This window comes from Halichoerus grypus, chromosome 10, assembly GCF_964656455.1.
Source record: "Halichoerus grypus chromosome 10, mHalGry1.hap1.1, whole genome shotgun sequence".
NCBI classification, from domain to species: domain Eukaryota; kingdom Metazoa; phylum Chordata; class Mammalia; order Carnivora; family Phocidae; genus Halichoerus; species Halichoerus grypus.
The window spans coordinates 111,844,836-111,905,139 of NC_135721.1; the positions used below are offsets into that span (position 1 = coordinate 111,844,836).

General features: G+C 43.5%; 1 protein-coding gene across 2 annotated transcripts; it reads right to left on the reverse strand.

The window, feature by feature from the left end:
* Positions 1-1,115: 1,115 nt before the first annotated feature.
* Positions 1,116-41,866, reverse strand: KIF3B (kinesin family member 3B). Of its 2 annotated transcripts, none has more exons than XM_036093203.2 (9): positions 41,761-41,866; positions 19,130-20,597; positions 15,339-15,440; positions 15,006-15,128; positions 14,780-14,898; positions 9,062-9,175; positions 8,391-8,496; positions 5,861-6,039; positions 1,116-4,520 (listed from the first exon to the last, which is right to left on the reverse strand). In XM_036093203.2, the coding sequence occupies exons 2-9, from the start codon at positions 20,531-20,533 to the stop codon at positions 4,427-4,429; spliced, it is 2,241 nt and encodes a 746-aa protein (XP_035949096.2). In that variant the 5' UTR covers positions 20,534-20,597; positions 41,761-41,866; the 3' UTR covers positions 1,116-4,426. The 2 variants fall into 2 exon arrangements, with proteins under 2 accessions (XP_035949096.2, XP_077913180.1); XM_078057054.1 differs by lacking the exon at positions 41,761-41,866 and adding an exon at positions 22,772-22,917.
* Positions 41,867-60,304: the final 18,438 nt, after the last annotated feature.

Below are 60,304 nucleotides of genomic sequence, written 5' to 3' on the forward strand. Positions count from 1 at the left end.
CCAGCGCCCCAAACCTCTCATTCTTTAGATCTCACTGTAAATGCCATTTCTTCAGAAAGCCCTTCCCTTACTTACCCACCCAATCTCAGTTAGGACCCTCTTAGTCTCCTATAATATCACTTCATGGGATTTGTCATAATTTGTAATTGTACACTTTTGTGCATTCTGTTAACATTTATCCTGCCTTCCTCCTCATTTAAGGACAAGCTCTGCGTGGGCAGGGATGCTCACATCTATACACCTGGTGCCGAGAATAGTGTGGCACATATATTTGTTAAATGGTACTTCACATATATTTGTTAAATGGTTAGCAGCTTTTCTGTAAAGGCCTAGGATTTTCTAAACATGGTATGCCCAGTCGTAGCTTCTAGTTTCTTGGGATACAAACTATTCATGGTGTCTTCTGAACACAGGGCCACGTGACAGCAATAACCACATGTTTAAATGGCCGCTATAGTCCACATCCTTGTGTGCTGTTGCTTTAAATGCATTGCTAATCTTCACAACTGCCCTGTAAGGTGGGGATTTCTAACCTATTTTATAGACAAGGACACCAAGGTTCAGAGAGGGAAGTTAAATTCCTCACAGTCACATAGCTAGAAAGTAAACACAATCAGAACTCAAACCCAGCTCAGAGTCCAGGGTCTGTGCCCCTTCTTCTCAACCCCCCCAGGGTACAGTCCAAAAGGCCTGAGGACATGAGGGACCACGAGAGCAACATGTGGCCCGTTTCTGGTATTTCTTTTTTTACCTGATGGTAAATAACGTATTTTTGTGTTAAAAAAAAGGACACATTTTAAAGTATAATATGGAATGAACTTAAAAGAAATTTGAACCCAAAACACAGAAGTTCAAAGAAATGCCATGCCTGTTGCCCAGGCCTACCTCAGGAACCTCCATGGAAAAACATGAAAAGCACTTATTTGTCACTTTTTCTTCATTTTATGTCCCTTTACCTTGCTATTTTTTTTTTTTAATGCCAGCCTTCCAACTCAGTCTTCATTTTCCACTCCCACCCTCCTTTCACCAGAAAAATTTAAATGTTGAAAGAAAGTGGCAGTGTGTCGGCCACGGGCATGTCATTTTCAAAAGCGTTAGTCATTTATGAGGACACCTTTTTGTAGGTACAATAAATCTGATTGATTTTTATTACACATCTTAGTTTAGAATCACTTTTACATTCCTAGACAAAGAGATGATACAAATAAATATCAATTGTAAAACTTAGAGCCCCAAGTATTGGCATATTCTTTGTCTAAAGGTAGCCAAAGAGAAGGTCAAGATCAACAGTAACTCCAAAGAGCCATAAAGCCCACTGCCCCCTGCCTGCCCCAGGATCACTCCTTTCATAAATAACCTCAAAAGCATTTCATTCAAGAAAACAAGGGCAGGGAGAAAGGGGGCAGATTTCCAAACAGTACCGGACCAAACCATGTGCAGTAGAAAACAGCCAGACCCACTGTCCTTATCCAGTTCCCTCTGAGCATTTTGATTATGGCTTCTAGAGTATATTAATAGCCCCATTTTCGTCCACTGATGGTGTTGAGATGGCCCAAGGTGTTGTTTGCAATGAGCCTGGACTGTAAGTGGGAAATGTGAGGCAGAACTGATATCCCATGTTAGCGGGGAATCGACACTTCTCAAAAACTTGGCAACAATTCTACATTCAGTGAGGGAGGACTTACAAGAGTCAGACAGGAAAAGCAGAGAGTGGCCCAGGCCTGAACTGCAGAACTCTCTGACGCCCTTGGTCATGGAGGTGTGGGTGGTACAATTCAAGCAGCATGCAGGCATTCGATGGGGAACAATCCAACGTTAGGTCAGAGTCTTAAGAAAAGTGCTTCATGCCTATGATTTATGGCCTTGGGTTCTGAATCCAGGGATCTGGGAGACATGTGACTTTCAAATAGGAAGCCAGATACATTCTTACTGATCAGAGAAAAATGGGGCTTGATGAGGGTTGCACACACAGTCTCAAAACTCCTTCTCCCAGATGATCTTCTTAGATCCTGTTCAGACTTGCTTCCAGACTTCGCTAGCTGCTTCTGCATGAAGACCCTCAGATGGCTTGGAACATAGCGTAACTACAGACATGAAAACCAGGTGGGTCCTCTACACATTTGGCTCAACTCAGAGCCCAAAGCAGCAGCTTTCTGGTAGCAGTGAGACATGCTCCTCTCTGCTCTACTCAAACATTTATCGGATCCATTTTGAGAGAAGAAAAGCACCAGAGACTGCTTGGGGAGGGACTCTCCTCCTCACAGCTGTTCTACCTGGTCTCACAGACTGCCAGACAAACACAGCTGTGTATAAGGCAAGCTTGTTTTAATAATCCTGCCTCCCCACTTGGCTTTCTTCTTTTGCCCTCTTAGAAAAGTTCCACGGTCACTCAACCACCCTTGCTCAGAATAGCCACCTTAAGACATCGGTATTAAGGTACAGTGTTATCTGCAGTGTTCAGTTCTCAGATATGCTAGGTGAATATTTTCAGCCTATGGAATTCGGACTAGCTTTGAGGGAATGTGGTGCAAGAGAAAGGTGTAACTGGCAGATAACCATCTTAGACTATCCACCTCATCATTTGGTTCCTATTCAAACAGGTAAATTCTTAATAAATAAGAAGCAGGGTTTGATCCCAAGAAAGATGAGGGAAGGCTCCATTATGCTCTGGGAATTGCTGAAAAGGGCCCTGGGTTTCAGAAAGAATGGTAACTAAAAAGGAGATAAGCTGCCAGATGCCAGATCTCCATTTGTAGAATGCAAAGACATTGCACTTGGTACCTCCTCTTTCCCACGGGTTCTGATCCAGAAATGTGCCCTGGGAACTCAGCAGCTGAGTTAAAATATAACTCAAGGCCCACCTGAGTCGCCACCTTCCGGAGGCACCGTGCCAGCAAGGTGCACCAGCGTGGCAGACCTGAGGACGCCTATTGTCCCCTCAGGCTTGGCTCGTGGACTCAGACACTCACATGGGAGCACTTCCAGCCTGGATTAGTCATCCAATGGGCCTTTAATACAGACAAAGGCAACAACTGCCCATTAGCGTATTTCTACAACTGGGCGAGTCCTTTGTCTCTCTCTTACAGACACACATGGACAAACTCAAAGAACACAGGCACCACTGTGCTTGCACACCCACACACACTTATGAGCTTCTCTTGGGGGGAAAATGAATAACATTCACCTAATGACCAACATAAAATGAAGCTTTGAATTTCAATAATACAAAGAACTAAAACTTATAAACCAAACTAGTATATGTAAACGGGAATTCCTAACTCTCTCCTCTGAGCCTATTCAGTCACACGGCCACCCTTGGCCACCAGCTTCAGCTCTGCCCGCAGGGAGCCACAGTTCTAGCTTCAGGTGAGTGTTCTGCGGAAGGCAGGCAGGACTCCTTCGCTCCCATCCATTATACCTTCCTCTCCCACCGCCCCAAGTCCCACGTCTCTGTCTCTGCACTGCCTAATCACCCTTACGCAGACAGGGAACAAAATGGGGAATTCAAAAGTGCCACTGTATGTCTCATTCCCCCAACTCTTGTCCCATCAGAGAAAGCAGAGCCAACCTCCCTTTTCCCATAAAATAGGCCCACGGCTGAGCATGCTCTGCGGGCAGAGGATGGGCCTAGGCAGGGACACTCAGAGGACGTGTGCAAGGGAAAAGATGGTGACAAATGAAGAGTAAAGTGACACAGTGTATGGACATGGCATCAGCTTACAGATTTACGTCATTGACAAGGATGGTCAAGGTTTTAAGGTTTTAAAGAAGCTATTTCCCTAAACTCTCCAAGGAGGCAAAGGGAATGTTGTTTCTATTGCTTCACAACATTCTTGGAAAACATTTCCTTATTCAGCAGATCCCAAAGGCCTATCGAGCCTATCGGGGGCTTGGATCCAAATGAGAATTCTCATTCTACCTACAGGAACAAGCACCTATTCAAGTTCTAGGGCTTTTACTTTTCAACCTCACTGTCATTTTATCCTGAGGCTCCACAGACTTGGTCCTGCTCAGGTGACTCCTGATTCTGCCCTGTTGTTCGACAAGAAAGGAGCCCAGCACAAAGAACAGGCTAGAAAAGGAGAGGGGTGAGGGAGGGCGGGCGAGGGAAGGGAGTGGAGAAAGCAAGGGAGAAGGGAAGCAAGGTCACTGGTCATTCTCTTGCTTTCCACTTCGACTATCACACTTTACCTTACCCATGCATTTCTGAGATGCTAATTAAAGGACATTTCCCAGAGTCGCTGCGTGCTAGATGAGCACCAGCACGTTTCAACCAGATTACGATGGTTAATCTGCAAAGAGGCCATAGCTTCTCCCCAAGGGCACGGTTCTGAGTTTGGGCTTGAAGTCCTCTCTGCAGGTTTTTGCTCGTCTCTTCTCTCAGAAGGCAAAAGCTATTTACACCCTGGGAGAGGAGGAACTGGCTTTACTTGGGAACCAGTCCTCGAGACTGTGGATAAAGCTGAGATGCAGGGGTTCCTGAGGAAGAGGAGGATCCTGACTTCCTTCCGCTTTTAGGCCTGCAAAAATCAAGCACATGTTTACATGTCACGTCCCGTCTCTGTCCCTAACACAGCTCAGATTCCTTTCTCACCAAGTATCCTCAGCCTTTCCTCAATGGCCTGAACGCCAGTATACTTTCAACTGTAAAACCGCCAGACCGACACAGCCCGACCCTCTGTGCATGGCCAACATGACCTGCCAACCGAGGCGTGACACCTCAGGGAAGGGACGGGCTTCTTGGCAACTGTTCTTCCATTTAAATCAGATCTTCACTGTCTTTTCCGAATTGGTAAAAAATACTGTTTGCAGGTAGAATTTCTTCCATTTTTCGTTTTTACCCATTTGTTGTCCTTAAGCTTTTTTTTTTTTTAAAGATTTTATTTATTTATTTGACAGAGAGAGACACAGCAAGAGAGGGAACACAAGCAGGGGGAGTGGGAGAGGGAGAAGCAGGCTTCCCGCTGAACAGGGAGCCCGATGCGGGGCTCGATCCCAGGACCCTGGGATCATGACCTGAGCCGAAGGCAGACGCTCAACGACTGAGCCACCCAGGTGCCCCGTCCTTAAGCTTCTAATCCAAAATTTAATAAGACAGAATTTCTAATTTAGCACCAAATTAAGTACTTGGTTATTTAATGGGTTATTTAAATGAGGTAAATTCACCAGTGAGGCTCAGAGCCTGGATTGTGGATTTAGACACACCTAGGTTTGAACCCTGACTCTGGACTTCCTTCCTTTAACTTGGCTACTTTCTCAAATTCTCTAAGACTCAGTTTTCTTACCTTAGAGATTTTATAAATGGGATTAATGATAACATTTATTTTGTTTTTGCAGGAAATCAGAGAATTTTTTTAAAGCACTTAAAACTGCCTAGGACCATGGGGCGCCTGGGTGGCTCAGTTGGTTAAGCGACTGCCTTTGGCTCAGGTCATGATCCTGGAGTCCCTGGATCGAGTCCCGCATCGGGCTCCCTGCTTGGCGGGGAGTCTGCTTCTCCCTCTAACCCTTCCCCTTCTCATGTGCTCTCTCTCTCTCATTCTCTCTCTCTCAAATAAAATCTTGGGAAAAAAAAAAACAAACTGCCTAGTACCTGGCAGGGACCAAAGAACTGTCCCCTAGTTCACGAGAACACACGCTCCTTATGGTAGGAACTTGGGCACATTAGCCGTTCTGGTGTTCATTAGACTTGACATAATGCCTGAACCATAAGTATTTGTGGAATAAATGAATAAACATAGGAGTAATATGGCAGTATTTTCTGGTGTGTTCTGTAAAGCGTTCCATGATAAACCTCTACCTTCATTTGTCCTTGTTCAAGCATGTTCTGTTTAACCACAGGTCATCAAAAGCCACTCACCTGGCCTTCGATTTCTTATTTGTCGTGCTTTCAAAGGATGATGCATCCACCTGTATCTCATCTTCGTCCTGCAGAGCTGCATCCAGTGCAGCCTGGACTTTGGGAGCGATGGCAGGGCCCTCGTAGTCTCTGGTGGTCCGGCTGGGCATGTCCAGCTCTAACAGCACGATGTTCTCTGCCTGCAGAGGCACAGTCATAACCAGCGAGGCTGGCCTCTGCTCAGACACAGAGTACAAGCAAACCTGCCCCCCTCCAAAAAACAGAACTGCGCATTTCTGGCTACTCAGAGCCTCCCAAGAGCCTGTAGTGACGTAGTTTTATAACGTTTTTCCTGGTGAGGATACAGATGTTTTTATCTTCTTCTCTGGGCTTTTCTCTATTTCCTTAAAAAAAAATTTTTTTTAAACAATGAACATATATTATACCCTATAGGGGAATAAGCAGGGAAAAATAATATGTAGAACCCATTTACTGCAGACAATGTGAAAATACAAAAAGGTATAAAGACGAAGATAGTAATCACTGATAATCTCACCACCCACAGCAGCTCTGATGAACCTTTTGGTTGCTGAGGGAAGGAGGCAGGTAGGGAGTACATATGTGGAAGGTATGTGGCAGTGTGTGTCTTGTAACCACATTTTATAAATCATACCGGGCCCTGCCTCATAACTGGCCTTGTGGCTGGATTCCTTCACCTGATAGCCTGGGGTGGGCCTTTCCCTGGCTCCTACATACGGAGATGAGTGTGTAGAGGGAAGAACACCTATGGTACATAGCTCCTCCTCAGCTCCTCCCACCCCGTAGAGTTCAAGCCCCAGAGGGGGCAGGAGGGCCACTGCACGGAGAAGGTGGGGAGATGGAGGGGCTCCATCAATCAATGTTATATATTGAGATGCTGCTTAAAATTTCTCTTCATGGACTGGGTCCATTGCTAAAAACATCTGAAGCCACTGCTTTAAATTCTACCTTTGGATCAGGTTAGTCCCCTGGAAACCCACGTGTTTTGATTTGTAGGCTTTGAAATCATGTTTTTGTTTTGAGACATGAAATAATGGGCAAGAGATGCACCCTCTGAAACTGCTAGGAAAATGCTTCTGAGGACTCTGATACATCATTCACCTTCCACTATAGAAAACCCCACCTAGGGCGCCTGGGGGGCTCAGTCATTAAGCGTCTGCCTTCGGCTCAGGTCGTGATCCCGGGGTCCTGGGATCGAGCCCCACATCGGGCTCCCTGCTCAGCAGGAAGCCTGCTTCTCCCTCTTCTACTTGTGTTCCCTCTCTCACTATGTCTCTCTCTGTCAAATAAATAAATAAAATCTTTAAAAAAAAAAAAAAAGAAAGAAAACCCCACCTAATGCAGCTTTTTTGCTTTTGTTTCCTTTATTTTAAATAACTCAGCACCAGGAAGAACAGTACCTGAGGAACTAATTAATCCCAATCTGTTTTGCTCTGGTGGCCAAGGGAGACTCAAAAACAGTTTAAATTTTTCAAGTGAGAATCTATCCTTAAAAAAAATAATACAGGTTCCCCGCTGACATAAAATACAGATAAGCAAAAAGAAGGCAATTTAAATTGAGTGCACTTCCATTAACCAGAGATAACCAGTTCACGTTTTGTTATATTTTACAGTAGCTTTCTTAATTCATACGTAAACTTCCAGTACCAACTGTTCCATAACTTAACAATACATTGTATCTCCTGGTCCATCCACTTACCAGCTACCTACTAAGCCACAGGACCTGCTGCAGAGAGGAGGTGGGCGCGTCAGAGAAAGCAATAAAGTGCTGAGTACATGCCCGGCATACAGCAAGTGCTTATGGGTAGAAGTTCGCACAGTATTATTGTTGTAAAATGTTTGGGTCATTAAATTGTCCTCAATTATGTCACTTTAAATAACTATCTTGGGCGCCTGGGTGGCTCAGGTGGTTAAGCGACTGCCTTCGGCTCAGGTCATGACCCCGGGGTCCTGGGATCGGGTCCCACATCGGGCTCCCTGCTTAGCAGGGAGCCTGCTTCTCCCTTTGACCCTCCCCCATCTTGTGCTCTCTCTCTCTCTCTCTCACTTGCTCTCTCTCAAATAAATAAATAAAATCTTTAAAAAATAAATAAATAACTACCTGACTGACCCACATCCCGTTAAATGGAAGTACCGACCGCTCTTTAACTCATCTCCATCTCCTGTCATTACACACCTGCCTTCCCTCCAGCCTTCGCACAGAGCCATTTTCAGGCTTTGTGTTGATGTTTCTTGGCCATTACTGACAGTATGTTTGTGCTCTCCTCCTTCCCTAGGCCTAATTTTCTAAATCTCATTCTATTTTACCTTCTTATTCATAATTATTTGTTCTTTCTATTGTTATTTACTTAGTATATTTATTATTTGTTATAATTGTTAATATAAATGTCCTCAGGAACCTCTGGAAAGAGGCAGTATACAAACTCTGTGACTTTGCGGAATGGTGCCTGAGGGTTTACATAAACCTAAACTCCTTGAAAAGAGGAGAGAAACACAAGGATGATCTTCTCACCCTATATCGGGCCTCTGGACGAATCATCATGGACATTCTTGCGTGCTGGCTCAACGGTCTCTTATATCCCACAGCTGAGACTGGCCGCTTCATCATCTGCTGATTCCTGGAAATGGACTGCAGTGGTTAAAGCCCTGGCTGGAGTGTGTTCCGCAGTCCCAGGATCATCCTGTGGAACCAGCTCTCAGAAGACACTGAGCCTATTTAACTAGAACCTGAACCTAGTAACTCCCTGGACTGAGGGCTGCCGTGCAAATGGGGCAGGAACTGCTTATATTTTCTGTTTGAGTCGCATTCTGATTCAAATGTGAACATCATACAGCTCTTAAGCTGGAAGGGATCGGAGTCATCATCCGATTCTTAGACGGCAGGCGTGAAGCACAACTGTCAATATTCCCCATCCCCACATCCTTGGCAGACCCCAGACGTAGACTGGAAATCCTCCTCAGCGCTGCATCAGACTGCCATACAATATGACCTCTATCTAGGTACTGCCCCTCCTTTGGCCTAGCATGCTTCACTTGACAGCTGAGGAAGCACAAATGCAGGAACTTGGGAAAGGTCATGAATTCACTGTGATAGTCCCCCAATTCCTACCATACCCCTTGGGCCAAGTCCAGCTTACCCACATTTTTCCCCGCCTCCCCACCTTAAAATCAATAGTGACTTACTCCAGTCTGGTTATAGGATGTAATTTCCAATGATCTTCCTCTTCATCAAAGAAGGATCTATTCATAATTTTACTTTTTTCTTCCAGAGGGATAAAGTTTTCTATAATAAGATGCCTGTAAGGGCACACACATGAGTGAACACAGGCGGACAAAGAAGACAGTTGGAGTACCGGCTAGCCTACACGTGGGGTCGTTAGATAAGAGTCAAGCCACTCAGCAAACACTTAGTGGGCAGGCACTGCGGGCCGACCACCAGGCAGAGAGTTGGGGTACAGACAGGAATGACACTTGGTCCCTGCCTGAGACAGAGAGGTAATGGTGTGGCCCTCTTAGATATGTCAGGTACCAACAGTGGGCTGCCCTAGGACTCTAGGGAGGTCACTTCTGCCCAAGGAGGAGCAGCTTGAGGAGAACGGACTGAAGAAAAGTGGCCATGCCTGGGCTGTACCAGAGTGAACATGTGCTAACTGAAGTGTCTCTTAGAGGACCACTGGTACTGCCAACCCAGCGCATTAACTTCCAAAATGCTGAAAACAGATTAGAAGTTAAATGGTCTTCTTCCCATGGATTGATGCCCAAGCTAGAAAACTTCCTACTCTAATCACCAGGACAAAGAGCAAGACTGAGTGGATTTCAGTCCCTTAGAGCACTGAGAATAAAGACCATTCCCGAGAAGAGTCTCAGTCTGAGAAGTGCTGGGGAACATGGCGAACAATGAAACTGGAACCCACTGGATTGTGTCTCTCCATGGTGACGACTGTCCCCTGCCACATCTCTGCATTCACGCTTTCGAAACCTCAGGACAGAACAATGCCAACAGGGTGTTAACGTGGGAAAGACACACAACAAACACCATGGACGTGTAGGGTACTGACCGTGAGAAAGAGGCTGACTCACTGTTTATTCGAAAGATATAAATAAGAGATATAACAATGAAAATGGCTTCCCTAGGGAAAAAATATTTCAGAGAGATGAAATTTTCTACTTATTTTATTTGAAACATTTAAGAAATTATTTTTATGACATATATTTGTTTTTATCTGATTTTAAAAGTCCTATTTACAGTAAGAAATGTGAAAAATAGAACTACATATAATTTCACTATCCAGAGATAGCTATTATTAATATTTTGACACATTCTGTTTTGATTTTTTTTCTAGGTGTACACACCTAGAAAGAGGACACATTTAATTATAAGGGCTCCTTCCAAATTTAAAACTTGGTCATTAAAAGAATCCCTCTGAAGAGTTCTTTAAAGAAAAATTCCAGCTAGGGGTGCCTGGCTGGTTCAATCTGTAGAGCATGAGACTCTTGATCTTGGGGTTGTGAGTGCAAGCCCCACATTGGGTGTAGAGATTACTTAAAAGAAAAAGAAAAGCAAAATCTCAGTGAATGTTGTAGAAGGACTGATAGAGAAAAACAGTATTTTGCAACCCCTAATGAAATAATAATTTCAGACAAATTATTGTTGGTTGAAACCATTAACTCAGTGGTTCTTAAGCCAGGCCACACGTTAATATTACTTACAGAGTTCTGAAAAATATCTTGCCCAGACCTCATGAGAGACCATGTGTTCACAGAACCAACAGGAGCAACAACTAGAATTTGTTAGAAATGTAAATTCTCAGGCTCCATCCCAGATGAACTGAATCAGACTCTCTGGTATGAGACCCAGCAATCTGTACTTAACATGCCCTTCAGATGATTTGGTGCCTGCTAAAGTTGAAGGACCAATAAGTCAAAATCTTTGGGGTGGGGCCTTTTTAAAACTCCTTATATGATTTCAGTGTGCAGCCAAGGTTGAGAACTAGTGCTTCAGAACTAGCTTTCAGTTAAGCTTTCAGTTAAATTCCAGACTGTGAGATATTTCTACAGGCTGTCCTGGCTTTTCAGTAAGTCAACTGCAAAAAAAAGTTTTTAAAAGGAGAAGGGATTGCTCCAGATTAAAATAAGCTGAAGAGAAATAATAACCAAATGCAATATGTGGTCTTTATATGGATATTAATATGAACAAACCCATAAAATTTGAATATGGGTAAGGCCTGAGATAATACTAAGAAACAACATTAGTTTTGTTAGGTGGAAAGATATCATTGTGTATACAAAAATCAATTGTAATTCCATACACTAGCAATAAACATTCCGAAAATAAAATTAAGAAAAACAATTCCATATACAATAGTAAAAAAACAACAACAACAACTTAGGTATACATTTAACAAAAGAAGTGCAAAGACTTGTCTATTGAAAACCACAAAACATTCTTGACAGAAATTAAAGATCTAAATAAATAAAAAGACATTCCATGTTCGTGGATCAAAACATTTAACTGTTAAGATGACAGTACTCTCCAAATGGATCTATAGATTCAACACAGTCCCTATCAAAATCCCAGCTGGCTTTTTCACAGAAATTGACAAGCTGATCTTAAAATGTATACAGAAATGTAAGAAACTCCAAATAGCCAAAAACAATCTTGAAAAAGAACAACAAAGTTGGAGGACTCATACTTCCTCATTTCAAGACTTACTACACAGCTATAGTAGTTAAGACAGTGTGGTATTGGCATAAAGACAAGCAAATAGATCAATGGAACAATATTGAGAGTTCAGAAATAAACCCTTCCATTTATGATCAACAAGGGTGCAAAGACATGGGCGCCTGGGTGGCTCAGTTGGTTAAGCGACTGCCTTCGGCTCAGGTCATGATCCTGGAGTCTCGGGATCGAGTCCCACATCAGGCTCCCTGCTCAACAGGGAGTCTGCTTCTCCCTCTGACCCTCCTCCCTCTCATGCTCTCTGTCTCTCATTGTCTCTCTCACAAATAAATAAAATCTTAAAAAAAAAAAAAATTAAAAAGACAATGAGAGAAGACCCTTTCAACAAATGGTGCTGGGACAACTGGATATCCACATGCAAAAGAATGCACTTGGAACCCTACTACAGGCTATATACAAAAATTTACTCAAAATGAATCATAGACCTAAATGTGAGACCTCAAACTTTAAGACTCTAAGATGACCTAAGAGAATTGAAAACATAAGTCCATAATAAAACTTGTACACAAATGTTCACAGCAGTATTATTCAGATTAGCTAAAAAATAGAAACAACCCAAAGGTCTATCAACTGATGAATGGATACATAAAATGTGGTATAGTCATATGATACAATATTATTCAACCATAAAAAAAGAATGAAATATTGATATGTGCTACATGTATTACCCTTGAAAACACTATACTAAGTGAAAGAAGCCAGCCACCAATGGCCACATTATTCCATTATAAATTGATATGCAATATCCAGAATAGGAAAATTTAGATCCAATACCAAAAGTTTAAGCAACAAAAGAAAATATAGATAAATTGGACTATATCAGAATTAAAATCTTTTGTGCTACAAACAAAATACCATAAAGAAAGTGAAAAGAAAACCCACAGCATTAGAGAAGATATCTGCAAATCATATATCTGATAAGAGACTTGTCTCCAGAATATAGAAAGAACTCTTACAACTCAATAATAAAAAGACCCAATAAACTACCCAATTTTAAAATGGGCAGAGGATTTGAACAGACATTTCTCCAAAGAAGATATGCAAATGGTCAAAGAGCACATAAAAAGACATTCCATCATTAGTCATTAGAGAAATGCAAATCAAAACCACAATGAGACACTACTTCACACCCATTAGGATGGCTATAATAAAAAGGACAGACAGTTACAAGTGTCAACGGGATGTGGAAAAATTGGTGGTGGAAATGTAAAATGATACAGCCATTCTGGAAAACAGTTTGGCAATTCCTCCAAAAGTCAAACACAGAGTTACCATAAGACCTAAGCAATTCCACTCCTAGGTATCCCGGAGAAATGAAAACACATTCATCTAAAAACTTGTACCTGAATGTTCATAGCAGCATTATCCATAATAGCCAAGGACTGGAAACAACCCAAATGTCCATCAACTGATAAATGAATAAAATGTGTGGTATATCCATAAAATGCAGTATCATTCAGCCATAAAAAAGAATGAAGTCCTGACATGTTACAGCATGGATGATCCTTGGAAGCATCATATTAAGTGAAAGAAACCAGTCACAGAGGGCCACATATTATAAGATTCCATTTATATGAAATGTCCAGAACAGACAAATTTACAGAGACAGAAAGTAGGCTAGTAGGTACTTAGGGCTAAGGGTGGCGGGTAATAAGGAATGACTGCTAACTAGTACAGGGTTTCCTTGCGGCGGGGGCAGGGAGACACAAAAAATGTCCTAAAATCAGATTGTAGTAGCAGCGCCTGGGTGGCTCAGTCAGTTAAACCTCTGCCTTCAGCTCAGGTCATGATTCCAGGGTCCTGAGATCAAGTCCTACATTGAGCTCCTTGCTCAGCAGGGAGCCTGCTTCTCCTTCCCTCTGCCTGCCACTCCCCCTGCTTGTGCTCTTGTGCTCTCTCTGTCAAATAAATAAAATCTTTAAAAAAATAAAAAATAAAAAATAATTAAAAAAAAAATCAGATTGTGGTGATGGTTTTATAACCCTGTAAATACATATTTTTAAAACTGACTTGTATACTTTATTTATTTATTTATTTATTCATTTAGGGGGCAGGGAGAGGCAGAGGGAGAAAGAATCTTAAGCAGGCTCCATGCCCAATGGGGAGCCTGACACAGGGCTCGAGCTCACAACCCTGAGATTATGACCTGAGCCGAAAGCAAGAGTTGGATGCTTAACCAACTGAGCCACCCAGGTGCCCACAGACTTGTATACTAATTTAAATAGGTGAATTGTGGGGCACCTGGGTGGCTCAGTCGTTAAGCGTCTGCCTTCGGCTCAGGTCATGATCCCAGGGTCCTGGGATCGAGCCCCACATCGGGCTCCCTGCTCCACAGGAAGCCTGCTTCTCCCTCTCCCACTCCCCCTGCTTGTGTTCCCTCTCTCGCTGACTCTGTCTGAAATGGATGAATAAAATCTTTAAAAAAATAAAAAAAAAAATAAAAATAAATAAATAGGTGAATTGTATGGTATGTAAATTATACCTCAGTAAAGCACGTTTTAAAACAGCATTATGATCATGTATGTAAGTATGCAGGAATGAGATAACATGACGTTAACATTACATGAGATTTGGGTGCCTGGGTGGCTCAGTCGTTAAGCGTCTGCCTTCGGCTCAGGTCATGATCCCAGGGTCCTGGGATCGAGCCCCACATCGGGCTTCCTGCTCAGCGGGAAGCCTGCTTCTCCCTCTCCCACTCCCCCTGCTTGTGTTCCCTCTCTCGCTGTGTCTCTCTCTCTCTGTCAAATAAATAAATAAAATATTTAAAAAAAAAAACAAAAACATTACATGAGATTTTAGAATATTTCTATGAAAGATAAATGACAAAAGGTTGTTTATCAGTGAATCTGGGTGGTGGGCATTTGGATGTTCATTATACCATTCAGAAAATTCTAGTTAATAATAGATTCCCTCTTATCAATAGAGGCTGGAGCCTTTAAAAACTTCAAGCAGGTAGGGTGGAAGGAAATTTGGAGATCATCTGGTGAAGTCATTCACCTAACAGATGGGACCCAGAGACAGAAAGTGACTTTCTCAAGAATAAACAAAAAACAGACAAGGTGGGGAGTAGGCAGGGGCCCTGTCTTTAGAGACCTGTTTCTTACTCAACAAACAACCACCTGGCAAGCGGCTGGCGGTGCCATGAAAGGTCCAGAACTTACTTGAGTTTCAGCTCCCTTGTGAGCTCGTTCTGAGTCTGTTCCAGCTCCTGACGCTCCTTGATGTGCTCTTCTTGGAGGTCATGGATCTCTGCCTTCACCGCCTGAAGCTTGGAGAAGAGCTGGAACCGAGGGGAAAGGCAGGTGAGGAGGGGAGCCCTCCAAACAACAGAGTTCTTCCCTTCCCCCAAGTCTCAAGACACCTCTGCCTGGCCTCGTTCCTTTATACCTTCTTGAGTTTTTTGGTCTTGATGTCCACCTCTTGCTGCAATGAGCTGTACGTCTCTTTAAGTTCCAAGGTCTCCTCATCTCTGTTTTCCATCTGTTGCTGGATCTCTCTTTCTCGACGTTTCTGAGCAACATCACATAATTCATCAGCTTGCCTAGAGACAATGTCTATACAAGAATACAGAGCTGGGTGCTCCAGACCAAAGTCTCCCACTAGGAAGGGGCTGAACACCTTGTTTTCATTCCCTCTGAAGAATCTAACACAAGAGATATTTGCTCTGTAGCTTTGGTGCACCTTATCCCACCCTGTTCTCAAAAGGGAATGAAAAGTTACCTGCTCTGCAATTTCCTGCCGTTTCTGCTCCAGGATTTTCTGTTGTTCATTCGTATGATCTACTATATTTTTTCCTCCAACAAGCAGCTTACTCTCCATGGCCTGAGTGAGAAAAAAGTAGAATCCATCTCGTGAATGATCTCCCTCAGAACATATCTCCTCATAGGGAAGCCTGTAAAACATAATGAGCTCAGGACTGAGCCAAAGGAGTGAACTCTGGGGGAAAATAGACTGTGCACAGCAGTGTCCTTACCATCACCAGGGTGGGGCTGAGGTGGCCCCACTGGGGCTTTACCTTAGAAACACTGAAGATACAGCTGCCCCAGCCGTATAGGAATTTCAGCTCTCTTAAAAAAAATTTTTTTTTGGGGCACCTGGGTGGCTCAGTCGTTAAGCGTCTGCCTTCGGCTCAGGTCATGATCCCAGGGTCCTGGGATCAAGCCCCGCATCGGGCTTCCTGCTCCGCGGGAAGCCTGCTTCTCCCTCTCCCACTCCCCCTGCTTGTGTTCCCTCTCTTGCTGTGTCTCTCTCTGTCAAATAAATAAATAAAATCTTTAAAAAAAAAAAAAAAAATTTTTTTTTTTGTTTTGTTTGTATGTACAAAGTATTGACCCTACTTCAAACATATTGAGTACCTCCATGTGCTAGGTACTAGGAATGCAGCTGAATATGAACCACAAAGCTGAAGACTCCGCTGTGGCCCACAGACAAATAAGCAGGCTCTTACGCTACGGAGTCAGCCACCATCGTAAGGAAAAGACAGAGAAATAATGGGAGAGGCATACGGGAGGGGAGGATTCAGGCTTTTGGAGGGAATCAAGGAAAGCTTCCTGTCTCGAGTGCTGAAGTAAAAATAGGAATTAGCTAAGAAAAAAAAAAAAAGAAATGCAGCGGTGCCTGGGTGGCTCAGCCGGTTAAGCGTTCGACTCATGATGTCGGCGCAGGTCATGATCTCGGGGTCGTGAGACTGAGCCCCGCATCAGGCTCAGCGCTGAGTGTGCAGTCTACTTGAGATTCTCTCTCTCCTTCTCCCTCCGCCCCTCCCCCTGCTCACACAAGCCCTCCCGCTCTCTCTCAAATAAATAAATAAATAAAATCTTAAAAGAAAAAAACATCGTGTGTGAGAGGGTAGGATAGGAAGTGGTGATACATGAAGGTGGCAAAGGAATCAGGGGTCAGTTCAAAAACATCAAAGCCCTGTTAAGGGAAACTAAAGTTGATCTGAGAACCGCAGGAATCGCACTGGCTGTTCTTTGAGCATAAGGGTACACAGTCAGATTTGTGTTTTAGAAACATTCTTCACCCACCACAGGAAGGATGACTGGACAAGGGCAGACCGGGCAGAAGGAGACTAGCCAGGAGGCTGTTTTGAGGATTCAGGCCTGGGCTAGGGCAGTAATGGCGGGGCAGAGCAAAGTGGATGGGTCCAAGAGATCCGATCCGATGGCACAGGATTCAGAGGCCTTGGGACTGACTGGGCGGTAAGGGAGAGGGAGGCATGGCTAGCAGGGATAACGCCTAGGGCTCTGGCTTGACTGCAAAAAGGAAGGCAGGAAAAAAAAGAAAGAAAGAAAAGAAAAGGAAGGCAGGAACAGGTTCTGGGTGGCCATGGCCATCCCTGGAAATGTCCAGTAGGCAGAAACTATCAGGCTTGAATGTTAGGAGACAGCTCTGGGCTGGCTGTAATAGATGGGACACCTTGAGCATTTAGATGGTGGCTAAAGCCATGGGAATGATTTGCACCTGAAAAGCACAGAATCCAAAAACTCCACGACCTTGCTTTTAAGAAACTTATGAACATTAATAGTAGCCCTCTGCTGCCATCTTTCAGTGAGCCCTTAGGCCCATTTCCTCTTCTCTCAAAATTAAGTGGTTGGACTGGATTACTAACCACCCTTCCCCCCACACACACACACACTCCTTCCAGCTGTAAAATACTTTTGTCCTATGATTTTACAGCATCCGAGATTTTGAGAGACAGAAGTAATATCATTCTCCCATAAACAAAACTTCTAAGAGATTCAGTGACCTTGAGGTAATATTGAGTCTTGCCACACCTGGCCTCTGAGAGTTGCCCAAATAACTCAGGTTGTTTAGAGAGTCTAGGTGTTCCTGGGCTTGAATAATAGATGTGATCCTAAAAACCAGCATGCACATCACACAGGGGCACACTCTGTTACACTTTAAGTGCAGGAATGTGGAGGGGTGAAGTGGCGTCTGACGTTCAGGAATCCCAGAGTAAGCCCCTCCCTGAAACAAAGTGACGTCCTAACTGTGTTGTATAGGACTCCATTTTCACCTCAGGTCTTGAAAGCTCTGGAACGGACCCCTGCCTCTGAAGTAAAACAGAACCCAGCTCTGTGAAAGGGCTACCATGAAGCCAGAGATAAAGCACAGCTTCATACAGTGGGGAAAGCGGAGGCGAGAAAGCGATGACTGGTCATTTTTAAATTAATAAACAAGGATACATTTGAGCATCGAAATCAGTTTTCATAAATTCACTAAGAAAGAACCCAACACCTCAGAGCCGTTCTGGCTGGTGGGCAGGGATCCGATTGCCAGGGCTAGCCCTGTCCTCTCCTCCGCCAGTAAAGGCCTGTGGCAGCCCAGAGTCCAGGCACCTGATGGGATAGTACACTGGCACCAGAAAGAAAATACATAGGAGTCTCCACGCTCTAGAATGCTAGTCAGCCACTGACTCACAGGGGTTGGAGGTTGAGGGAGGGGGCTGACTACAAGGGAGCATTTGTGGGCAATGGAACTATTCTGTATCTTGTACGGTCGGGGCACTGCATATTAAAACCACAATGAGGGGCACCTGGGTGGCTCAGTCGGTTAAGCATCCGACTCTTGATCTCAGCTCAGGTCTTGATCTCAGGGTCATGAGTTCAAGCCCTGAGTTGGGCTCCACGCTAAACATGGAGCCTACTTAAAAACAAACAAACAAACAAACAAAAAAATCCCACAATGAGATACCATTTTATATACATCAGACATATGATAATTAAATCGGATAGTCATAAGCGCTGGTAAGGACGAGGAGCAACCAGAGTTCATATGTGCGGGTAGAAGCTTCACCTCCGAAAACAACTTGTTATTATCTAGTGAAATTGGGGCTGCACATACCCGAGGACCTAATGGCGCCAGGTAAGAAATTCTTGCTCATCCGTGTTCTCCTGGAGCCAAGTACAAAAACGTACATAGCAAAAAATGGAAACAACCCACTATCAGGAGAATGGAATACCACTCACTTCTCAGAGCAGTAATAAAGAATGAACCACAGCTACAAGCATCAACCTAGACAAATCTCATTACATAAGATTGGGCAAGTAAAAGCAAACTGCAGCAGTGGGATTCCATTTATATAAAGGTACAAAATTATGTGGAACTATCTTTTTTTAGAGGTATATACGTATATGAGAAAACTGTAAAGAAAACTCAGGAAACAATAAACACCAAATTCAAAAGAAGGGTTAGCTCTGGGGGAGGAGGACACAAAGCTTGTAAAGATATGGATTATGTTCTATTTCTCACACTGGCTGTGGGGCCCTTGGGTGTCCGTTTTATTGCTGCTTTTCATACCTTGCACATATGTAATAATTATTCTTCCTATGAGTTCAATATAAACTTGAAGAAATGGTTTTTATTTCAATTCAACAAATGTTTACTGGACACTAGATCCCATGGGGCTGTTGGGAATGTAAAACTGAAAAGGACATCATCCATCATATCATTTTTTGGATAAAATGGAAAGCACTGAGAGAACAAAGGCCCAAGGAAGGCTGTGGTACCTTGATTTTGGCGCCCAGCATCTCGGCAGCGTCCTTCTCCCGCCGCAGGTCCTCCATCTTCTTCTCTTTCTCCTTCAGCAACCTCATCTTCTCCTCTGCAACCAAGCTGTGGTCCTCTACAATGGCCCGCTTCTCAATCTCCAGTTTTTCTTGCTGTTCCCGCCAGTAATCATCCTTATCATCCCCTTCCTCCTCACCCTCTTCTCCCTCCTCCTCCTCCTCCTCCCCGCCCCCACCACTGCCACCACCTTCCCTCCGCTTCTCTCGCCTCTTCCTCCTGCCAATGGACCGTTTTTCCAGCTGGGCCTTGAGCCGAGCAATCTCTTCCTGGAATTCTCGAAGGAGGGCATCTTTAGGGTCCTCGTTGACCCTTGGCTTGTTCTTAATGTTTTTGGCACGGTTGGCATATCTCAGAGTGGTCAGAGTCTCTTCTACATTGTACGAGGCAGGTCCCACGTTGGCTACCATCACAGTTTTAGCATTGCCACCAAGAGAATCTTGGAGGAGCCTGGTCAGCTTTGAGTCCCGATATGGAATGTGAGTGCTTTTGCCATCCACCAGGGCAGAGATGACGTTACCTAAGGCTGAAAGGGACAGGTTGATCTTGGTGGCCTCCTTCAGTCTTTCTCCTTGTGCACCGGTCTTGGCTTGCCGTTCGCTGCCAGCAAGATCCACAAGGTTCAATTTCCCTACACGGATATGGTTTTCTCCATCAAGGCCCACCTCACTGCACTCAATGGTGATTACAAAAATTGCATGAGAGCGTGAGCTGTGCTCGTTCATGTTGGTAGCGCCGACAGAGCGGTTCTGGTTCCCCACATTCATCACATGCTCTATTTCCTTCACGCTCTTGGTGACAAAAGAAGACAGGTCTTTCACGTACACGCCAGTGTCAGGCCTCTCTTTGAGCTCTAGCCTTTTGGTCTGATCCTTTGAGAGCAGATCTCGGATCTCCTCCTGGTAGATCTCCAAGTAAGAAGCCCTGACCAGGTACTGTTGATTCTGGGATCGAGAGATATGGGTGAAGATGTGGTCAAATGAGTTAGGGATGACCCCTCTTTTCTCAGGATCACCACGGACTCCTTCCATCGTGTAGGTTTTCCCAGTCCCGGTTTGTCCATAGGCAAAAATTGTCCCATTGAAACCCTGCAAGACGGAGTCCACGAGCGGTCGGAATGTCTCATCATAGAGTTCAAACTGCTTGGCATTCCAGTCATAGACTGCATCAAAGGTGAAGGTCTTGGGCATTTCATGGGCCACTCCTCTGGGGTTCTTCACCGACACCTGCCCCAGCTTCACGTCCACGTCCACCACCTTATCATATGAAGCAGCCTTTTCCTTGCCATTCATGGGCCGACAGCGAACCACCACCCTGACTGACTCCGAGCTTTTTAACTTTGACATGATGAACTCTGACCGGGTCAACCTTGAGGGCTGTGAATCCAAAATGTCTCAGGATGCTAAGGTCCTAGAAAAAAAGCAAAAGTAAATAAGGACAGTACAGTTGTCACTGAAGGCTGCTCAATAGCACCTGACACACCCATGTCACCTTCTGATGGCTACATTAAATAACTGTAATGCACGCTATACCTCTTCATAGGATCTTAACGAGCTTCAGTGGGAACAGTACAACCTTTAGTCCCCCAGTAGTGTGAACGAGCCTGTCTTCCCTTTGACTGATACTTTATCTTATACCCCAGGTTGCAGCAGCTAGAAACCTTTTAAAAGCCTGGATAATCTTCTGTCCTGTTGAACTACTAAAACCTCTGCAGAGAGCAATTTGGAACTATCTATCAATACCTTTTGACGTAGCAGTTGTATTTCTAAGAACTTATCCCACAGATACAAGGATATTCGTTGTGGCATCATTTGTGGTAGCAACAGACTGAGGAGGCTGATGGAATAAATTAAATATATATGTAATAACACATATACAGCAGTTACTGAAAAGAACGTGCTAATCTAAATGTAACTCCATACTGAGATGCAGTGCTAAGTGAAAAAAGTAGATGAGGAACCGTGTGTATAGTACAGTTAACACGGTGTGTAAGCAGGTGGATATATGCACTCATGTTTATGTTTGATATGCAAAACAATATTCTTAGAAGTATGCATATCAAAGTGGTAACAGTGGCAGCCTCAGCAGGGGAACTGTGGGCCTCGAGGACTCTCAGGTCAAGAGAGAGAGAAAAAACTTCACTTCATGCTCGTCTGTACTGTTTGAATTTCCTATCTTGTGCCAATAATACTCTTCCATTCTAAAATCATAAACTATGGCTTATGCAAAATGTATGCAAATAAATGAGGATGTGGTGTAATACATTACATAGAAAGCACTTATTCAACCAACAGATTGAATACAATTTGAATGCAAATAAAAAAATAGGTGTTAAAATTTTTTTTTAAATAGGAGCGCCTGGGTGGTGCAGTAGGTTAAGTGACTGACTCTTGGGTTCAGCTCAGGTTGTGATCTCAGGGTCGTGAGATCAAGCCTCACGTGGGGCTCCATGTTCAGCACGGAGTCTGCTTGAGACTCTCTCTCTTCTCCCTCTGCCCCTCCCCGCCTCTAAAATAAACAAATAAACCTTTAAAAAAAAATTTTTTTAAGTAAAAACAAAAAAGAGAACTTCATTTGGTGCCAGAAAACTCAGGGAGCAGAAGAAAGGATGATTAAATGGGTCCTTTGGGAAGGGGTAGCAAGCAAGCAGATCAGAGTGAAGAAGTACATACGAGGACCCCAAATTCCTAAAAACCTCAACGTGGGGTGGTTTTGGCTTTTCTTTTAAGTAGGTGATTCTCCTGCTTCTTGATTCAGTGACCTCTTCAGTGATAGGTCCCTGTCCCTCACATGTTCTCCAGCCGCCCAGGTCCCTGCCCACAAGGCAAGTATTATTAGATTTTTAATCTTCCTGAGCTAGTTTATGCATAGCAAGCAAATATGTAATAATACATACTTACCCCCCCTTTTTTAACGCAAGTGTAGAATGTTATACACAGTAATAACACAGTGTCCTGCACCTTGCTTTTCCTCACTAAACCACATATCTTGGCATTTGTTCCCTCAATAAATATACAGCTGCCTTATTCTTTATGACAGCAGCAAAATATCCCACTGCATGGAAGCGTCATAATTTATTTAACCACAATCCCAGCACTTAAGCTGTTTCTGATATTTTACTGTGAAAAAACTAGGCCCACATCCTTTCACGTGTGGGAAAGTGTATCTGTAAGATAAATTTCTAAAAATGTACTGCTGGCTCACAGGATATATGCATATGTAATTTTAATAGACACTTAGGACAGTGCTAACAATTTCTTTTTAGTTGTGAGGGTGACCTATTCCCTGCCAACAAAGGAGCGGGAGAACATGAGGCAGTGGTGGGCCAGTCTATGGCTTATGGACTGGACGTTAATAAATATAGAGTCAATATGTTCTCCCATTAAGCTTTTATAAAAAATTCTGCTGCTGCTAAGTACATGGAAACATGAAAAGTTATTTTTTATACTTTCTAGTCATTACATGTAATAAAATAATGTCTAGAATGAAGAGCTAGAAGGCCTCTAACCCATTTTCTATAAAATTGGTAAAACAGGGATAATTCTCCTTCTTTATGGATGATTGTGAGACTAAGGGGTACTTACAAAGGTGGAAGTACGTCATGAACTAACATAAAGCTGGAATAAAATAAACTGATGCAGATTCATCCAAAACCCTCGTCAAAGGGTCATTCCAGAGATTACTGGTGAGCCCTAACTTTTATACTCTTGTTCAGTTTGGAGTCGTCACCCTAAAAAAAAAAATCAGATTAAACTAATCAATGTTCAATTAGTAGTGAAGCTCAAGGGGCACCTGGGTGGCTCAGTCGGTGAAGCTTCTGCCTTCAACTCAGGTCATGATCCCAGGGTCCTGGGATCGAGCCTCGCATCAGGCTCCCTGCTCAGCCTGCTTCTGCCTCTCCCTCTACTGCTCCGCCTATTTGTTGTGCTCGTTCACTCTCTCTCTCTCTCAAATAAATAAATAAAATCTTAAAAACAAAAAAAAAGTGAAGCTCAACCCATTTAAGGAAAACCATGTAAAAGACAGTCCCTCCCTCATTCCCCACCTTCTATGTGCTACTACAGTTTTGCCTAATGAGAAGAAAGAACTAGATGTTAGAATGGCCAGTCTGCTTACTGCGTCTCCCTCTCTCTTCCAGGGCAATGGCCCCCAAGCTACCACTGCAGCCGTTACCGGTGCGGGTCTCTACCTCCATGTCAGCAGAGACCTGCAAAAGCTGTCCAGGTGCAAGCTCAAACCCCCGCCCCCTGCGCCTCCTGTGGGGAAGCCTCTGCTGCAGCTCGTGGGATGGTTTACACAAGGTCCTAGACTCGGAGTAAGAAACGTAAGGGGTGGGGGTGGGGAGGCGCCTGGCTGGCTCAGCCAGTGAAGCCTGCAACTCTCTTGATCTCGGGGTCATGAGTTCGAGCCCCACATTGGATGATTACTTAAATAAAACTTAAAAAAAAAAACCACAACAACAACAACGTGGGGGGTTAAGTGGAGAATGCGTCAGTGGAGAGACCAATTTTTCTGCATTGCATATCCCTGAAGAGGCAGAGCCGTCCAGCTTTTACCTATCAAAACAATGTGGCCCCAAGCTTGTTTAAAAAAAAAAAAGCCTGCGGCAGGGTGACCTTGATGTTCAGCTGCTTGTGTTAGAGCACCGTCTATTTTTTGAGCGCTCCAAAACAATAAAAACAAAGGAATGATAATGGCCTACAATGTTTAAAATGTTTTAAAAAGAAGGAATTCCCAAAGCCTGCATCCCCTTAATTAAATCTCAACTCAGAACACAGAACACCATTTCTTTTCAGAATCCACTGAGCTCGACTGAACTAGTCATGTATTATTAACGTAGTACTTCAGGAAGATGGGCTAATTTAATTTCCTGCCACCAGGGCTTAAAAACTTGCTCTGGGTCCTCCTCAAAGGAGAGGGTTTTCTTGGAAGGATGCCCTGACACTCTTTCTTTACTTTATTACCTTCCTTACTCTCCTTCTAGCCGGTCTAATTACAGTGATAAATCTTTAAAGGAACTCACAGCATTGCCAGGAAAGAAGCAACCACAGGTCAGCAGCTCGTCACCTTCATCCTGAATACCTTTTCTGTTAGAACTTGTCATTCTAACATTAACAACCACAGTTTGAATGGCCACTACACATGAAAAACTGAGTTTCTCCCCCAACTTCTTTTGTCCACTGAGGAAGTCAGTTACACATTTCTCATGGCAATGACTCTCTTCCAGATCGTTCTCCAGCTCTTCTATTTGGATTAATGCACCCTCACCTTTGCTAGTTGTCACGGAGTCTTACCTCAAATTATAGAACTAGGTGTGGATTGGATTCTCACTACGGGCTTCCTATAGAGATTCTAGGACAGAGGTCACAAACTGGTCACATTCTACCTGAAGCATTTTATTTGGACCATGTTATTTGTTAAAAAAAAAAAAAAAAAAAGCCTCAGCAATTCCACTTCTATGTATGTGTATGTCCTAGTGAAAAACCTTTGCACATGTACACAAGGAGACATGGACAGGGATGCTTCCTGCAGCATGTTAAAATAGAAAAATGGGAAACAACCTACACATCTATTTTCAGGGGAACTGAAAATATAACATATGGTGTAATCATATAGACACCATACTATTCAGTAGGTAAAAGGAATGCATTAGAGCAGGGGTCAGCAAACTATAGCCCATGGGCCAAATCTAGCCCACAACCTGTTTTTTGTAAATAAAATTTTATTGGAACACAGCCGTACCCCCTTGTTTACATATTATGTATGGCTGCATTAGCTATAGAATAGCAGGGTTGAGTAGCTGTAACAGAGACAGGCTGGCTCACAAAACCTAAAATATTTACTGCCTGATCTTTTACAGAAAAAGTCTGCCAACCCCGAATCAGACTTTTATATATTTACATGGATAAATAAACAAGTTGAGTGAAAGAGCAAGTGCAGAGCGATAATTATGATTAAAAATTTATAAAAATATGATGCTCATGGAGTTGCATTTATTTATATGTAAGTAGTAAAAAATGGGAAAGATACACAACAACTTATGATTGCAGCTGCCCAAATTGGGCAGGGTGAGAGGTAGAGAATGGGATTAAAACTGGGAAGGATATTTCAATTTTATCTGTAATACTTTATCATTTCTCTTAAAAAAAAAAAAAAGCAGGGAGGGGCACTGGGCTGGCTCAGTTGGTGGAGTGAGCAACTCTTGATCTCAGGGGTTGTGAGTTAGAGCCCCACATTGGGAGTTAAGTATACTTAAACAAAACAAAACAAAACAAAAAACAAAACAAAAATGGGAAATGAGGCTTGAGGAAAATAAGAGAAAATGTTAACAGCTGTAAATCCTGATTGTTTCTCATATTATTCTCTGAATGTTTAAAATCTTCTCAAAAAAAAACCCCCCAAAACCACCAATTTCACATTTAAAAAAAAAAACAGGTCTTCTGCCTCTCTTGAAGAATGAGAGTATCTGACAGCCCCTGGCCTGTGCCCTAACTGGCAGCAATGGGAGCTGAGAAAGCTGCCTCTTTGGAGGACCTGACCTCTCCAATCCTCCCCAACCCCGCTCCCTACTGTCTCACTCTCAGCATGCTTTGCCCATTTGTACTTCCTGCCTGGCTCCTATAGGCATCTCTGTCTATAATCAAATTCACGTACACATGATCTGATTAGAAAGGCCTGCCATGCTAGCCCATCTTTTTAAATGACATTTACCAAGGTTCTGTAATAACACGGAAAATGTTTATCATAAATGAAAAAGCAGTTTACAAAACTGAATGCATGCAATCACAATTATATAAGACACATCAAAACATCAACAGTGGTCCACTTTGGGTGATGGGACTAGAGGTGATTTCCCCTGCTTCCTCAACATTCCTATATTTTCCGAATATACTTTAATGAGTATGTGGTATCTTCAAATGGGAAAAAAATAAAGGTCTGGCAATTTACCAGAAACAGGCCTGCAAGGAGGAGCAATCTGCGGGCACACAGAGTGCACACTAATGCATCTTTAATCAATGCATTCCAACGCAGTGTCTTCTGAGATCAGACCAGGCAACCACCTGCCAACTGCCTGGCCTGGAGTTCAAGGACTCAGAGTATCTGGAAGACAGCTGAAGCCACAGATCACATGGGCTATCCGAAAAAACATGCAACTCTCAGGCAAGAAGATAAAGCAACTCCCTATTAAGCAGCCCAAAACAACTGCCCGTGCAAGTTTCTCTCAGGGGAAGCGGCTGCTTCTACTCTGTATCCACCTCAACACCATCAACACCACTCTCTCACAACCACTGCTAAGTGTTTTGAAGTACCAGGGCTCCTTGTTTGCAATCCCTGAACCACCCCAAGAGAGCAAGTCCAATTCTGGGCCTCTGGTTCTCATAATGGCCAGTGATCACAACGGGAGTTACACAATTTTCAAAGCAGGATTATTCAGCTCCTGTTGAAAAATGACATCACTGCCCTGCAGAACTTTTATTTATTTATTTTTTTAAGATTTTATTTATTTATTTGACAGAGAGAGACACAGTGAGAGAGGGAACACAAGCAGGAGAAAGGGAGAAGCAGGCTTCCCGTGGAGCAGGGAGCCCGATGCGGGGCTCGATCCCAGGACCCCGGGACCATGACCTGAGCCGAAGGCAGATGCTTAACGACTGAGCCACCCAGGCGCCCCGCTGCAGAACTTTTCAAAGGACACTGAATCTGTGTTGAGGGAACAGTTCTATATCTGCTTATATATGCATAAAATATATTTGAAGGGATATTCATGAGTCAGAAAACAACACTGGTTGCCTGTAGGGAAAGAGCTGTATGATGAGAGCCAAGAGTAGGAGGGAGACTTTGCATGTCTGCCCTTTAGATCTCTTGAGTTTTAAATCGTGGAAGTATATTGTGTGGTCAGAAAAATAAAATTAGGGGAAAAGGAGATGGAGAATTTTTGTGAAATTGATTAGTAAACTAATATCCAGGTGTTAAAACTCATTCTTTTCTTCTTTTCATCTATCTAGTTTCACTGGCCACCATGAATATAAGGTAATAAAAATGTTTTGGGATGCCTGGCTGGCTCAGTCGGTGGAGCGTGCAACTCTTGGTCTCAGGGTGGTGAGTCTGAGCCCCACGCTGGGTGTAGAGATTACTTATAAAAATAAATAAATAACTATTTTTTTTTAAAAAAAGGAAAAAAATGTTTTAATTGATGAACAAACGGCCCTAAGAGTAAAAGTACTTATCTCAACTTTCTGGTGAAGTGTCATAAAAGAGCTTCCATGAGGTCTGCGGTAATGGCATCTTTAACATTCTAATGTCATTGTAGCTTGTCATGTAGCTTCAGCCCTAAAGGCATTTAGCGCAAAGATGTCAAAATACCAGACTAATAAAATATAGTTTGTTGTTATTACAGGCAATGTTTATAGCCAGATAGTTGTACGAACTATCTAAAAACTTTTAAACTGTTCCTTATAGTACATATGAGAGCCACAGCTTCTCAAACTGGCATCGAGTAATCAAGAGTTGAGTAATCAATATCTTGAATCAATCAATCATTTCATTGAAATGTAATACTCAAAATGTTATAATCCCTTGAAACAGCAACTCCATTTCTTGGAATTATTTTAAGGATATCATTTAAGGGCATCAGTAACTGAATATATGTGCAAGATGTACATGTTTATAATTATTACAGTACCATCTCTGACCACCTAAATACTCATCAATAAAGGACTGGTTATAACACATCTCTATAATAGGAAATTATGCAGTCATTAAAATGGCAATACCCCTCCAGGTATTTACTTATAGGAAGATGTTCATGACATTTTGCTGATGCAGGCTACCAAACAGAAGAGTTATTATGATGTGATTTATGTTTACATGTGTATGTGCACATGTGCAGAGAAAGATGTGAGGGAAACAGTGTAAAGTCATGGTTAAAAGCATGAGCTTTAGTGTTCGACAGGGTTTGAATTTCTGCACAGCCACTTAGCTACAAAACCTTGAGAAAGTTACGTAAGTCATAGTTTCTTACCTAAAATGCAGTTAATAACACCTACCTTAAAGAACTGTTCTATGGGGCGCCTGGGTGGCTCAGTTGGTTAAGCGACTGCCTTCGGCTCAGGTCATGATCCTGGAGTCCCTGGATCGAGTCCCGCATCGGGCTCCCTGCTCAGCAGGGAGTCTGCTTCTCCCTCTGACCCTCCCCCCTCTCATGTGCTTGCTCTCTCCCATTCTCTCTCTCTCAAATAAATAAATAAAAAATCATTAAAAAAAAAAAAAAGAACTGTTCTATGGATTACATAAAGTAATAAAATGTTCAATGCTTAGCTTAGTGCAAGATGTGTAATGAACACTCAGGGAATGCAAGCAACATTTATCTCGGAAGTGAGCTTGCAAGTGATTTTTTTTTGCTTTCTTTGGCCTTTTCAATAGGTGCATATATTTTGTTTCTTATAATCAAGTGGGAGGATGGCAATAAAGCTATTTCTTCTTTGGGGGAAAAAAGTCTAGCACCTTGATTTCAGGTTAAGTGTCTTAGGAAGACAAGCTACTTATCTGGGAAGAAACCTACAAAGGTCACATACAAGAAACGTGAACAAATAAATTCCTGCCCTGAATTCAAATTGGCGCCAGGCATGCCCTATCATTTGATAACCCAAACAGGCAAACAAAGAAAGCATTTATCTAGGGGGAAAAAGAGGGAAAGAAATCTTTTTTTTTTTTTTTTTGTATCCAATTGTGAAGCATTCATAAAACACATTCATAAAAATATATTCAAATCTAGAGGATACTTCTCATTAGAATCAGTGTGGATCTGGGGTTTTGTTGTATTCGATAGTCACAACTCATAGTTTATCAAGAGTTTAATGTAGGGACACCTGGGTGGTTCAGTTGGTTAAGCATCTGCCTTTGGCTCAGGTCATGATCCCAGGGTCCTGAGATCGAGCCCCGCATCGGGCTCCTTGCTCAGCAGGGAGTCTGCTTCTCCCTCTCCTACTCCCCTTGCTTGTGTTCCCTCTCTCGCTGTCTCTCTCTCTCTGTCAAATAAATAAATAAAATCTTAAAAAAAAGAGATTTTTTTTTAAAAAAGTTTAATGTATATTCCTCTTCTAATCCTCAAAATCACCTTAGGAGGCATAGGTATTAGCCTTATTTTAAAAATAAGAATGGGAGGTTCAGAGAAATTAATTTGCTCAAGGTCTCTCAGCAATTAAGTGGAACAGTCAGGATTCAAAACTAGGCTTATCTTATTTAAAGACCTAAATATGAACTTATTCTGAACACACACACATATGTATATGTACATGTATGTATCAATATATGCATAGATTAGAACAATTCAAGTTATATAGGTAAGTATACAGTAAACAAGTAATCTTCCTCCTACCCCTTGGGGAGATATGCAGTGCATATGCAAGCATTAATGTATCTGTATTGCTCTCCCACCTTTCTTTCTTTTTTTTTTAAACTCAAGCGTAAGTATACTATGTACATTCTCCATCTTACTTTATAGATCTTTGAGGCAATTTCTGCACCATCTCCCCTTTTAAACAGCTGCCCAGATGTCATGGTGTGGTTGCTTTATAACGTATTTGATGGGGCACCTGACTGGCTGAGTCAGTAGAGCATGCAAGTCTTGACCTCAGGGTCATGAGTTCTAACCCCACAGTGGGTATAGAGTTCACTTAAAAAAATAAAATAAGATAAACTTATAAAGTATTTGATTATTCAACTACTGAGGGATCTTCTCATGGTTTCTGGTCTTTTGCTACCGCAAACAATGCTGCAGTGAATATCCTGAGCGTACACTTGTAACTACAGGTAGGAGTAAGGAGCAGGATCCATTCCTAGAGGTGTAAAAGCTATACATGTTCCTTTTTTGACAGAGGGGGCCGTCTTACCCCACCTCCCACCCCCCCGCTGTCTCACTAATTCCCCCACCACCAGCGCACCCTGTTGCCCACTCCAGCCCAACATACAGAACTTACGCTCTCAACCACCATGAGGCTACAAAGCGGGAAGAGCCTTCCTGCCAGGAACTTCTCATTGCATGTACTAATCCAGGAAAGAAACAAAGTTGTTTCCCTGCTAAAAATGTATACTCTGTTGATGTAAAACACTTAAATCAACCAAATACAACATTTGGCTCTTGATTGGGGCCCTTTTTGGATCTCAATTCATACGAATCAACTTATAAAATGTATGAGACAATCAAGGACATTTGAACACTGGATATTAGATGATGTTGAAGAATTATTACTTTTTTTAGGTGTGAAAATGGTGTTCTTTAAATAAAGTTCTTACTTTTAGGCATACACACAAAAGTGTTTTCAGATAAAGTTATGTGCTGTCTGGGATCACAATAAACCAGAGTGGGGCGGGGTGGATGGGAGGTTATTGGTAGAACAAAAGTGCCATGTGCTGATAACTGCTGGAGGTGGGTAATGGGTTTATGCTTCATTGTACTATTCTATTTTTATGTACGGTTGGAATTTTCCAAAATGAAAAAAAAATGCCTTCTGACCAATGGCTTTTCTTTCTTTTTTTTTTTTTTTCTACTTTTAAGAAATTCTTAATTGTGGGGGTGCCTAGGTAGCTCAGTCAGTTAAGTATCTGCCTTCACCTCAGGTCATGATCCCAGCGTCCTGGGATCAAGCCCTGGGTCAAGGTCCCCGCTCAGTGGGAGGCCTGCTTCTTCCTCTCCCTCTGCCTGCCGCTCCCCCTGCTTGTGTGCTCTCTCTCTGTCAAACAAATAAATAAAATCTTTAAAAAAAAAAAAAAGAAAGAAAAGAAATTAATTGTGGTAAAAAAAAAAAACCACTTACATAAAATGTACCCTCTTAACCATTTTTAAGTGTACGCAGTTCAGTAGGTGTCAATTACATCCACATTGTTGTGTAACAGATCTCTAGAACTTTTTCATCTTGCCAAACTGAAACTCTATACCTATCAAACAAAAACTCCCCATTTTCCCCTTTCCCCAGCCCCTGGAAACCACCACTCCACCTCCGTGTTGTAGCATGTGACAAGACCACCTTGTTTTTTAAGGCTAAATAATATCCTATTGTGCGGTATACGCCACATTTTTTTAATCCACTGATCTGTCCATGGACATTTGGACTACTTCCACCTCCTGGCTATTCTGAATAATGCTGCAGCGAACATGGGTGTGCTCAATGACTTTTTTTTTTTTTAAGATTTGTTTATTGGGGTGCCTGGGTGGCTCAGTCAGTTAAGCGTCTGCCTTCGGCTCAGGTCATGATCCCAGGGTCCTGGGATCGAGCCCCGCATCGGGCTCCCTGCTCAGCAGGGGCCTGCTTCTCCCTCTCCCACTCCCCCTGTTTGTGTTCCCTCTCTCGCTGTCTCTCTCTCTCTCTGTCAAATAAATAAATAAAATGTTTAAAAAAAAAAAAAAAGATTTGTTTATTTATTTGAGAGAGAGAGTGTGGTGCACAAGCAGAGGGAGGGGGAGAGGGAGAGAGCAAATCTCAAGCAGACCAGGACCCCCGAGATCGCGATCTGAGCTGAAATTAAGAGTCGGATGCTTAACCGATGGAGCCACCCAGGCGCCCCTCAATGACTTTTCATTTTAATCAGACTGCCTTTCAGCTGGGTAGAGAGCCACAGCAAAAAACTACATTTAAAAGAGGGAAGTGGCCTGGAATAAGGAGAGAGAGATTCAGGCACACCTGAGATTGAAACCCAGTCCTACCATCCCAGCTCTGGGGCTCCGCACAGGTTCCTTCACCGCTTGCAGCCTATCTGCTGTCTGTAAAATGGGAAGACCACCAATACCCTGCCTGCTGCTTGGGGCTGTGTGAGGATCAGAGACAAGCATTACAGTGCCTGGCCCGCAGGAGGTGCTTCTGCCCTGACCCAATTTAGAGGACAAAAGTCCTGAGACGGCGAGAGGGAAGTAACATGGCACACCAAGTTAATAAGTGGCAAAATACGCAGAAACCAGGTCTACCTGACTCCAAAGTTCATGGCCTTTTTTCCACACCAGCCCGAGATATCAGTCATCGGGTTGTCTCTTCACATTTTTTACCATTTCCAGGCATCACCTGTACTATTATTTACTCAAGGTTTTTCCTTAAGTCTACTTTCTTTTAACCCCAATTTTTTTCCCCAAGATTTTATTTATTCATTTGAGACACAGAGATACACAGAGAGAGAGAGAGAGAGAGAGCATGAGCAGGGGGGAGGCAAAGGGAGAGGGAGAAGGGGCTCCCGACTGAGCAGAGAGCCTAATGTGGGGCTTGATCCCAGGACCCTGGGATCATGACCTGAGCCAAAGGCAGACGCTTAACCATCTGAGCCACCCAGGCGCCGCTAACCCAAATTTATTTTTTAAAAGAAACTTTATATCACTGACATGAATAGAAAATCAGTATCACTTGCTGTAAATAGAAGGTAACTATGAAAATAAATACAAGGACACACAACAATGTTACTCAATTCTAGCTAGATTCTGCAGCTTCCCTAAGGGCTGAGGTCTGATCTCTCTTGGTTAGAAAGCCAGCTTAGCAAGTGTTAAGAAACAGATAGGAACCAAACAAATATTCTTCTAGACATACTTAGAAGAAGAAACAAATGAGCTTAAAAGGGAATAATGCTCGGCGCACCTGGGTGGGTGCAGTCGGTTAAGCGTCCATCCAACTCGGTTTCGCCTCAGGTCATGATCTAAGGGTCCTGAGATTGAGCCCTGCTTGGGCTCCGTGCTCCATGCCGAGCGTGGAGTCGGCTTAGAGTTTCTCTCTCCCTTTCCCTCTGCCCCTCCCTCCCCTCAAATAAATAAATAAATCTTTAAAAAAGGGGGGGGAATAACGCTCACCATGCCATTCAATGTAATTCAGGATGTTGTATTTGAGTGCCACCGAAAATCTTCTCCTGTTCCACCTACTTTAACTCTGCAGAATCTAACCCCATCTAGATCCCCCAAATCAGAATCCCATTTTATCAAAATTTCTGGTGATTCATGTGTACATTAATGTTGGAGAGGCTCTTGCCTACATGTGCTACCTCTATAGTAAACAGTTCCCAAAGTCGATGAAGCAGAATTTCCTATAAATTACAGGATTTATTGCAGTAATATGACGAGGGAAATACTTTTTAAAAAATCCTCTCCAAAAGTCCACCAGTACTGTCATGGTTCACTGTCCAGTTCCACAATGGTATGCGTGCTCTCACAGCTCACACAGTGCACAAACCTGACAATGTATGTAGAGCATTTCTGGTTAATGTCACCAACCAACAGCCTGTTCAGGGAATGGAGGGTTGAAATAGGCCCATGTTCTGGGTCTTAAACATTGGGAATTCTGTATCAAAAAGAAAAGTGGATTAAGGAGAAGCAGCAAAGAAGGCTGAGAAAAATTATTCAAAAATCCTTATGGTATGTGTCAATAAAGCTGGAGTTTTTAAAAATTATTTTAGAAGCTCCTAATAAAATTTTAAGAAGGAAATGTACACTTCTCCTTTAGAACTTTTTCAAGTTCTAACTTTCCCCAAAGCATTTATTTAGAATTGTTCTCTTATGAGGCTGAGAGAGAAGCAGAGATGTTCATTAGAGCACTATACGTGATTATAAAAAGCTGGAAACAAATAACCAATGCTAGGGAGAGTTTACTATAAACATGGAAAACAGGGTCACGAAATGTTAAATGAACATTTCCAAATGGAAAATGAAAAGTCTGCTTTGAGTACATTTATCTAAAAATATACCTGCAAGTAGACAAGTGTGCTGAAATTGAGATAGGATACATTTTCACAGGTAATCCCTCCCCACCAAATTGTAATAATGTCTGCTTTTGCAACTTTATTTAGACACTGCCTTGTTAAAAACATTATTGAAGGAGGCTGCCTTTATAATTAAAATTTTTTAACAATTAAATCATCTTGTTTAAAGAAATTGTCAGAAATGCAGACAAAGGTTTATGCAAAGACAATCAAGATGTTCTCTGTAGCATTATTTATAATATTTAATATTGAAACTAGCCTAAATGACAACAATAGGGGAAACAGGTAACAATTGTACATCCAGGAGAAAAAATATATTTAGGATATATTTGCCTTTGGATAGTAAAATGTTACAGTGATTAGTTCTGGGTGGTAGGATTTAAAGTGAATCTTTTAAAGCATTTTTTTAAAGATTTTATTTTTAAGTGATCTCCATACCCAACATGGGGCTCAAACTCACAACCCCGAGATCAAGAGTTGCACGCTCCACTGACTGAGCCAGCCAGGCGTCCCAAAGTGAATCTTAATCTTTTTTTTTTTTTTTTTAAGATTTTATTTATTTATTTGACAGAGAGAGAGAGACAGTGAGAGAGGGAACACAAGCAGGGGGAGTGGGAGAGGGAGAAGCAGGCTTCCCACGGAGCAGAGAGCCGATGCGGGGCTCGATCTCAGGACCCTGGGATCATGACCTGAGCCGAAGGCTTAACGACTGAGCCACCCAGGCACCCCTCTTATTTAATCTTTTCAGGACTTTCCTCATTTTTCCTCAACAGAAATTCATTATTTTTATAATGAGGAAAAAAATTCTATTAAAAAATGCTGGGAAATACATAAATAATTAATTTAAAATGCTGGCAATTGAAGAAATAAGGAAGGAAAAACACGATATATTTCTTAGGCTAGAATCTGACTCGTTACTGCAGATCTTGCAAAACCAGTAACTATTTCCACCAAGAACTATCTTCTTGCGGTTATCTTAAGTAACCCAAAGTGATATTTCATCTCACGTGAATGGAATCTTTTGTGATTTACTAGCTAGATTTTTTTGCTTAGGTTATTGAAATGTGTTATAAAGTAATGATTACTGCAATCCACTATACTGCTGGAAACCATGCCATGAGCTTTTAGTTTCTATTTACTTTATTCCCACACAAAAGCCCCAAAGCAAGCAGTTCCTGGAACCACTGCTGAAGGTGATATGAAGGACCCCAGAGTAGGTAAGAGCATGTCATGTCTCAACTCCCAATAATCTCCTACAATTTCTAGTTCCCTTGGACCCGCTTCCATTTATACACCGTGTTCAAATATGACAAAATGCAAGTGCTGCAAATATCCTGCCAAAAACTTTAAAAATAAAACCACACCCACCACAATTATCACTGGGTGCTCTCTAATGCAAACCCTGATTTAAATAAATCAGCACACTAAAGATAGATCTGCCTGTGTGTGAAGAGCTCAACGCCTGCAGTGTGACAGTGAGGAGACACAATGTGTCACCATGACTAATTGAGCCTTAAACATGAACATGCCAAGGGCGCCTGGGTGGCTCAGTTGGTTAAGCTACTGCCTTCGGCTCAGGTCATGATCTGGAGTCCCGGGATCGAGTCCCGCATCGGGCTCCCTGCTCGGCAGGGAGTCTGCTTCTCCCTCTGACCTTCCCCCCTCTCATGTGCTCTCTCTCTCTCACTCTCTCAAATAAATGAATAAATAAAATCTTAAAAAAAAAAAAAAAATGAACATGCCGAGCTGCAGTGCAGATGTGTGACGCTGATAAGATGAGCTGATTGCAATCAATGATCTCTGGCTGCCAAGAAATACGCTCGAAAAGCCCCACCCTAGAAGGTCTGGGTGAAAGCCCAGCATGAAGTCACCAAGGAAGAAGAAAATACCACTCGACTCCACGCTCAGTCTTCCAGGCAGGGCTGGAAGAGCCTTAGAAGGCTGTCCCAGGTCCTTATTTTGTGTATACAGAAACTGAGGGCCAGAGAGGTTGAGTTACTTGCCCCAGATCACACAGCGAGTGGCAGAATTGCTACTAAAATTCTTGCCCCAACCGCCCAGATCCTACCTCTTTTCACACCAGAATTTCCTGTGATGGCACACCCCGACCAAGAAATCTTTCTAAGACTCTGGGGAGATCAGGAGATGTTGAAAGGAAAATAATGAGCTCACGGGGCAGAGAGGGAAAACTGAGGCACCACAAAACAATCCTTCGCAGGCAGTCAGTGGGTGGTATGGGACTTGGGCTGCCCTCTTCTCAGCCGTACAGATGTTACCACCACCATCAAGAAACAGTGTAGGGCCGAATGACTCAGTACAAGCTCACAGTTCCTCCCCAAGTCAGCTGTTTTGGCCTTGAGTGTTGGACTGCTAAGAAGTGTGAGAGGTGGCTTATCTTATAAATTGGGTATCTGTGTACTGACTATCGGTCAAGTGATTGACATCCAGGTTCAGTTAAAATAGCTCAAGGGTTTTTACCCTGATTTCCTCAAACATTCTTTGAAGTCACTTTTTCATCAGCATTTGACATTGGTTACCCAGGAACAGAAGAGAAGGGCTCTCGACAACACAGCAGGGATATATTGCCCGCCTGAAAGATGAATGAGCTCAGTGGTAGAAGGCACAATGGCCTCAGACTCAGCAGATCTGGGGAAGTTATTTTACTTTTGTGTGCCTCTACTTTCCCCTTCTGGAAAGTGGGATTCATAACAGTACCCATGTTCGGGGTTGCCTTGAGGACTAAATGAGACAACCTGTCTCAAGTACTTAATGACAGTGCTTGGCTCAAAAAACGGTAGCTATTCCTACTACTTTTATTATCATTATCATGGGCAAGGCCTAGTTTTGCCACTTACTACCAAATGAGTGCACCTGAAGCTTTAGCTTGCACAGGACACACCAGGGGGTCTTGGTAAAATGCAGCCTGGTGTATTAGATCTAGGCCCAGATTTCGAACAAGCTTCCAGGGGACATGGGTATTCTGTCACGCAAAACACACTCTGAGCAGCAAGGATCTACCTAACCCAGCACCTAGCAGGTACCTAACACTATGGACAAAAACAAATGACCTCTTAGCATCTCAATGCCTCATCTGTAAACTGAGGACAGTACATATTCCACGTGATCTCCACTGACAGGCATTAGTAAATAAGAATTCATAGGAAAGAGCATTCTGAACTGCTCTATAAGTGGAGGTGGTGGGATTATCAGTCTTACTATTCCTAGTATGGAACTTACAACATTGTAAAGCCTAAATTTACAAGAGCAATTATTAGCATATATGAAAAAAAGGCTTGAATTCTCTTGCTCAGAGGAGACACTCCATTTAAGGATCCTCTAGGAATTCTGGCAGAACACAACAGCTTTTCAAGGGATCCCCAAATCAAAAGCCCTGAAACTTTAGAAATGTCATTTGATGGCCAAGGAAAGAACCACTCTGGTAGGGAAACCGTGGCCACGTGAGGCACCGACAGTGAGCTTCACTAGTAATGATTCCATTCTCTCTCCCAGAGCTGGCCAGCCTCCTTCCAGCCTTCATCGGCCAAGATCTCGAGTCAGGACATCGACGCCAACAGCCTGAGACAGATGGGCACTGCCCTGGCAAAGCCCACGCCTGCCACTCCACAAGCTGGCCAAAAGCCAGAGTGTAAGAAAAGCAGGGCGTGTGGATGTCCAAGGTGGGGACTTCAATGAGACGCATCTGGCTGTCTTCCTGCAGCATAAGCTGGGATCTCTTCCCCAAGGACTACAAGGTATGATGTTTGTACCTTCTGCCCCTCCAGCAAGTTCTGAGTAAGCCATTGCTAATTCTTCCTCACAGGGCACCTTACCAAAAAATTCTTTCATCATTTTAGCGGCAGATGGCACCACCACCATCTACCTAACTGCTCAGGCCAAAAACCCAGGAGTCATCCTTGATTCCTTCGGCTCTTCTCCCAACCACATTCCTGCTGGTTCTGCCTCCAAAACACATCCCCAATTCACCCTCTTGTACTCATCTCCACTGCTACCCCTCTAGCAGGCCACCATCACCTCTCTACTGGCCTCCTAACTACCCTTCTGGCTGCCATGCTTATCCCCCTTAAAATTCATTGGTCACACAGAGGCCAAAGTGATTTAAAAAATAAAAAACAGGTTAAGCGTCTGCCTTCCGCTCAGATCAGATCCCAGGGTCCTGGGATCGAGTTGCTTTAGGCTCCCTGCTCAGCGGGGAGTCTGCTTCTCCCTTTCCCGCTGCCCCCCCCCTCAGCTCATGCTCTCTCTCTCTCTCACACTCTCTCAAATAAATAAAAATCTTAAAAAAAACAAACAAACAAACAAAAAAAAACTATTGTCACTCCCCTTCTTAAAGCCTTCAATGGCTTCCCACGCTTTTAAAATCAAATCACAATCAGTTACTCTAGCCTACAAGCCCTGTATGATCTGAGACCTCACCCCTCCCCATTAGTCCACCTCTCCATTCTCCCTCTCCTTTCACCTCCAACTCACCTGCTCCAGCCACTCTGAGCCTTCTTTCAGTTCCCAGAACTTACCAAGTTTGTTCCCTCAGAGCCTTCACCCTTGCGGTTCCTTCGGCCACATTTCCACATGGCTGGCCCCTTCCGGCAGCAAATCTCCGCAAAATGTCATCACCTTAGGGGTGCCTGGTGGCTCAGTGAGTTAAGCGTCCGACTCTTGATTTGGGCTCAGGTCATGATCTCAGGATCCTGGGATCAAGCCCCATGTCAGGCTCCGTGCTCAGTGGGGAGTCGGCTTGGAAATTCTCTCTCCCTCTGCCCCTCCCCCTCTTCTGCGCGCTCTCTCTAAATTAAATAAATAAAAATCTTAAAAAAAAAAGTCACCCCCTTAGAGAGGGCTTCTCTGACCATCCAATCAAAGTAGCAGCACCCCAATCCCCATAAGAAGTTACTCTGACATCATTGTTTTAGTGTTTTCACAGTCCTTATTTCTATCCAAATTACCTGTTCATTTGTTGGTTTATTTCTGTTGCTGCCACTGGAATGTAAACTGCATGAAAGCAAGGACCTCATCTACCTCTTAACCATCATATCTCCAGGCTGGAACAGGGCCTGACACATATGAGATGCTCAGCAAATGCGGCATGAATAAAACTGAGGCAGCATGGAGCAAGAGCACTGAACTTGGAGCTGGAAGACCCAATGCCCAGGTGAAATGGGCGACTTACTAGCAGCACAGCTTCTCTTACCTCACGTCCCTTGACTGCAAAATGGGGATCTTAAATCTGCACCTTATCTTCCTCGCAGGGCTACTAATAATACCAAATGAGTGAAGGCACACTTAAACACTTTTGTAAATCACTAGGCACCGTACAGAGAGCACATATTATTAACCAGCGCAAGAGAAGGCTCTTTCTCAGGGACCCACACATCAGCTGTCAAAATGAAACTTCTAACTCAAGCACCCAACAGAAGCCTAGGGACACAAAAGAAGAGATGTGAACCAGCAGCTTTATCCTGCAGTAGGGGTAAACACAAGATAGGAATTCATTTAAAGAGTCAAATCATGGGGCGCCTGGGTGGCTCAGTCATTAAGTGTCTGCCTTCGGCTCAGGTCATGATCCCAGGGTCCTGGGATCGAGCCCCGCATCGGGCTCCCTGCTCCGCGGGAAGCCTGCTTCTCCCTCTCACACTCCCCTTGCTTGTGTTCCCTCTCTCGCTGTCTCTCTCTCTATCAAATAAATAAATAAAATCTTTAAAAAAAAAAAAGTCAAATCATTTCCAAAGCCAGTAATACGCAAATTAAGTTTGGAGGCTCTTGAAATATATGGCGTGGGGACTGATTTCCACATCTTCGTTGTGCTTGGCACAGAGGAATTTAGTGCACATTTACTGAACTGGGAGTTGGGCTACCAAACCTGACTTCCTACCATCAGCTTTCATCTTTCTTAGCAACCCAATCTGGCATGGCGTTGCAGGTTCCTGGAGCCACCCTGTAATAACACTAACATTCATGTTATACTGTGACAGCTACTGTTTTAAGCTTGTAGTGACCTTCTGAGGTTGACAAACCTGGTGCTATGAGCACATACTTTAATTTAGTCACTCACCAACCATAAATAGAATATAAAATATAGTATAGGTGCTATGTTAAGCCCTAATAATAATGGCTAACATTTATCAAACATGCCAGGCACTTTACATGTATTAGGCTCAAATGAATCCTCACAACAGCCATACATGGTAGATACTATTATTATCCCCATTTTACAGATGAGGAAGCCACAGCACAGAGATGAAGTCAATTGCCCAGTGGCATCTGGAGGTGGCAGAGGCAAGCTTTGAACCCAGACAGCCCGACTCCATAGCTTGCAATCAGAATTGCACAACAGCACTGAAAGGGCCTTCAGATGTCATTTAGCCCTCTTCTTTCGTTTTAAAGAGGAGGGGACTGAGGGACAGAGAAGCCCCCTTTTAAATATGCCAGCTCTTTTTTGAAGTCCACACTTTGGATGGTATCTATTTAAATGAAGCTTTATATAAGATCTTATTTCCTTGCCACTGGAGAAAAAAGGCTCTAGCCATAGCAGTTAGAAGAAACAAGAATACCCGGTGGCTTTGTAACAGCTATTGTTGAGAAAGCAGAGACATCAGGGTACAGGGGAGAAAATACAGGATTTACCTGGCAATGTGTCCAGCTCCACCATTTTATAGAGATAAGATTCTTAGGCAAGTCATTCGCTTTTCTGAGCCTCAGTCTCCTCGTCTGTGAAATGGGGATAACATCACCACCTACCTGGCAAAGTCTACGTGAAGATTAAGTGAGATAATGTACCGAAAAGTGCTTCTTAATCACATACTTGAAAATAGCGATTAAGCTTTAAGCACTTTCCAAAAGACATAAGACATACCCTTTGGCTCTGGAAGGGTCAACAAAGCCCACGTATTTGAAAATGAGACCATAACCTCAGTCATCTACATGAACTTGACCTCAGGGTTTCCACCACCAGGGCTACTTGTGCCGGTCCACATCACTTCCCCTGCTCCCAGCAGCATGGAGAAGGAAAACTGGGGGCGGTGGGATGTCAACAGCGAAAGGATACACATATGAGCTGGTGCTCTGCACACTTAAATCCCACCAGTCTTAAAGTCATCTCCTGGAAGCCTCGCCCAAACCACCCTATATGCCTCATAATAGCTTGTTGGACACTTACTATGTGCCAAGCTACCTGACATACCCTGTTTCATTGGCTTTCCGCAGTGGTTCATTAACTCATTTTACAGATAAAGAAAAGGCGCCTCAGAGATTAACTTGCCCAAGACAAGGCCACACAATTACTAAATGGAGATGCAGAGTCTCCAACTCAGACACTCTCGACTTGAAACTGGACTCTTGGTCCCCATGTCAGGGTGCCCTAAGAATTCTCCCTCTCCCCATTTAGGACACTTTCCACGTACACACCTCATCATCTTAACTACTCCGAGCAGCAAGTGTTAGGAGATCCCTGAACAGTCGACTGAAGCCTGACAGGGGAAGGGACTTGCCCAAGGTCACGCGGTGAGCCTGGGGCAGCGGCGAGGTTCGGACCCCAGGCTCTCGCTTCCCTGCCTCTCTCCAGAGCTGGGTCCCTGACCACCGCCGCAGACCCCTCCGGATGGACCCCGACCCCTCGCGGCCAGGTCTGACGGTCGGGCCGCACCTCCGCCCGAAGGACGAGGGGCGAGGCCGCCCGGACCGCTGGAGGATGCCCGGGAGGCAGGGCAGAGGATGCTCCCGCTCGCGAAGCAGCAGAGCCAGGCGGCGGCGCCCGCGCGGGCCTCCGGGCAGATCGCGGGCGGCGGACAGGATGGGCCTGCCCCGCGGGAGCCCCGGCCCCTCCCCGACTCACCTGCGGCGCGAGCCGACAGCTGGCGGCGGCGGCGGCGGCGGCGGCGGGGGCGGCGGCAAGCCCCGGGCTCAGCCATTCCCCGCTGCCCCGGATGGGGAGAGACGGCGGCCGCTCACTTCCTTAGCAACCCGGCTCAGCGACCCACTTCCTTAGCAACCGGTGTCAATTTCAATAACTTTATTGGAACACGAGCGGTGAACAGGGAAGCCCGCGGAGCGGAGCCTTGCCCGGCACGGTACTGGCGCTTAGTAGGTCCCCAACGCGCCTCAGTCCTTTCACCTACCCAAGAGGTGTGAGGCGAGCGCGTCGTGGCCTGCCCCCATCTGCCAGACTCTCGTGCCTCAGTTTCCCCATCTGTAAAATGGAACTCACTGCCTTGGTCGCGCCACGTGATTTCAGCCGCCGTTTGACCTTTCCTAAAGCGCTTTCACATTACCTGACTTAAGTCCCGAACTGCTACTGAGACTGCTCCCGTTTCGGGCCACTCAGTCACTCAAGCCAAAAAATTTAGGAATTATTCCTGTCTCTTCACTCTCTTTCACCCCCTCACCCACTCAGTCACTATATCTCTTAATCTACCTCTCAAATATTTCTCCCGTCTCTCCACATTTCTCCATCTTCAGTGCCACCATACCAGGCCAGGCCGGTCTCCCCTCACCTCTAGATTGCCTGAAATATCTGCTTCTACTCATGTCCAGCCCTGCCCTGCCAAGCCATTTTTCCCTGAGGCTGCCAGAATGATCACTTCAAAAGGTAAAACAAAACATGTCATGTTCCTAGCTTAACATCCTTTGATGGAATCTCACTGCTCTTAGAATCAAATCCAAAACCCTTATGGCTTCCTACAAAATTGCTGTTAAGTCTGTTCCAGCCACATTGGTCTCAGGCCAGGTTCTACTCGCCCCCATAAGAATCCATATGCTGGGGGCCCCAGGGTGACTCGACCTTAAGCTTCTCACTCTTGATCTCAGCTCGTCTTGATCTCAGGTTCATGAGTTCAAGCCCCATGTTCAGCTCCATGCTGGGTGTGGAGCCTTCTTAAAAAAAAAAAGAATAAAATCCATATGCCATTCCCCACCAAACAGAAAGCTCCATGAGAGCAGAGTCTCGGTTTACCACTATAGCTGCCATGCCTAAAACCTTGCGTAGTCTATAGTAGTTGCTCAATAAATATGTGTTGAGTATTACATGAATGGATACCTGAGATGCTCTTCCTTACCCCACACCCTACTTTTGCCTATTCTAGCAGATATTGCTACTTGCTCCCCAGAACTTATTTCCTTCCTCCTGAACACACAACTAGACTACACTTCTCAGCCTTCCTTGCACTTAAGACCAATTTCTGGCCAATTGAGTATGATGTGTACATTCTCAGGCCTGGCCCATAAAAACTTCCCATACACTGGTTCACACTTTCTCTGCTTTCAAGTGAAGGACTCCATTGTACACCTGAAACTAACATAACATTGTATGTTAACTAACTGGAATTAAAATAAAAACTTAAAAAAAGCGAAGGACTCCAAGGCCTTAGGAGATCAATAAGACACCCCTTAAAGGACAGCTGGCCAGGAAGCCAGCCAACTTCCATCATTTAAGATGGACAAGAAAAGAAACTTTTGTTGGATTCAGTGATTGAGATGTGGAGGCTTTTTGTCACAGTAGTTAGCTGATCCCAGCTAAGAAACCTAACTCTGACTCATCCTTTGGGCCCCAGTTTACTTCCCTTCTCCTATTAACCTACCCTACTATCGTACCCATTATTCAATATAGTTAAGTCAGTAAATCATGTTTACCCTATAATGACTACAAATACTGTTTTCTAGGGCACCTGGGTGGCTCAGATGGTTAAGCGGCTGCCTTCGGCTCAGGTCATGATCTCCCAGTCCTGGGATCAAGCCCTGCATCAGGCTCCCTGCTCAGCTGGGAGTCAGCTTCTCCCTCTCCCACTGCCTCTCCCCCCCACTCGTGCTCACTCTCTCTCTAAGAAATAAAATCTTAAAAAAGAAAAAGAAAAATACATTTTCTATTGAATCAAATAATGTGTTTATGTTTACGTTTCATTTCTTCCACATCTTTTGGTATTTTCTAAGATTAATAATTGCCTTGATTTTTTTTCTTTTTCACTAGTTTTCTTTGTAGCTGTTGTTAGTTTTTTTTATATAGGGTCAATAAATCAGGCAAATGCTTAGCAGTGAATTTTCCAGATGCTTAGGCACAACAAATAGTCCATGAGTTTTGTTTTGTTTTTTTCTCTTGAAGACCTCAGCTCCAATCTGGACTGGTGCTCTCCAAACCTAACACACAACTGTCACATTTGCTCTTTCCTACGTCTTTCTCCTGGATTGGATTCCCTGTTCCCTGGACCCAGTGTCTTCCAGTTTTACTGGAATTCCAGGATTTACTCCTTCATTTCTGTGTAGCACATTTTCCAGTAGATTCCTGAGAAAGGGTGCATGGAAGCAAATATTTGTAGTCCTTGTATGTCCAAATATGTCTTCATACTGTTCTCACACTTTATTAATAGTTTAGCAGGGTATAGAAATCTAGGTTGAAAATTATTTTCTCTTGGAATTTTCAAGGCATTGCCCTACTTTCTTTTGGTATCTACATTTAAGACCACTAACACTGTTCTGAATCCTGTTCCTTTGTATATGACTAATTCTTTTTTTAATCTTTGGAAGCTTTTAGGCTGTTCTCTTTATCTACAATGTTATGATATTTGATGATGATTCCCCTCAGTTAGTGTTTTTCCTCATTGTTGTGTTAGCTGAGTCCTTTCAATCTGGAGACTTGTATCTCTTTGTTCTGGGAATTTTTCTTATATTATTTCTTTGATAATTTTCTCCTCTCTATTTCCCCCCCACTGTTCTCTCTTTCTGGAACTGCTCTTAGTCAGAAGTTGTACCTCATGGAATGAGTTCTGAGTATTCTCATTGTTGTCCTCTTATTTTCCCTCTTTTTGGCTTTTTTTCTTTTTTCTTTTTCCTACTCTCTGGGAGATTTCCTCAACTTTAGCATCCATCCTCTCTATGGACTCTGGACTCACCTTTTAGTCATCAATATTCCCTTCTGCAGACTCTAAGTCATAACTTTCTCCCTCTGTTAAGTCAGTTACTACTTGCCCTCTGTCTCTGTCTGCCAAAACCTTGCTGAAATTTTGGGACTACTAATGTCTCCCTCCTGTACCATTATCATCATGGGATGATACATTTTTTTTTATTCCTTATTGTCATATAAGTGGAGTTCATATAAATGTCATCAATCCACCATATTTAACTGGGTGTCTTTATTGCTTCATAATAATAAAAAAAAAAAAACAGGTGGATGAAAAGGGATGAATAGATATTTCCAAGAAAAATAATAGAAAACATGGCTTTTAAACATACGAAAACATGCTTCTGCTCACTCATATTAAAGGAAATGAAAATTTGAAGAACAATAAGATTTTTTTTTCCATTTAATTGGAAAGAAAAAGAACCTCTGATAAAGCACTGTTGATGTGTTGATGAGAGTCTGGTGCTGACTGTGTCCTCAACAAGCTGTATAGTGCTGTGTGAAGGAACAGGATGAGTAGTAGTAATAGCAATACTAAAGTGTAGAGTGACCAACTCATCCTGGTTTGCACAGGACTTCCCTTGTTTCAGCACCCAAAGTCTCATGTCCCAAGAAATCCCTCAAACTGGGCAAACTTACTCTAGTGTGGTGAGATAAATTTTTTCTTATATATATTACTATTATGTTCCATTTCCTTTTCAGTGTGACCCCTTTTCCATCCAACCTGGACTGGGAGGCATTTATTGCTCAAGGAAGAGTTGTTTCAGAAGAAAAATAGGGAAAGGACTTTCTGAGTCCCCAAATTCCTGGAGAGGGACTCAGAATGAAAGAAGTCTTGGTAAGTCAGAGCAGAGTTTCCAACCCCCTGTTTCCAGAGATTTGCTAAGTTTGAGGGAAGCAGGGGCACCTGGGTGGCTCAGGAAATCATCTTAGGGTCCTGGATGGAGCCCCACACCTTCTCCCTCTGTCTGCTGCTCCCCCTGCATTTACTCTCTGTCAAATAAATAAATAAAATCTTTAAAAAAAAATAAGTTTGAGGGAAGTAATGGTAGGAATGCAACAAGGGGAATGAGGCCAATGGGGTGGGGACAAAGGGTCCTGATATAGAAAAATCATGTGGGCCAGAAAAGAGACCCCTCCTTGCCAGATGGAGCAAACTCCAGCCTAGAAATGATCTGATCTAATTCCAGTGAGCACTATTCATCATACGCAATAGAAACCAATTCTGACTGAAGGCACAGAAATAGGATTCACTAAAAGGGTAATGGGAAGTTCAAAAAATCATCAGGAATTTTCTAGAAGTGGCCAGGAATGAGGGAAGCCAGGTCATGTGGGAGCATGTACTACTTGGCCAGACTGGTGAGGACACTGGATGCCCAGCTTTCACCACAGACATCTGGCCATGGGCACTGCCCACCCTCCCCATAAGGATTCTCCACAGTCCCAGCTTCTCTGTAACCCAAGCTCTGATTGGTTGAGCTTTGATCACATATCTATCTCTTACCTGTCGTAGAAGCTGTAAAAGCAAACGTGAACTTTTGGGCTTCTATGGTGGCAGGAAGACTCTGCCTTCATTTACAAAGTGAGAATTCCCAAACACTGGAAAGAGGTGCTAGGCAGGAGAAAAATAGCTCATTATAACCAGACATCCCGTTGCCAAGGAGCTCCATCAGTCCTTCCCCTCATTGTCACTCAGTGAGGACAACTCTCCCCAGTGGCAAGCTTGACCCAATGACCACCCAGCCAGAATGAAGCCCACCGTGCCATGAAATTTTGCTCAGTCCTCATCTGTCTTATCCTGTGAGGACATCCCATTTTAATGGCTGGAGGCATCCCAAATGCTCTGCGACAGAGGAGGGCACTGGACATCTAGGAGCTTCCGGGCAGGAGGAGAGTGAAAAAAGGGATCTGCTGGTACCTAGCCTGGGTTGGACTGAATTGAGCCAGCTTGCAGTCTCCTACCATACCAGGAGAAAGGTAAATCATAGCCTGGACGCCCATGGATAGTTTAATTATGACCTTACCCAGAGAAAATAACTTCTGATGGACTCCTCAGAGGGTTGGCAAATGACAGATGGCCTGGCTCCTCTTGCAAGGGGAAAATCACCGAATTTCCTTTCTTCTCTCTGACATTCAAGAGCAGCACTGTCCAAAAGTCCTTTCCACAGTGATGGAAATGTTCTATGTCTGCAGCATCTAATATGGTAGCCACCAGCCACATGTGGCTACTGAGCACTTGAAATATGACTAGTGCTCTTGAGGAACTGAATTGTATTTACTCAATTTGAATTAATTTAAGTTTAAATGGACAGTGCAGCTCTGGGCTATGAAAAATGACAAGCCTGGACTGTGGGGTCCAGATGGTCTTAGGTTTGAATCCCAGTTCCACCTCTTGCCAGATAGCTGAGGGACCCAGTGCAAGTCACATTAACGCTTTGGGACTCAGTTTCCTCATCAGCAAAATGAGGGGCTATTAATGCTACTGCTCAGGTTTGTTGTGAGGATTGAGAGATATGGTGTGGGATAGTGCCTGGCACTTAATATGTGCTCCATAAATGGTGGATCTTTTTCCTTCCTTTACTGGGTGAGGGCCATAGTGTCCTCCAGGGAAATAATAATTACAAATGTAAGGAGTTCTGTTGGTTAAGAGAGTTTGATCTTTTAGGAAATTTAATACCATTTAGGGAAGAGGTCTGAAAAGGGATTGTGTAGAAAGACTGCAAAAAGTGAGTGAAATAAGTCAGACAGAAAAAGATAAATACCCTATGATCTCACCTATATGTGGAAACCAAAAATCAAAATCAAAAACAAACAATAAAAAACAACAAAAATCTGAGCTCACGGAACAGATTGGTAGTTGCCTTAGGTGGCGAGTGGAGGGTGGGCCACATGGGTGAAGGGGGTCAAGAGGTACAAACTTCCAGCTATAGAATGAATAAGTCCTGGGTAGATAATGTACAGCATAGTGACTATAATTAATGATTTTTATATTGCATATTTGAAAGTAGCTAAAAGAGTGGATCTTGAAAGTTCTCATTACAAGAAAAAAAATTTTTAACTGTGTTTGGTGATGGATGCTAACTGGATTTATTGCAGTGATTATTTCACAATATATACAAATATCAAGTCATTATGTTGTACACCTGAAACTAATATAATATTATGTCAGTTATATCTCAATTAAAAAAAAAAAAGACTGTAAAGGGAATGATTTATTAGAATGCAAAGAGGTGGCATCCCAGAGCCTCTTTCAGGAAGAAACAAAATGCCAGGCTTGGACCAAGGCCAAGCACCTGAGACAACCTGGATGGTTCTCACTTGGCTGAGTGCCCAGGTTCAGTGTGGATGAGGCTCTGGGACCTGAGGAAGGCTCTACCAGCTGAGCATCAAGCTAATGCCTTCTAAATTCCCATCTTTGATGTTTTCTGAAGAAAACCAGATGGGAGTTGGCTGCTAATTGCTTCCTCCTAGGCACTTAACTGACTGTATGACCTTGGCAAGTTAGTTCACCTTTCTGGACCTCATTTCCCTATTTGCCCCCTGGAGGGGCGCTGTGAGAACTTACCCAGAGAATGGGTGGGAAACTGCTCTCCCAGCTATAAGGCACCATAAATCATGGGGGATGAAGAAAAAAACAATGATAACTAAACTCTCAGAGCCCAAAGGAGGTCATAGATGTGTGGTGACTAGGACCAGAATCAATGTCCCAGGACTGGGTTTTGTCTTACTTATTTGTATCCTCTGGGCATAGCACAGTGCCTGGCACATAGCAACACACAACACACTATTAAAAAACATATATTATTGGGGCATCTGGGTGGCTCATTAATATATGGGGATTCTATTATATATATTCCATTATCTATGACCTCTGGGTGGCTCATTAATATATGAGGATTCCATTATATATATTCCATTATATATGATGCTCATTAAGCATCTGCCTTCGGCTCAGGTCATGATCCCAGGGTCCTGGGATCGAGCCCCACATCGGGCTCCCTGCTCAGCGGGAAGCCTGCTTCTCCCTCTCCCTCTCCCCCTGCTTGTGTTCCCTCTTTCACCTGTCTCTCTCTGTCAAATAAATAAATAAAATCTTTAAAAAAATATATATTATCAACATTCATATTTCACATTAGCAGATTTTTAAAAGCATAATATTCAATGTTGGCAAAAATAGCAGATCACTTTTATCCCACTGCTGATGGGATGAAATTGGCACAAATTGTAAGGAAAATTAACATGATGACTAAGAACCATCTGAGTCAGCCCATTCCACTTCCAGGAATCAACTGTGAGAAAATAATGAGAGATGCTCCTAAAGATTTAGGCACCAGTATGTTCATCCTGGCTTCATTTACAATAGGGAAATATTGTGTCCAAAATTAGGAGAATGAATAGATAAACTAAGATCTGTCAGTAAGAAGGAATATTAAATGATGTTTTTGAAGAGCATCTAATGATATAGAGAAATGTTCATGAAAATAGAATAAGGGGAAAGGTATATAATACTATCTATCAGGAAAACTTTCAATGCTCCATGGTGGTCACTGAGAAAGAGTCTCTTATACAATTAGCAGAATGAAAAGGCAACTTACAGAAAATAATATTTGCAAATCATATCCAGTATATATAAAGAACTCCTACAATCAACAACAACAAAAAACCGGGGTGCCTGGGTGGCTCAGTCAGTTAAGTGTCTGCCTTTGGCTCAGGTCATGATCTCAGGGTCCTGGGATCAAGCCCTGCATTGGGCTCCCTGCTCAGTGGGGAGTCTGTTTCTCCCTCTGCCTCGGCCCCTCCCCCACTCATGCATATGCTCTCTCTCTCTCTCTCAAATAAAGAAATAAAATATTTAAAAACAACAAAAAAAACCCAACTTGATTTAAAAAAAAAAATGGACAAAGGACTTGAATAGACATTTCTCCAAAGAAGATCTACAAATGGTGAATAAACACATGAAAAGAAGCTCAACACCATTAATCATTAGGGGAAATGCAGATCTAAACCACAATGAGATCCTACTTCACACCCATTAGGATGGCTATTTCCAGAAAACAGAAAATGACAAGTGTTGGTCACGATGCGCAGAAAGTGGAATCCTTGTGCACTGTTTGTGGGAATGTAAAATGGTGCAATCACTGTGGAAAACAGTATGGTACTTCCTCAAAATACTAAAAATAGAGTTACCATATGACCCAGAAATTCAACGCCTGGATATATACCCAAAAGAACTGAAAGCAGGGTCCCAAAAAGATATTTGTATACTCATGTTCATAGCAGTATTATTCATAATAGCTAAAAGGTAGGATCAACCCAAGTGTCCATTGGATGGATAAACAAAATGTGATATAAACATACAATGGACTATTACTCAGCTTTAAAAAGGAAGGAAATTAGGGGGACGTACCTGGTTCAGTCAGTGAAGCATGCGACTCTTGATCTCAGGGTTGTGAGTTCAAGCCCCAGGGTGGGCATAAAGCTTTAAAATAAGGAGGTAAGTGTGCCTGGGTGGCTCAGTTGGTTAAGCATCTGCCTTCAGCTCAGGTCATGATCCCAGGGCCCTGGGATGAAGTGCCTCATTGGGCTCCCTGCTCAGCAGGGAGTCTGATTCTCCCTCTACCCTTCCCTCCTGCTCACACTTTTTCTCTCTCAAATAAATAAATAAAATCTTTAAACAAAAAATATAAAAAATAATTTAAAAATTAAAAAATAAGTAGGTAAGTAAATAAAATAAAATAAAAAAGAAGGAGATTCTGACACATGCTACAGCATTGATGAACCTTGAGGACATGATGCTAAGTGAGGTAAGACAGACATAAAAAGGTAAGTACTGTATGATCCCAAGTATAGGAGGTACTTAAAGTAGTCAAAATACAGAGACAGACCATGGAGTGGTGGTTGCCAAGGGCTGGGGGGAGGGGGTAATGGGGAGTTATTGTTCACTGGGTAGATAAGCTCTGGCACATCCAGACCATGGAACATTATTCAGCACTAAAAAGAAATGAGCTAGTAAGCCATGAAAAGACACGGAGGAAACTTATTACTAAGTGAAGAAGCCAAACTGAAAAGACTATGTTCTATATGATTCCAACTGTATGACATTCTGGAAAAGGCAAAAGTATGGAAATGGTAAAAAGATCAGTGGTTTCCAGGAGTTGGGAACAGGAAGGGATGAATAGGCAGAAGCCAGAGAATTTTTAGGGCAGTGAAACTTCCCGGTATGATACCATAATGATGGATACATGTCATTATACATGTGTCCAAATGCCCAGAATGTACAATATCAAGAGTCAACCTTACTGTAAACTTCTATGGTCTCTGGGTGATGATGATGTGTCAATGGAGGTTCATCAACTGTAAGAAAGGTACAGCTCTGGTTGGGGATGTTGATAACAAGGAAGGCCACACATGTGGGGAGAGACAGAGTATGTGGGGAATCTCTGTACCTTCCCCTCAGTTTTGCTGTGACTCTAAAACTGCTCTAAAAGAATAAAGTCTCTAAAAAAAAAATAACCTAAGTAGGTATTGTGATCTTAATGAAATCCGACATTAGCAATCCCACTATCCTGGTGCTGATGATTAGAGTTCCTGGGGTGGCCACCACCTGGAGGGTCATGAAGATCCATCAGGACAAGATTATTTCCCTTTCCTTTCCCTGAGCAGCAAGGCCATCTCTGGCACTGCTCACAACCAGACCCAGTCTCTGCGTCAAGGTGGCATCTGACATAGGGTAGCCAACCACCCATCAGGAAATGTTTACTTAAGGTGTGGAGTTTGCACTGAGCTAGAACTCTGGAAGCACAGGGAGTCTTGGATATACCAATTCTGTGTGGCCTTGGGCAAGTCGCTTTCCCTCTCTGAGCTTCAGTTCCTTCATCCACAACCTGGACGTGACTGCTGCCGGATGACCTCACAGAATTCCTACAGGAGAGTTGATAATGAAGTGCTATAGTCAAATGCTTCATTACTTAATGGCCAGATGGGAGAAGCATGGTGACTATTCTAAAGGGCAACTAAGGATTCCGTATGAGGACAGGGGAGCGCGGTGTAAGGGAAAATCACCAGATGTGGAGCGAGGTAGATCTGGATTTGGATCTCAGCTCTGTCATTGATGCTGTGGGGTCTTGGGCAAGACACTCAATCTCTCACAGCCAGCGAGTGTCAAACCCAAGGAGCATGGTGTGGCATCAAAGTTTATGAACTGGAGAGTCAGTCAGACCTGGACTCAAGACCCATCTCTGCCATTTATTAGCTATGTGGGATCTTTTGGCTCTTCCCAAAGAGCATCAGAAGGAAAGAAATTCAAAGACACATTTTTGACCAGTAGGAAAGTGGGATCAGGGATGAAATGAGAAAGAGCAGATGGGATGGGGAGACAGATAATCCACAGATACAAGGTGGTGGCCTATGGTAAGGAGACAAAGGGGAAGGCCACTGGGAGAGCTGAAAGTCCCAGAAGGGACATTTATGGAGCACTTACAATGAGTCAAGAACGTCAATCCTTACAATTCCCTAGTATGAAGGTACTATTACATCCCCACCCTACATATGGACAAACTGGCCAAGGGGACATAGCTACCACCTGAGCCCGGAGCCCACACTTTCCTCCTGCACACAGCCAAGTAGCCCAGTGCAGGCCCTTCACTCTCTCAAGTCCTCTGCAGAGAATGGGTGTATCTCTAGAGCAGCAAGATTTAAAAAAAACATTCTACTCCCCCCCTTCCCCAGAGGCTCCCAGACTTGTGGACAGGAGACGCAAACTCTACTCTGATTTGGGGTAAGGCCTGTGGAAGCACATTCAGTGACTGGCAAACCATGATAATTCTGTTATCCCTGACCAACCCCTACAGACCTGCCTGGCCCACACCTGTCGGATGGCTCCTCACCTCCTGGAGGAACAGGCCTGAGGCTTCTCCTGCCGACGTGGACCCACCTTGCTGTTGGCCGTGTTTCTCTTTTTTCTCTGGCCTGGCTCCACGAGCTCACAGGCCTCTCTGTGCCTTTGTTCTAGGGGTTCTCCCCACCTGGAATGCCCTCTCCCCAGGATGCCCTCACACACACAAAACACACACACACACACACACACACACACACACGGGCATGGCACATTTCTGTCCCTATCCATTCATCACCACCACCTGGACATAGGAATATGCTGCATGTTCTAGCACCTAAGAGGAAAATGTGAACAATTAAACAATTAAAATAATTAAATTACAATTACATTAAATTAAATTTAAACAGTTAAATTAAAATGAAAACAAAGTCCCCTAAACTTTGGAATGTACCTCAAAAACCCTTATCAAAAATCACCTTCACAGGCAGCGGGATCAGTGGATGGGATCAGTGGACGGGATCAGTGGACGGGAACCCAGAGAGGCCCTCATAGTGTGTTTATTTATTGCATTTATTTAGCATTGCCTATTTATTTATCAGTATTTTTTCTTTGCTCCTTCCTCCCTCCCTCCCTCCCTCCTTTCTTCCTTCCCTCTCTCTCTCTTTTCTTCCTTTCCTTCCCTTTCCCTTTCTTTCTTTTCTTTCTTCCTTCCTTCCTCCCTCTCTCCCTCCGTCCCTCTTTCTTTCTTTCTTTCTCTTTCTTTTCTTTCTTTCCTCTTTCTTTTTCTTTCTTTCTTTCTTTCTTTCTTTTTCTTTCTTTCTTCCTTTTTCTTTCTTTCTTTCTTTCCCTTTCTTTCTTTCTTTCTTTCTTTCTTTCTTTTCTTTCTACAGCACTGCATTTTTTGGGCACTTCCTATCTGCCAGACACTGTGGTAAGTACCTTACAATCTATCTTATCACATAACTATCTCTTTAAGTGGCAGGACCTATTATTATCCCCATTTTACAGATGACAACTGAGGCTAGAGTGATTACCAAATGAATAAGGGGCAGAGCCACAAAGTCTGTTCTAACCCAACTTGAAAGCCCACAACTTTGGCCTTTTCTGGACTCACAAAGTGGTGGATCATAGGCAGCATCTGCCTGCAGTTGTGTTTTATTTGGCCTACTCAACGTTTTATAATTAATTGCCAATATTTAAAAACCAGATTTCCCATATACATTGGGATATCCAGCTTCTCTTGAAATACCCAAGGACTTGACCACACTGGACCTGGGTTTCCACATGGCGATCGTTAGCTGGAGGGAGTGAGAGTTGCCCCAGATACAACCAATGTGTGTGTTCCACTTGGTCATATGTTCCCCAGCCCCCACAGACCCACCTCATTCATTTTTATTGCCTGTCTGGCTCCCGGAAGTACTTGAGTTTATGACTCCTGGGTTCACACCTTCTAGTAGCCGGGTTTGCCTTGGGATATCATGAGCTCCCCATCACCAGAGGTGTGCAAACTGAGACTAGCTGGCTACTCGGTCGGGGTGTTGAAAAGGGATTTTAAGATCCACTTGGGGAATTGGGTCAAATAACATATAGTCCCTTGTGGCCCTGCAGTGCCAAATATTTACTTAAGACTTTGCAGCATATAGTGTTAAGAACTAACTTCCCCCCTGGTCTCAACTTACTGTTTCAACTTTCCCTTCACCTTGGTTTCTGATTTATTTATATATTTTGATCATATGATTATGCTGTATGAATTCTTATAAGCTCCTTCAAACCCTTTTTGGAACAAGGCATGGGGAACAGATAAATCTATAATAAATATTTACATAAAGGGCTTGGTTCCAGGAACAGAAAAGAAACAACAACAACAAAAAAGAATTGTAAGTTGTGTAACTTGTATAGCTTGTAAGTTGTAGGAGTTGTTAACTGCCAAGTTATCTCAGTTTCTCTGAAATTCTCGAGCTCAAGGACATAAAGAACAGAAGGACCTAAGAGTCTGGATGCTACAGTTACGGGTTTGTGCTTAGGTCCTCCCAGGAAAGGGAGCCTCAGGAAAGGCAGCCTCAAAGTTTTATTTCCCACTTTTTACCTGAAATAGATTTTAAAATTATAAAACGGAGGGGTGGGGTACCTGGGGTGGCTCAGTTGGTTAAGTGTCCAACTCTTTTGTTTTTAAGATTTATTTTTTTATTGGACACAGAGAGAGACAGCGAGAGAGGGAACACAAACAGGGGGAGTGTGAGATGGAGAAGCAGTCTTCCTGCTGAGCAGGGAGCCCGTCAGGGCTCATTCCCCCTGAGATCATGACCTGAGCTGAAGGCAGACGCTTAACAACTGAGCCACTCAGGCGCCCCAAGCGTCCAACTCTTGATTTCAGCTCAGGACATAATCTCAGGGTTGTAGAATCAAGCCCATGTTGGGCTCTGCACTCAGTGGGGAGTCTGCTTGGGATTCTCTCCCTCTCCCTCTGCCCCTCTCCTTACTTGCATGTGTGTACTCTCTCTCTCTGAAATAAATAAACAAATCTTTAAAATTATAAAACTAACTGTGGGATTGCCTGAGTGGCTCAGTCACTGAATGTCTGCCTTCGGCTCGGGTCATGATCTCAGGGTCCTGGGATCAAGCCCTACGTCAGGTTCCCTGCTCATTGGGGAGCCTGCTTCTCCCTCTGCCACTCCCCCTGCTTGTGCTCTCTCTCTCTCTCAAATAAATAAATAAAATCTTTAAAAATTAAAAAAAAAAAATAACAAAACTAACTGTGGCGGGTTTTTTTTGGTTTTTGTTTTTTTTTCCCACTGCATATTTGTTGACACTCCTCCTATTGAGAGGGGGAATCCATGTCCTCTTTCCTCAATTCTGAGTGGGCTTGGGGATGATTTAACCAAAGAGTATGGCAGAAGTTGCGCTATGTGACTTCTGAAATTGGGTCATAAAAGACACACAGCTTTGCCTGGTTCTCTCAGAATATCTTCTCTCCAGATGCTTCCTTCAAGGACACTTTCTCTTGGAGCACAGTTTCAATTCTGTGAGGAATCTCAAGCCACACTGAGAGGGCATCTGTAGGTATTCTGAACAGTGGCCCTATCTGAGCCCAGGTGCCCCAAATGAAGTCACCTCACACTGTCATAGTCTCCCAGCTTTGGAGCAGAAACAAACCAGTTCTGCTGTTTTTCCATCTCATAGGATCTGTGAGCAGAATACAAGAATTGTTGTTTTGTATCACTAAGTTTGGGGTGGTTTGCTCCCAGTTACAGAAAATTGGAATAGTAACCCAATGATCCAAACCATAAAGAAAAATATGTGTAAAAGTGGTAAGTTCCATTTCATGACATTTCTTTCATGTCACTCCCCAGAGGTAATGCTGTTAGCAGTTGTAAGTGTATCCTTCCAGACCTTTTTCTATCCATTTACATATGTATGTATAATAGAAATATATAGGTTTTGTGTTTCTTTTTTCTTTAAGTATGATTATATAAAAAGGTAACTTGCTTTTCTCTCAATAACAAAGTCTCAGTGATCTCTTTAAATTTACAAAAGAACCTGAATTGGTAGTGATCCATTCACATGCTGGGGTAGCCAGCTTCCAAGGTCACCCTCAATGACCTCCCCCACCCCACTATATGCAAATCTTTGTATAGTCCCCTCCCATACTGAACTGCAATGGCTTATACGACCAATAGAATATGGCAGAAATGTTGGTGTGCCACTTCTAAGATTAGGTTCTCAAAGGCACTACAGCTTTGGCTCAGTCTCTTGTTCTCTCTCTTTTAGATCTTTTATTCTGGGGAAAACAACTGTCCTATCATGAGCAGCCCTGTGGAGAGGCCCACCTGGGGAATAACTGAAGCCCCTTGCCAACAGCCATGCGGATGAGCTGTCTTGAAAGTAGGCCCTCCAGCCCCGGTCAAGCCTTCAGATGAGTGCAAACCCTGGCTGATATCTTGGCTCAACCTCATGAAAGACCCTGAGCCAGAACCACCCAGCAAAGTTGATTCCAGATTCCTGACTCTCAGAAACTGCATGAAGTAATAAATGTTCATTGTTTTAAGCTACTGAATTTAGTCATTTACTGAGTAATTTATTTGTAACAATATACAACTATATGTGGTTCAAGTTTTTAAAAAATATAAAAAAGGATATAGCAAAAGTTCTTTGTCACTCTGACCTCTAAACTCTCACCTGGCCCACCATCCTCTCCCCCCACCCCTACTTAGCTTGGAGTAAGCCCTTAGGAAATATTAGATTTATTATCTTGGATATGGAAGCAGACATGCCCTTGGTCCCTCTCACAGATCATCTGACCCAAGAAAGGCTGCAGCAGTATGGCATTCCCTTTCAGCAGCTGTAAAACTGTGCCCTTCTTTCTCCACAGGAACTGGGCCATTGGCCTTTTCAGCCTAGATGCCATTTTTCCCTGCCAAGGCCTCAGACACCCACATGCATCCCCACATCCTGTCTCAGGTCTGGGGGTGGGGGCTGCCTTTCTGTGCACACTAGTGGAAAACATTACCTGGCCTTTTTCTTCAACCCATAGAAATCAGAAACCAACCACTCACCTCCCAACTTGTAGTCCCAGCCTATTCTCCAGACTTCTCTCCCATAATGCTCCCCCTTCACCCTGCCTCAGTCCTGCAGCCTTCACCCCAGACTTGCGATCTGCTCTGAAACCCCTCTAAGACAGCGCTCACGCTGATCCCTCTGCCTTGCATGTTCTACCCCCCACCCACCCTTCTGAAAACAACCACCAATCTTTAAGACTCAAACGAGGGGTCATCTCTATGACTCTTCCCCTTTCAATCCCACAGGTCTCCTTGCTTCCAACCTAGCCCTGTCGGTCCACTGTGTGCTTGACAGCCTGAGGGATTGATGTGATGAAACCCAGGATCATGCTTCCAGTTCCAGTAAGATGGGTGAACAGTCTCCACCCTACCTCTGCTGCTGAAGGTAGCTCCAAATTCTGGTCAGAAGGCATGGAGCAGTTAGGTCAGGCCTCGAAAAGTCAACAGTAGCAGGCAGACCAGGGGGAAGTACCACCAATCTGGCAGTGGGTTTACACTTGTTTTTTCCTCTGGTATTCCCTGGGCTGTGTCAGTGTAGCCTTGAACCTAGGACAGGGCATTGGCGCAAGTGGAGGGAATATCAGGAGATACCCTCTAGTTCTGGCTCCAGAAACAGGAATGAAGAATGAGGTCTCCTAACCTTCAGAGAGAATGAGGAGATCCCCCCTTTTTTTCCCCCATTCTCTTTTATCCTAGCCCCCAGGCCTCCCAGGTGGTGGAGGTAGTGGTGAGTGCTTTCAGGAACCTGAACCTATGAGGAAGGAGAACCTTCCACTCTAACTGAAGAAGCTATGGTCCCAAGATGGTGGGATGAGTCCATATTGCTTTGGCCCCAGATGTGGGTGCAGCTGTGGGAAATGCACATCAGAGTCTGCTAAATAAAGCCTCAGGGAACCACAAAGTTGCAGGCAGCTGGCAAGGAGAGAGGAGTTTGGGAAAGTGACCCCACAAAGTTATGTATGGATTTCTGGGCTCACCCCTTAGGTGCGCATGAGTAGATCTATCCTAAACAGCTTACCACAGACTTTGAGAAGCTGAATCACGAAGTCCAATGCCTGAGTTTCGGCCAATGAGTGACACTCACAAGGGGCAGATGCACGTGGCATCACACAGGATTTGAAAACAGGACTGACCCTGGAACCACAACCCAGAGAAGGTAGGCAGAGCTTGCAGCTTGAACCCACTTTGCCAATTACCTGCGAAGACAAAAATATCAATATTTTCTACAGGATTTAAACGTGGCTCAGAGCATTTAATATTAAATATTAATTAAAATTAATATTAACATAATATTAAAAAGGTCCAGGGCAAATTACTTGCAAGATAAAGAAGCAGGAAAATTTCAGCTAGCTTGAGGAAAGACAAGGAAAAGATGCCAACTCTAAGATGTTGGAATGATCTGAAAAAGCCCTTAAAGTAACTGCTGCAAAAATCCTCCAAGGAGAGCATGGGGAGTTAGTGCTTGACGGGGATGGAGTTTCAGTTTGGGAAGAAGAAAAAAGGGCTGGAGGTGGATGGTGGTGATGGTTGCACAACAGTGTGAATGCACTTACTGCCACTGAACTGTATATTTAAAATTGATGAAAATGGTAAATTTTAGGGGGGCCTAGCTGGCTCAGTCGGTACAGCATGCGACTCTTGAACTCGGGGTCAGGAGTACAAGCCCTATGTTGGGCCTGGAGCCTACTTAAAAAACAAAAACAAAAACAAAACTCCAAGAAATAAGAATGAAGACTCTGAGCTTTCTTCAGCTTTTTAGTAAATAGAAGATATATATTAAAATTTCCATTTGGTATCTGTATATATACCAAATATGTATTTGAAATTGAAAAATACAATAACCCAAACTGAAAAGCTCAGTGGATGGGCTAAACAGCAGAACGGAGATGTCACAGGAAAGAAAGAATCTATGAACTCCAAGCTGGGTCAGTAGAAATTACCCAATCTGAACAACAGAGGGAACAAAGGTTGAAAAAAAAATAAACAGGGTCTATGGGACCTGTGGCACAATAGCTCAAGGTCTGATAGAGCTATCGTCAGAGTAACAGAAGGACGGGAGAAGGAGTCCAGTGCACAGATGCTTTGAACAGCTCTATTCACTGTCCCTCCAAATTTGGAAATGACCCCTTCAGTGGGTAAACCCATAAACAGAGTATGGTACATCCATTCAATGGAACACAGCTCAGCAATAAAAAGGAATGAACTACTGACACCTGCTACAACTTAGATGAGTCTCAGTGGCATCATTCTGAGTGAAAGAAGCCGTTTCAAAAGGTGACATACTGTATGATTCCATTTATGTGACATTCTCCAAAAGACAAAACTATAGTGATAGATCAGTGGTTAACACAGGGTAAGGGTGGGGAGAGTGTGTCACTACAATGGGAAACACAAGGGTTTTTTGAGAGGTGATGGAACTGTTCTGTTTCCTGTTTGTGGTGGTGGTTACGCAAATGTACATGTGTTAACATTCGTAGACCTACATACCGAAAAAAAAAAAAGAGTGAATTTTACTCTATGTTAATTGAAATAAACAAAAAAACTTGTGGTAGGGGCACCTGGGTGGCTCATTTGGTTAAGTGCTTACCTTCAGCTCAGGTCATGATCTCAGGGTCCTGGGATCGAGCCCTACACTGGGCTCCCTGCTCAGTGGAGAGTCTGCTTCACCTTCTCCCTCTGCCCCTCCCCCTGCTCATGCTCTCTCTCTCTCTCTCATAATAAATAAAATCTTAAAAAAAAACAAACAAACCTGTGGTAGTCAGGCTCCAAGATGGCCCACAATGATCCTTACCTCCTCATACGTCTGCCGTTGTGTGGACCCCTGTCACCTTGGAGAAGGCTGGTCTGTGTGACCAATAAAAGTGGCAGAAGTGATGGGTATGATTGAAGAGGCCAGGTCATAAAAGCCTTTGCAACTTCTGTCTTGGTCTCCTGAATCACTCACTCTCGGGGAAGCCAGCCAGTATTGTGAGGACACCCAAACAATCCTGTGAAGACAAGCTGAGGCATCTCACCAACAAATTCCACTGCTGGAAACATATCCTACTAATGTATTTGCCCGTGTGGGAGATGGCGCCTGCGCACTGCCGCTTTGTTT

Coding starts and splice junctions, on each gene's coding strand:
- KIF3B (XM_036093203.2), bottom strand. CDS start 20,533: ATGTCAAAGTTAAAAAGCTCGGAGTCAGTCAGGGTGGTGGTTCGCTGT. Junction 14,899..15,005: donor AGACCAAAAAACTCAAGAAG/GTATAAAGGAAC, acceptor CCTCGGTTCCAG/CTCTTCTCCAAGCTTCAGGC. Junction 6,040..8,390: donor GTCCAGAGGCCCGATATAGG/GTGAGAAGATCA, acceptor GTGCCTCTGCAG/GCAGAGAACATCGTGCTGTT.